The sequence below is a fragment of the Plecotus auritus genome, assembly GCF_963455305.1.
Source record: "Plecotus auritus genome assembly, chromosome: 9".
In the NCBI taxonomy this organism is placed as follows: domain Eukaryota; kingdom Metazoa; phylum Chordata; class Mammalia; order Chiroptera; family Vespertilionidae; genus Plecotus; species Plecotus auritus.
In genome coordinates this window covers 153,708,447-153,772,232 of record NC_137783.1, presented here as the reverse complement: position 1 = coordinate 153,772,232, position 63,786 = coordinate 153,708,447, and the positions used below count along the sequence as shown (strand labels likewise).

Sequence of the window (63,786 nt, the reverse complement as noted above, 5' to 3'; positions counted from 1 at the left end):
ATTATGCTTTTATTATAGGACAAGCAGCTAAGCCGACCTCCCTACCTGAACCGTGTGGTCCAATTTTTGCAGATGCTTACATTTAGGTTGGTTATCTCACCTTGTTAGTCTTGAGGTTGCAAGAATATTCTGCAACCTAAGTTGTGTCGCTTCCATGTTTATGTCCATTCCGAGTCCTAAGGGCCTCAGACCCCTAGGGCAGTGGTCGGCAAACTGTGGCTCGCGAGCCACATGCGGCTCTTTGGCCCCTTGAGTGTGGCTCTTCCACAAAATACCATGGCCTGGGCGAGTCTGTTTTGAAGAAGTGGCGTTAGAAGAAGTTTAAAAAGTTTGGCTCTCAAATTTCAATCGTTGTCCTGTTGATATTTGGCTCTGCTGACTAATGAGTTTGCCGACCACTGGCCTAGGGCATCTTTCACTTGTGCCTCTAACATTGGAAGGTGCACGGTCTCCCTCCACCACTCACTGCGTCCTCCCGGTTTCTTACCAAGTGCTTCAGGGGCCACCTTCCATGACCACGTAGTCAGACCTGGCTCTGGGGTAGACACAGAAAGCTCTTCTCTCACTGGGGCCCACCGAGACCACCATCCATGGCAAGGAAGTGCCCACCCTGGCCCCAGAAGCGACCCACACGTCCTCACATTTACACAGGACACACGTGGCGCCGGCTCCGCCACACTCCAGCACACCTGAGCTGGAGTGCTTGGTGTAGCCCCGCCCTTCACCTGACAGGGTCTGCCCCAGGAGGTCCGAGAACAGCTGCGATGCAACCTTGTGTTAAAGAAAAGCCCCGTCCACCCCAGAAGGAGTCGGGTCCTGGAGGTGCTGCCGATTCTGACGGGCGCGTGCCCAAGGGACACCTTTCTACCCCGGCCTTTCTCACCTTCCTGGCTCCTCGGACCTGTGGCGTCCATCTTGCTCTGCTTATCACGTCTGCTTCTTTCTTTCTTTTTTTTTTTTTTTTAATATATATTTTAATGATTTCTTACAGAGAGGAAGGGAGAGGGATAGAGAGCCAGAAACATCGATGGGAGAGAAACATCCATCAGCTGCCTCCTGCACACCTCCCACTGGGGACGTGCCCGCAACCAAGGTACATGCCCTTGACCGGAATCGAACCCGGGACCCCCCAATCCGCAGGCCGACGCTCTATCCACTGAGCCAAACCAGTCAGGGCTCATCTGCTTCTTTCATTCGCTTTGCTCTCTTTTCCTTTTGTTGTCCTTTGGTTTGTTTGACCCAAGGCTCAAAAGTTAGAACCCTGAGAGTCTAACTTGGTATGGGCCATCTTCAGGGACTAGCTCAGCCGTAGGCAAACTACGGCCCACGGGCTGGATCCGGCTGTTCTATCCGGTTCTCTTGCTCTCCCCTCCGCTCCTTTACTTTGAATTTATATTAGTTCACACAAACACTCCATCCATGCTTTTGTTCCGGCCCTCCGGTCCAGTTTAAGAACCCATGGTGGCCCTCGAGTCAAAAAGTTTGCCCACCCCTGGACTAGCTGGTCACATCCCTGTTACAGTTCAGTGTTTCCGCCCACGTCTGTGGCTTCTGAGTAACGAAGGGGACCTCCACCGAAGGCGGGGGATCCACGGCGTTGGCTGCGGAAAGAAGGCCTCTGGCTTGTGACCCTTCCGAACGGTCACGTGATGAGCCAGTGTCTCTGTCATTCTCCCAAAGGGCCATCGGAGCAGCGCCTACGTGGGGAGGAGCCTCCAGCGGCCGTAGCAGAGCTCCACAGGCAAGCTTCACGCCTGGCGCCGCGATGGTGGTGTGAAGGCCGATGGGAAAGCATGGGAAGTGTGGCAGCGGAGTGTCAGGTTTCCAAAAGGTGGACGGATCCACCCTGAGTAAAGCCAGGACTGTAGGAGACAGACCGAGGACTCCGCAGCTGCCCGCGTCCAGCCGAAGCCCTGGCTAGGGCTCTGCGCGCCGTGCAGGCAGGTCCACCTGCCGGGAAGCACTCGGCATCACAGTGCCTCGTGCCTTCCTGACCGTGCACCTCGGAGTCCAGCGCCCACCTCCGATGGACTGTCCCCACCTGGAGACCGCTGCGTGCCCCTCGCGGAGCTGGTCGCTGGCACAGGGGCAGGCCTTTGCAATTCAATTCAAACCCGGACTTAAAGGATTCAAATCAGTGTTGAGTTTCAAGTTCAAACGGTGGTTTTGAGAGATGCTCATTATTTTTCCCCTTAAGACCTTGTGTGTGTCCCCCCCCCCCCCCCCCCCCCGCCGTCCCCTCGGAGAGCCCAGGAGAGGAGGGGAAGGGCAGTGAAGCAAGGAACGCCTCCGCGGGAGGAACTCGCTCCGAAGACCCCAAAGCAGAGGTGCTTCCTTGCCTTTGCCTTTTCCACCAGAATCTCCCAAAACCACAGTTTGAACTTGAAACCACAACTTTCCTGAAACTGTATCAAAGGCTGGTCTTACAGGAGCCGGCCAATTCGCCTGCGATCAACCCGACTCCACTGTGGGGACAGAGCAGCCTTTATTCCCACTGGGTCGCTGGTGGGAACGTGGGCCCAGACACCGACCCACTGAGCTACGATAGGCTGTCTGCTGGACAGAAAGGTGAACCCCAGATATGCCTACGCTTGTATTTTCAAACCAAAGGCACGAAGGACATAAAGCCAGAACCCAAAGGGTGCGTGCCCACGGCGGGCGGGAGGTGCACGAGGGGCTACTGGCCCGTGGCCTCGGGGTGTGTCGGGGCCGTCGTGGCAGCTGCATCTGCTGCAAAACCACGTCGGGGAAGGCAGCCCAGCACCCTGGCCCAGCAGGTGACTGACAGGCAGCTGGGAAGCAAATGCACAGCGGTCAGGTAGCCACAGACCAGGGAGCCACAGACCAGGGAGCCACAGACCAGGGAGCCACAGACCAGGGAACCACAGACCAGGGAGCCACAGACCAGGGAGCCACAGACCAGGGAACCACAGACCAGGGAACCACAGACCAGGTAGCCACAGACCAGGGAACCACAGACCAGGGAGCCACAGACCAGGGAGCCACAGACCAGGGAGCCACAGACCAGGTAACCACAGACCAGGGAGCCACAGACCAGGGAACCACAGACCAGGGAGCCACAGACCAGGGAACCACAGACCAGGGAGCCACAGACCAGGGAGCCACGGAGCCACAGACCAGGGAGCCACAGACCAGGTAGCCAGACCAGGGAATCAAAAACCTGGCGCCCGGCACCTTGGAGCTCACATGGCACAGGAGGTGAGACGTCACCCTACTACTCGCAAGTGGAAGAGGACCTGTTCCGGCAGCAACGGCAGGTGACCGGCAGCTGCCATCGATGTGGGAAATGAACTTGGGGACACTGGGCAGTGTGCCCGGGATACTGGATTGGCGGGCAGCGGGAAGAAAAGCGAAAACAAACGGAACTTTCTTCTTAGACTCTACTTTATTTGGTAAACTAACCACCAGGCACGCCCACCCACCTCCTCCTCGCTGCAGAAGGCAGGCAGCTCCCCAGACAGAAAGGCTGCGGTTGGGGACCACCCACCACCTCCAGATTCTACGCTCAGGCACCCAGGGCCTGGTGGTCAGGTCTCCAGACCCAAAGCTCTCAGAGGCAACAGAAGGAAAGAAAAGGAAGCCCTCACTTCAAAGACAATGAACCCTTCCCGCCCCTCTTCCCTTGTCCCCAAGGCCCCCCACACCCCAGCCTAAATAGAGATAGCAGAGGACAGCGCACGAGTGGGACACGCACACAGCGTCCCCTCAGCCATGGAGGCACCCCTCCCTGGAAGGGCGGCTGTACCAAGGCCTGGTGTCCCGCGTGGGGGCCGGAGGCAGGTGCGACATTAAAAATCCAGGGAGACAGCCACTCCCAGGGGTCCCGGGAGCGGGTTTAGTTCTAAGAAATCCCCATTTCCACAGGTGCCTGTGGCTTCTGGGACAGCGGCTCAGGGAAAGGCTTCCCGTGGCCGAGAAGACAGCGGCGGGGGAGGGGAGACGGGAGGGCAGAGCCTCCCCAGAGGGTCTGCGAGAGGGAACCCTGCCCCTGGCTAATGGATCCGCGTCAGCTCCTCCACAACCTTGATCAGGTCGTCGGCGGTGGCCTCTCGCTTCATCCCGCTGCCGTCGTCGTACTGCGGAGGGAAGGAGGACGGTGTGCGGGCCGCGCGGGGTTCTCCCCCTGGGGAAGGGGATGCCTGGCAGGGAGCCCTGGGGCCCACACCTCTCCCTTGGGGTATGGCCCAGCAGGTCTACTGCCCGCGAGCCTGGCTCGGAGCTGCCGCCTGGGGAACATTCCACTCTTCCAGGATGGTCCCCAGAGGCACCATCTCCAGGGAGCAACACCCCGAACTGCAGCTCCGGGGGCACTTCTCTTCCTGGTGGGATTCTGGCCCTGCCTCCCTCCTGGGGGCCTGCCGGAACCCCAACATGGCCCGAGGTGCCCTGGTTGCTAAAGCGCAGGGTCCCATGGGTACAGTGCCGGGCGCCTGGTGGGACCCAGGAGGGGAGCTCAGCTACATGTCCTGGTCCTCAGACTCCACTCCCCGGGCAGCAGAAGACAGACAAGGGGCCACTGGTCTCTGGGAGGTGAGGAGGGAGGGAGTGCAGCGGTCCCAGCACGACCGGCCTGCAATGGACCTGGCTGGCGGCCCAGGGCTGGACACAGCCCAGCTCACCTGAAGGTTTGCCACGACCTCCTGCATCTTGGGTCGGCTGATGTCCAGGAAGCTCTCGATCAAGTCCCCGTCGATGAAGCCGGTGGCCGGTTCCGTCTTTCGCTCCGTGTGAAAGGACCTCCAGGTGGAGGGGTTAAGGAGTGTGCCCTCCGTGGAAATGCCCTTCCCCAGCCAACCCTCTGCTCAGCCACAAGCTCACCACCGGGACGGGAAGAGGGAACACGCCCCCCTGGAAGCCTCACTGCTCTCTGGACCATCCTGGAGCCGAGAGACCCGGAGACTCACACCTGCTCCAGCGGCTCTCAGCAGGGCGATCTTCACCACAGGTTTTCCCAAGAGCAGCTCAGGCTCCGGAGCTGGAGGGCGGGGCTCACAATGGGTGCTACAGGGCGGTGGGCGGGGTGTGCACCCCGGAGAACCCCTCCTCCAGGCCCAGCCACATCTGCACAGCTCAACCCACTAGGCTCAGGGAGACCAGGGGCATGCCCCACCTACACCTCAGCCCCTCCCCCCAGCTACAGCTAGGCCACAGCACCTTGTCACAGCATGACCTTGTCACAGCATGACCTTGTCACAGCATGACCTTGTCACGGCATGACCGATGTCACAGACTCGCAGCAGGAGCCCCCAGCTGCACCCACCTCCTGCCGGGGGCGCCCTCTAAATCTCCCACAATAAACAAACTCCCACTTCTTGAATCCTGGGGGTCCCTGGGATTGGGCGGGGGGGCTGATCCTTGGGCTTCTGGAGTTTTCAGCTTCACTTTTCCCAGCTCCTGCCAGCCTCTCTAGCAAGGGCCCTCCGACACTATTGCCCCAACACCATCTCTGAAAGGCGGCTCCTGTGTTGTCATAGAAACTGTTCGACCTGCGCTGCCAGGAGGGCCAGAGGCAGACGGTTTCAGGGACATAAATGGACGCTTCCAAGATGAGCCAGGTGACGCTGGGTGATACGTACGGGTTACTTATACTCTTCTCCCTACGGCTGTGCGCGCGAACTGTCCTCTACGCTAACAGGGGCCTGGTCCCACAGGAGCCGTTAGGGTTCTTGGACGGCAGTGTCCAGAGCAGCTGGGTCGGCCGCTCCCCTGGGAGGCGGCGCCTCGGGAAGGATATAAGGAGTGCTCGATCTTGCCCACGCTCTTGATGACTTTGTTGAGCCGGTTCTGCATGTCCAGCAGGAGGTTGTACCAGCTCTCGGACAGGGAGGTCACCAGCCCTGCAGAGCGGAGGGAGCCCTGAGCTGCAGAGCCTGCGCGGGCAGCCCAGGCGGCAGCAGGAAGTGGGCCCGCTCGCCGCGGCCTCCGCTGCCAAGGCCCGCTCCACGCTCCTCCCTCTGAGCGGCGACCTCCGAGCCGGGTGGGAGCCCCAGCAGGTGGCCCTTACCGATCATGCCGTTGACCGTGCCGAAGAGCACGGAGCCCTGCGTGGGCGTGGACGTCTCGCCCAGGTTCTGCATGACCAGGGAGCCGTGGCAGAAGACGTTGACGAACTCGCCCAGGTGGAAGAGCCCGACCTCCTGGAGGTGCTGCCGCTCCTCGTCGGTGGTGGCCGCGCTGAAAGGCAGCGCGACAAACTCAGCACCCGCAGCCCCTGCCCTTCCCGGGCCCCACAGCGCGCAGCAGGGGGCTGCCCGCAGAGGCTGCTCGTGGCCCTGTTCTCCCAGGAAGAGCCTGGACTCCCGAGGAGCCCGAGCCTGAGAGGGGCCCCGGGTCCTCCCGCCACCCGCCGGGCCCGGCCCCTCCTCCCACGCTGTCACCCACCTGTCCTTCTGACACACAAACAGGTTAAAGGCGTTCTCAGCCCCCAGGAAGTTGTCATCGTCCAAGATCTCCACGGCGCTCATCCAGTTGGGGTTAAAGTCCCGAGCGATCTGAACACGAGCGGGTGCAAACCGGAGAACCGTCAGCAGAGGGCGTGGAGCCAGCGCCGGCCCGCCGCCCTTTAGCCAGAACCCAGAGCCGCCCCGAGGAGGCCCTGCGCGGGCTTGGCAACGGCCTCGCTCGAGGTTCTCCCCACTCGGGCTGACGCAGCCCATTGGCTGCAATTACCCAGAACGGGAGCTGCTCACGGTTCGGGGTGGGGCTGAAGGAAGACCTCCCCGACCCAGGATGGGCCATCCAGAAACGTTTCTGTCCCCGGGGCTGCCTGCCCCTTGCCACAGAGCCCCCGGGCAGGGCCCGGCTGAGCGAGGCCCGCACCCCGTACCTCCTCGAAGTTGCCCTCCATGGGCTTGTAGGCGAGCAGCAGCACGGAGCGCATGAGGTCGCCCACCAGGATGAAGTCGCCCTTGGTCTTCAGGTAGAGCGCCATGATGTTGTTGTAGTGGTTGCACTCGGTGCGCAGCTCCTTCTCCGCGGTCCACTCGTACAGCCGCACCTGGGGGCACCGCGCCCGCTCACAGGCCTGCCCTGCCCTGTCCTGTCCTCCCTCCCAGCCCGTCACCAGGGCGTGTGGGCCGTGAAACGGCCTCACGGGGGCTTGGTGAACATGCCAGCGTTTATGTTTGAGCTGCGAGAGCAGCGAGCACCTCAAACTGGTAACACCGTTTCCCTTTACGTAAAAAAGGAGCGTCAAGACAAATGCTAAGTCAGCAGTAATGTCAGCACCGCCATGAAGATGACAAAAGACGGTTTCCTGTGACTGAGTTTGGTGGCGGACCTGCAGAATATTCTAGAAAGAAGATCCATCTCCAACTTTGCCATCGGAAAGGAACAAGGTGGCCTCCCCAAAATCCGCCTGCTCCAAAGCCCTCTCATACACGCCCGTTCCTGGCACCTGTGACACGAGCCCAACGACAGGGACATGAACGGGAGAGTCAACCGCCTCCCGTAACTAAGGCTCCGGAGCCCCGCGTCGGCTCCTTCTCCTCCGCTCAGTGTCGCTGCGTGACAGCCACGTCGCCAAGAGAATGAAGATGCTTGATCGTCGGCAAACAGACACCTGGCGGGACCCAGGCTGAGACAGACACACTCCCTCCCGGGAGAAGCCGCCCGGGCAGGCGGTTCCAGGCCCCGTGGCCCCACCGGCGGCCTCTGCGCATGAAGCAGCTCCCGGACCGGATGCAGAAGCCATGGTTTCTTGAGATGTCTCCAAAGAACCCTCGCTCCACAAGTGTGGCCTCCAGGAATCACTCATAACTACAGTGGCTACCGCCCTCCGCCAGCGGAGTCAAGGGTGCCCAGAACACCCCACCTTCAGGCAAGGCGGCCTTGCTGGGCCTCCACACCGCCACACACCCCTCCCTCTACCTGCCATGGAGACAGTCAGACACCACCAAAACCCCAAGACCCCCCTCAGCCCAGGTTCTAGACCTCGCTGTTCAATACGGCGGCCTCTAGCCCCACCAGGCTACAGAGCAGCTGGCTTGCGGCCAGCCCCAGATGAGGGGATGCTGTAATCGCAAAACACACCAGTCTGAAGCCTTGGTATGAAAGAAAGGAAAATGTCTCGCTAATAGTTTTTATATCGTCCCATGTTAAGTAACACTTTCAATCTATCGAGTTAAATAAAATGCATTACTAAAATTAACTTCACCTGCTGCTTTTTGCTTTTATTCACGCGGTTAAATTACACGCGTGGCTCCCGTGGCATTTTCTGAGACGGCCACGGACTCCACAACCGCTCCCAGCCCCTCACCCAACCCCTGGGGCCCGCGGAGTCCCGCTCCCTCCGAGCCGCTGCCACCAGGCCGGGCGGCCTGTTCCCTGGCCAGCCCCTTGTTGCTCTAACGGAACCCTGGACCCTTCCCTAGGCCCGGGCCTCAGCTGGCCACTTTTCTCCAAGAACCTCCTCGCCTGCCCTTCCGGACTCCTACCACCTCCCGCTACGGGCGCCACCAGGCACTCCCACTTCCACCCCACCCCTTGCTCTCTCACAATCAACAGTCCTGTCATTCCTGGTCCCTTTAGCATCCACACACAGAATATCTTTCCAATACCCTGACCTCTAACCTTGTCTGACCCCCCCAGAGCCTGTTGTTAAAATAGCTCCAGAGAGCCGTGTGCGCAGGTCGCCTTTCCCCAGCTGCCCAGAGCCGCCGCCACGGCAGAAGCGCGCAGTACGCCCTCGCTGGAGCGCTGCCGTCTGTCCTGCGGCCTGTCCTTCCCTTTGCTCTCCCCCTTTACCACCAGGCGCCCAGGTTTCCAATACTCCGGTCCTCTCCTCCTCGCCTCGGCGGAACCCCCTTCCACCGGGTTCCCCTCCTCCCACCTCCCAACCAGTCGCCCCGACTCCCACACTGCTAAGGCCGACGGCCAGTTCTAAGCCTGAGGTTACCTGACCCGCGGGCGGCACGTGCAGTTTACCATCCCCTCCTGCTTCCCGTGACCTCACCCAGACCTTAGCTTCAATGCCACTAACACGGCCCGCTGCCATCTCCGCCCACCGCTCGCCTGGCTCCACGCCTCCCTCACCCCGCCACCCGACATCCTCACCAAGATGCCTACGGACACCGAACCCCTGGTGTCGCCACCGCGCGAAGCCAGGTTCGGTCTCTGCCCCTACTTCCTAAGCGATATGGTGACAGCAGCACCTTTCCCGGAGCCCCGAGCCCCTCAGAATGTCCTGGGTGAGGGGAGTCTTGTTCTGGTAAGGCCATTCCTGGGGCCTCCTGGGTAGCTTCAGGATGGGGTGGTCGCTTGGAAGACCAAGCCATGGATACAAGCTTGGAACTTGCAGTCCACCCTCCCCTGGGGAGGACGCGGCTGGAGACCGAGTTAACCCCTGTGCCCACAGGATGAAGTCTCCACAAAAACCCCTGACCTGCAGGGTTCAGAGCCCTGGGCCGGTGAGCACCCCCATGACCGGGAGGCCGTGCACCCCACCACCATGAGGACAGCGGCTCCGCACCCAGGCACTGCCCTGGCTCAAACCCACGTGCACTCCGGATCGGATGCTATGGTCCACATAACCAAGCCTGACACCTGCTCTAGCCCAAGCCCCCGGCCCCCAGCTGCACGCCCCCCCAACCCCCGCTTTATTGTTAGCACTGAAAACACGCCCCAGGAAAACGGGGAGACAGCCTGCGGACCAGGCTGGGCCTCACCGTGCTGTTGATGCTGGCCAACAGCTTCCCGTTAAATTCCACCATGGAGTACACGGCCCCTTTCACTTCCTTCTCGGCCACCGTCTGCAGCTTTCCTGGGGGAGAAAGATACTCCTGAGTCTCCTCTTGACGAGCCCACGCTGACTAATCAAAGGAAACTGAGCCCCCCTCTGGTCTAGCTCCTCTGACAGCAGGAAACACAGCCCGTGTAGACTGGGGTCACCACACGGACGTATGAGCCTCAAGGTCATGTCCCCGAGCTCCCCGCCTGAAGTCCCCAGCTCTCTCAAGAGGGAGACCAATGCCATCGCGTCCCCCTGTTCAAGGGTTCCGGGCTGAAAGCTAGTCTGTAGGACCGTATCGGGTCGGGGAGACGCGTGAAGACACAGGAATGAACACGACGCCCTGAAGCGGGACCGAAGTCCTAAATGGCTGAGCAACCAGGCTCGTCTCTTACTCGAGCCCTGGATTCTCCTACCCCTCCCTCGCCTCTCCCCGTTTCTGCCTCCCCAAGAGCAGACAAGGAAGCAGCACGAGCGTACGTGCCGCTGCTCATCTGCTCCAGGACGCGTTCAGGCGACAGCGTGAGGAGGGGAGAGCGGCTCGTGGCCCACCGATTCACACACGTCCTCCCGCTGCCGGCCGAGGCTCTGGAACCTGGAACGGTGTGCCTGCTTTCAGAGTCTCCAAGCTCTCCAAGGCTGGCGCCCGTGCCACTCACCATCTGAATACTGGAACACCACAATCCGCCCCTGCTTGGGCTCCGCCTCTTCCGGGTACACCATGGCGGTGCCCACAATGAAGTACGTGTTGGGGTCTTTGCCCAACTTGCAGGAGACCAGGCTGAGGGCATACTCGTTCTGCAGAAACTGGTGGGCGTGGAGCACTAGGAGGAGAGGGCCGAGGGTCACTGGCCATGACCCCACCGCACGGAGCCCTGCACTTGGGGCTCGCAGCGCGGCTCCGGGCAGAGCCCAGGTGGTGCCAGTGCACGCGCCTCCTGCTGCTCCTGTCCCCAGACTCCCCCCCTGCCCCGAGCCTGCCCTGAGGCGGCCCCGCCCTCCTGCTGCTCCTGTCCCCACAGACTCCCTCCCCAGCCTGCCCTGGCCTAGGAGGCCCCGCCCTCCTGCCTTCCTCGCTGAGGACGGTCTAGCACAGTGGCCATCAAATTCTGAAATACATCGGGACCCGGCGGCCTCATTTAGGGAGAAGCAAGTACAGGGGACCGCGCGCCTGCACCTTCGAAGGTGTGCTGGTCGATGATGAGGAGGCTGTGCACCTCCACCTCTTCTCCGAAGGAGGTCTCGTGAGGGGCGGTGCTGCTGGAGAACAGCTTGCTGGAGCTGACGCTGCTGGACAGGGCCTGGGAACAGAAGGGACACTCAGCACCCCGAGAGCAGGCCACGCTGGCAGCATCAGGCCGGGGGCCGAAGGGACCAGGGCAGAGAGACTGCGTCTGAGCGAGAACGCTGGAGGCTGGCAGCTCGAGTGGAACCTGAGGAGCAGCGGCTTCGGAGGACCTGGGGACGCGGACAAGGATCTAAATTCCCTTTGGGACTGACAGCGGTCCAAACAGCACAGCAATCTAAGGGTCAGTAGAGATCACTGAGACAGCGATGCCACATCCATCAGGCAAAGTGAGGAGGAACCGGGGCATCTAAGAGCGACAGACTCCACCTCTCCCCGTGGGAACAGCAGGGGAGCACTTCCAGCACCAGGAAACGGAGTTGGGGAAGAAGCCCTATCACAGATGTCAGGCAGGACAGGCAGAGCACCTGGAAGGACGCTCAGCCAACCTCCCCGTAAGTGCAGCTCTGGAACGGCCTGTCACTCAGATGAGAAAAAATGAAAGCGACGTTTGCCCGAGGTCAGCAGCTAGCAATGAGCCTCGAGCCTAGCTCTGTCAGACTCTGGACTACCATGCTACGCTGTCCCCCACTACGCACACCCTACAAAGTGCCCAGTGATGAGAGAAGAATTACTCAATCTGCAAAGCTACCAAGCAGCAAAGCCGCGGACAGCCACCCGTACCCCGAATTCTCAACCCTCCAGCGGGGGGGCCAAAGCCAGCTCCTGCCTGTTCTATAGTCAAGTTCAGGGGTGGGCAAACTTTTTGACTCGAGGGCCACAATGGGTTCTTAAACTGGACCGGAGGGCCGGAACAAAAGCATGGATGGAGTGTTTGTGTGAACTAATGTAAATTCAAAGTAAAGGAGCGGAGGGGAGAGCAAGAGAACCCTCTGCTCTTTCGGCTCCGCGGGCCGGATAGAACAGCCGAACGGGCCGGATCCGGCCCGCGGGCCGTAGTTTGCCCACGGCTGGTCAAGTTCTATCGGAGCCAGCTGTGCCCACCGTGGCTCATGGCTGCTCTCCCACAGGCAGAGTCGATTGAGACCAGATGCCCTGCAAAGCTGAAAATAAGAGTCTGTCCCTGCCTCATGCCCATTCTTTGTCCACCGCCCTCACCTGGGTGCTGGCACTCGGCCTCAGAGCAGTTGTGCCTCCACTCGAGTCCTGAACTTCGATGCGGCTGGAGAGGACCCCAAAACACTGGGACACTTCCTGATAGCAGATCTTCCTGCAGAGCAGTGCCTGTCAGAGATCTGGGGCCGCCGCCCACCCCACCCACCCCCCGCCCCCGCCCCCGCCGCGCCTCACCGGGGAGACTCATAGAGCGGAACTGTGCGGATGTGCAGCTTCTGGATCTCGTCGATGGTGCCGATGGTGAGGGTGCTGTTGTTGGCCAGTGCCAGGCTGGAAAGAGGGTCTGCGTTTAGGGAGGAGACTCCGGAAGGACAGGATCCTAGGAGGAACTAACTCCACGGGAGAAAACCAGGCAGGACCGCCCCAGCCCCTCCAGGGCAGCGGCTCTCCACTTGGACGCCGAGGCTAGGAGCGCCTGGGGAGGCTTCGCGATCCGGGCGCCTGGTCCTACCGCGGATTTCACTTAACTGGTCTGGGTGGGCCTACGCTCAGACTGGCGAGCTTTCAATTTAATGCTGACACATCAGCATCTACAACGGAGGTTTCAACAGCCACTCTGCTGGCAGGCTCGCTAAACCAGATTGCTCCCCCAGGAAAGACCCTCACATTTCTCACGCGTCCCCAGGCAGTGCTGGGACGCCGGTGTCCGCTCTAGGGAACTACACAACGATCTCTAAAGCGGCGGGTTAAAAAAAAAAAAAAAAAAAAAAAAAATGAAGCTGTGGGTTAGTCGTCTGAAGCCCGAGCTTTCCTGAGAATGAAGATTCTGGGGTCCAACCTCAGGTCTGCTGAATCAGAACCTGGAGTCTGCCCATTCAGCTTCGTCCTGACTGACGCTGGGGAAGGACGCAGGGGAGGGGTTTGAGGAAAACGTCACGATGCTCGATCCTGGCTCCTGCTGAAGAAACAGGCTCACCTGTCAGGATAGCCATCGGAGTTGAGGGGACACATGTAGTTCACTTCCTTGAGGTTGACATTAGAGAAGACCAACTTGTGGTTGCTGCTGTAGATGACAGTGGGGCGGTCAGAGCAGGCGAAGACGTTGGTGGTAGAAAGCGACCGGAAAGTCCTCAGCACCGTGGGCTGGGTGCCCAAGGTCACCTTCTTGCGGTCACTCAGCAGGCCTACGGAGACGGCATCAGAGAAGGGAGGAAAGGGACAGGGCGACAGCTGGGCTGGGCAGGTCCCTAAGCAGCGCCTTCAGGCGAAGCGGCGGCAAGCCAGCCTCCCTCGGGAAGCGCTGCTCTCACCTGTCTCAATGTTGAGCCCAAAGTAGAACAGCGCCCCGTCTCCCAAGGCACAGAGGAGGTAGTGGCTACTCTCAAAGGTGGTCATCAGGATGGAACGAGGAATGATCTCTGTGGGGGGAGGCACATCCAGTTATTGTTCCACACGCTGACCCATCCCACCCGGGTCCGTAAAAGATCCGTACCTCCACCCAGCATCTCCTTGTGCAGGAGCTCAAAAGAGGGCAGCTTCAAGATCCGGGCCGAGATGTCTGTCCAGAGGCCAATGGCACACAGAGGGGACAGCCCATTGCTGTCCCCTAAGGGGGTGATGTCCAAGCAGGCCACTTCGTGTTCCATCTCTGTGTGGCTGAACAAAGAGGAATGTGGCAGAGGGAAGAAGCCAAGGATGAACGAGGCCCAGAGAACAAGGGAGGAAGTGCAGACGGAGCACGCACCTGATGTGCCGGAGCTCCTGCGGGTGGATCTGCAGGTAGAAGAGCGCCCTGCCCACGGCGACCACCACCTGGCTGCTGTTGCACGAGGCCACGCTGATGTTCTTGCCCTGCGGCTCCTTCCACTCGCTGACCAGAGCTTTGGGGTCTTGAGACACCAGCCTCACGGAGGCAGAAGTGATCTGGAGGAAGAAAAGCGATGTCTCCGAGGACTGGCAGGGACCACAGCGGCCCTAGGAATGAGCCAGGTAAGGCCTCTTGCACCGTGTGCATCTTTTCCCCAAACCCTGCAATGAGGAACTGCCATGGCATTTTTCGTTGGAGCCCCATGAAGACTAGCCTAAGGCAGTTACAGCTCGCACGCTGCCGCCAGAAAGGCCCGCTGCACCCTGAGCGAGGCTCCAAGGAGAGGAACCAGCAGCAGAAGGCCCTGGGACGCCAGCCCAGCAGTTTTATCGACCCAAGAATGGGACGTCTAAAACACCCAGGTTCTTCCTTTTAATGCACATTACAGTATACCAACTCCCATAACATACATGTTAAAGGCAAAAGCGATACACTTGGTAACAGCACGCATTACCATCCAAAAATTCTCAGTCGTAAAGTCAACTTATTAGCTACTCACACTGACCACAGTAACACACGCCACAGCAAATGAGATCACGGACTCATGAGATACTACGGTGTCTACTTCATGGTGACTGCTGGGGCTTTTTAAAAAACATACTATGTAAAGCAGTAAGATGAAGAACTTAGAGCTGGAACGAACAAGCACTCTTAGAAAATCCTTGTTATTTTCATTTCGCAGATACCTGTAGGGTGTAAACCTTACCGAGGTCAGAATGCTGACAGTATCCCGAGATGGTGCGCAACATTCTGACCACCTACGCGCAACCCATCAGCCAAGACCAGCGTCTGAATGACACATCCTGACCCCTCTCCAAACCTGATATTCAGCTTTCACAGGCGTACCAATGAAAGCAGAGACGTTTAAGCCAGTCCGACCTGCAGCTCCCGACACACTAACTTCAGACCCTGGAGTGCGGGAAGGAAACTCTCAAGCCCACAGCCGCCATGTAGAAGGGACGGGAACGCTGAGTGAGAGGCGTATGTTCCTGGCATGCAGGGACCGCACAGCCACTCTCACCTGACTCCCTCCTGGCACAAAGTCCTGTAGAAATGTGTTTGCAGGAGCGAGCAAGAGCGTTCTTTAAAGGGAGCACTAACAAAGGATGTACCATTACTTGGAAAAGGTGTCCACTATGTAATGATGTAAACTTGTGAGGCTTTTTAATATCCAAGTTCTTGACTGCGTGCAAATCACAAAAGTGTACTGACATTTTATAAATTTCTTTCATCACTGAAATGAAACAAGAAGCAGGTTGATGGCATTATGTCTCGATTCACCTTAATTATCAAAATGGAGTTCGTACGTAAGAGGAAAGCCCTTTAGTGATAGATTTGTGAGCTGTGCCAGTCCGCAGGCCACGCGCTAGAAATACGAGCAGAGCAATCGGCACCAGCCCCTCCCACACTCGGTCCAGACAGAAAGAGCCGTCCCACCGCTGACTGGCCAAAAGGCAGGCAGGAGGGTAACGGATGGGAACAGTTCGATAACCCTCAGGCCCTCAAGTGTGACCCCCACTGGCAAACCCGACCCTGCCAGAATGGAGAACAGCACAAACGGTGAGGTGGGGGTGCCAATCAGAGCATCGGGGTCACTCCAAACATAAAAAGATTGCCGGGGCTCAGCAATCAGGCTCTCCCGGATAACAAGTGCCCCACACAGCAGGAACACTTAGAAGAGCTCTGATTCCAACAACTAATACGTGTATACAAAGTGCTGCCAATAATCAGATCCGGTAGCATTATGACCAATTACTTTTCTTCTTTGTGCTTTTCTGTATTTTCCCAATGAGTATGTGTTAATGTTATAAAGAGGAAAATGAGTGTCTCAGCAGACAGGGTCTAAGCACTAAAACAGTGACGCTGAACACATCTATACGGAAGCCCCGGTCCAGAGGTCATGTGAATACATAATCACACACACCTGCGGAGGAAACGGCGTTAAAAGCAACGACTCCCGAGTGAAGAGTTGTTGAACTGTTCTCTCTGAGCACTGGGTTATCAAGTAATTTAATTTTTTCCAGCCCTTTAACATTATTTTTAGAGCCATAAACATGGACTGTTGTAAAATCCGGGGTGCTCTGCACTGCACTCGAGGTCAAATTCAAGGACACGGGGCCCGCCCCTTCTCAGTCGTTACCTGAATAAGCTGCTGATGAGCCACGTTGCCGCAGAAGAAGGTCTGCTGCTCATCCACAAACCCCGTCAGCTCCGTCTCCTCCACCTCCTCCCCGTTCAGCATGAGGACTCTGCAGCGGGAGGGAGCCTCAGTGAGCCGGCCAGCGCCCGCCGCCTTCCCAGGAAGCCCTGGAGCCGGCCCAGCGCCCACCGCCTTCCCAGGAAGCCCTGGAGCCGGCCCAGCACCTCACCGCCTTCCCAGGAACCCCTGGAGCCAGCCCAGCACCCACCGCCTTCCCAGGAGCCCCTGGAGCCAGCCCAGCACCTCACCGCCTTCCCAGGAGCCCCTGGAGCCGGCCCAGCGCCCACCGCCTTCCCAGGAAGCCCTGGAGCCGGCCCAGCACCCCACTGCCTTCCCAGGAAGCCCTGGAGCCGGCCCAGCACCCCACTGCCTTCCCAGGAGCCCCTGGAGCCGGCCCAGCGCCCACCACCTTCCCAGGAGCCCCTGGAGCCGGCCCAGCGCCCACCACCTTCCCAGGAGCCCCTGGAGCCGGCCCAGCGCCCACCGCCTTCCCAGGAGCCCCTGGAGCCGGCCCAGCGCCCACCGCCTTCCCAGGAGCCCCTGGAGCCAGCCCAGCACCTCACCGCCTTCCCAGGAGCCTCAGTGAGCCGGCCAGCGCCCGCCGCCTTCCCAGGAAGCCCTGGAGCCGGCCCAGCACCCCACCGCCTTCCCAGGAGCCCCTGGAGCCCGCCCAGCACCCCGCCGCCTTCCCAGGAGCCCCTGGAGCCGGCCGGGCTCATCTTACCTCGTCTGGCCCACGAAGGAGAGCACCAAAGTGTCATCAGTCTCCCGGGTAGGATCAGACCGCAGTGGCCACAGGCCTGGAACAAAGGTCAAGGGTTAAGACGCACCGCACAGACCAACACATCTGAGGAAGGGCCAGCTGCCCCCATGGGAAGAGGAGACTCTGGAATCAGTCCTCAGCTGAAACACACACTGTGTTCCCACGGGGTAGTGAGACTCGGAGAAGTCAGACATTCCAAAATCAGTTTATTAAAGGTTCTCATTTGATTTCAGATAATACATTTGCATGATTCAAAATCTTATTTTTTAAAAATATAACAGAAGTCTCACTCCTTTACCCCTCCCTCAAACCCATCCTTCAAATAAGTCAAGAATAGCTTCGAGCCCGACCAGTGTGGCTCAGTGGTTGAACGTCAACCTATGAACCAGGTCACGGTTCAATTCCTGGTCAGGGCAAATGCCCGTGTTGCGGGCTCAGTCCGTGTGGGGAGAGCAGGAAGCAGCCGATCAATGATCCTCATCATTGATGTTTCTATCTCTCTCTCTCTCTCCCTATCCCTTCCTCTCTGAAATCAATAAAAATATATATATTTTTAAAAAGATTAGTTTCTAGTTTGTCCTTCCCATTTATTTAATTAAATTTATAGAGGTAACATTGGTTAATAATTCCACTTTATTTTGTAATTTAGGGAAACAGGTAAACACCGTATTAAAGCCAATACAAGTGAAGAGCCCATTACGCGCTGTTGTGCGGCCTGCTTTCTGTTCCAGGCCGAGCCCTTATCAGAACAGAGCAGGCCCGTTTGTGCCCGCGGCTCGGCACTGCGTGATGTGGCTGTGCCAGCTGACTGGCAAGTCCACTGCTGGACACTTTCCCAGTGGGTTTTGCTGCGACACACAGGCCACAAGGAATAACCCGATACTTATGCCATTTGCCACAGGTGAAGGTCTGCGGGCAGACGCCCAGCACCGGGGCTGCAAGGCGAGCAGTGGCTGCGGCTGTAGCTGGGTAGGCATCGCTAGTGAGCGCACACCCCCTCACAGCCTCACCAACGTAAGGTGCAAACTGCCGGGTTCGGTCACCTGGCGAAGAATGCTGTCACTACTGTCTTTTAATACAAAGTGGGGCCTGCTACCTGCCCATTCGTGTCTTTTGCCAAATGGAGGGCAGGAAAGCTGGTGCTCTCTCTAGCCATGTTTTTTATAAATTAGGGAGAACGGGTCTTTGGCTAGAAAGTAACACGGTTTTAACCAGTTTGCCATTTCTTCTAACTTCACAGTGTTTGTCCTTATCACGTAGGAGTGTTTTATTTTTCTTGCTGAATTTATCAGTCTTTCTTTTGGGCTCCTGCACTTTGAGTCACAGTTTAAAAGACCTCCCCACTCCAAAATTAGAAAGGAATTCACCAACGTTTGCTCTTAGCTTTGGTTGGTACGGCTTCATTTTTTCACATGAAGTCTTGGATCCACTTAGATTCCAGCAAGGTGTACACTGCGCAGTACGGGTTCCACCTTATCTTTTCCCAAATGACTGTTACCCCAACGTCATTTACTAAAAGAATCACCTTGGACTCAGTGAATTGAGATGCCGCCACTGTCATACACTAAATTGCCTCACATGTTGTTATTTCTGGACTTCTGAATCTGCCCATGGGACTCTGACTGCTCTGCACCAAACCACTCTTTTAGTTTCTTAGGGTTCACAGTACGTTTTGTTTAGTTTTTACATACATATGTATTTTTTGGTTAATCCTCACCTGAGGATATTTTTCCATTGCTTTTTTAGATGAGGGAGGGAGAGAGAAAGGGGGGAGGAGAGAGAGACAGAAAGAGGGAGAGGAGAGAGGGAAAGAGAAACATTGATGTGAGAGAGATGTATGGATTGGTTGGGCCAGGGATTGAACCTGCAACCAACGTATGTGCACCTGACCCGGAATCGAACCCGAGACCCTTCGGGGGTGCTCCAACCATGGACCACCACCGGCCAGGGCTTAATGATGTGCTCCCATCGGGTAAGGCCTGTCCTGCATCTCTGCTCTTAGGGTTTCCACGCTTTTCTTGTTTCTAGCTCTTTTTATTTGGACTCTGACTTGTCACCGAGGAAAAACCTACTGATACTGATACATCGCGTATAAGAAGTCCGAACCGCTTTCTAACGATCTGTAAGACCGGGCTGTATCTTTTTCATTTGAACAAGATGGACTTTTACTCCTTCAAGAGCACTTTCAAGTTTTACGTACAGATTTTGCACATTTCTTGTTAGACTTATTCCTTGATTATTTTACCTTTTTGCTGCTATTGCAAATTACCTCTTTCCCTCTATTATACCTTCCAATTGTGTTATTTTTTTAAAAAACAGTAACTATCTTTTATTACATATGTGTGTGTATATATACATATATATATATATTGTTGTTGATTACAGAGAGGAAGGGAGAGGGAGAGAAAGAAACATCGATGAGAGAATCACTGATCGGCTGCCTCCTGCATGGCCACTACTGGAGCTCAAGCCCACAACCCGGGCATGTGCCCTTGACTGGAATCGAACCTGGGACCCTGCAGTCTGCAGGCCGATGCTCTATGCACTGAGCCAAATCAGCGAGGGCTGTGTTTCTAAACGAACGTTACTGGCTTCAGTCCATTAATTTTATAACCGGTTTCGGCCCTAATGAATTCTTACTGTCCAGTTTTCCAGTTGATTCTCTTGGTTTTGCAGTTAGTTATATGACCTCTTCCTTTCTAATTCATAAACCTCTGTTTCTTTTCTGTTCCCATCCTGTTTCTTTACTTTCTGAATTACTTCCTTTTAGTTGTAGCTCACATATACAACTTTAAACTGGCTTTGCTTTCTGATTCAATCTCATCACCTTTTTCTTGTATCAGCTGAGTTTAGCCCATGTACATTTACTAACAGGGCGCCGGGTTCCTGATGTTAGATACAGATACTCGTACCTGTGTTTGGTGTCAGTTCCGTCGTATTACTTTAAGTTACGTTTACTGCTTATGTACTGCAAGTCTTTCATCATGTAGCCTTTCTTTGATCTTTCTGATTATAGCAATTCTCCTGGACTTGAAGATTTGCATTTTGTCTAGAAGTTCCTCTCCCTTCCTATGATCTCCTCAGTCCCCACTTCCCTTGGCGGCTGTCAGCTCCCTACACACAACCCTAAATTACCGTGTAATCTTTCCTCCCATTCTCCCACGTCACTACCCAGTGCTGGTCGGCAGCGCTCTTTTTAAGCTTTTAGGCATGTTTCAGCTTCTATCACTACACCGTGACCTTCTTCCTTCTTTCCTCCTTGTTTGATCCGCTTTCCTCTAGCTCTCACCCAAGTGCCTTCCCAACATGTAACAAGGACAAGGCCAAGGTCATTCAAGTCAGAACTGCATCCTACATCCACCGAAAGGCTACCTTTGATGCCGGGCAAGTCAATGCTGGCATGCTCGTGGATTCCAATTCCATTCCGGATGATCCGCAAGGAACCTTCCTTGAAAGCCCCCGAGCAAGTGACCAGCTGCAAAGAGAGACAAGGTTTCTAAACACCCCCCAGCGCCTGAGCCTTCATGCTGAGGCCCAGGAAGTACATTAGCTGCACCTGGACCCAAGGACCCAGCCTGTGGAGCTGGGTTTGAGGATGCAGACTCAGCAGTCTCTCCAACGTCCTGACAGACAGGACAGGAAGCACATCCTACTCCAAAAAGCAGCGGCTCCTGCTACGCACCCCACAAGCTCCCTCCCACTCCACCCCGGGGCCCAGTGTACTGGAAAGATCACAGGACCTGGAATCAGACACACCTGCCATTTACTAGTTGTGGGACCTCGGACGCGTTTCTGAATCTCTCTCAGCCCTTCCGAGATGGCCAAGAACCCCTATCTATCGGGGCGCTCATGCGGTTATGATGTATATCAAGTGTCTGGCAGACCAAGATAGGCGGGCAGTAAATGGTGGTTAGCCTTCCACCACTGGTTTAGTGAGTGAGGCTCTCAGAAGTTATCTGCAGTGCACGCTCCCCACAGGCAAACCCAGGAGCGCAGTCTGAGGGGGCACACCAACCACCCGGCCCAGGAGGGCCCCTTACCTGCCCCTGGCCCTGCCTCTCCAGGTCCACCACGCACATGTCCACGATGGGCCCCAGGTTGGTAAAGGTTTCCATGGCCACCACGTAGGAGCCTTGCTCGTTGCTGTCAACGTTGAGCTACGAAGGAAGCGCAGTCAGTCCCGCAGCACGCGCAGCAGACCCCACCTCGGAGGAAATGGGCTCACCCCACAGACCCTCAGTCCTGCGGGGGGTGCCCTCCCTGTGCGCCCCGGGAGGAGGCTGTGGAGGGGACTGCTGACAAAGGGACATGTCCTACAGGCCACCCCAACCAGGCAGGGGTTTCTGATGAAGCAGTTTGGAAGTCAGGGGAAAACGTTTGCACGTATTTGTCTGCAGAGGTCCCAGACGTTCCCATTCCGAGGGGAGGCAGCGCGTTAGCCCATGGCCTGCAGACGGAGCTGGGTCTTGCTCATCATCCCCCACAGCGCCCAGCACCCTGCCCCGCACATGGGCGGCACGCACCGTGAGGAGAGCTCGTCATCAAGCAGAAAGCAGGACAGCAGGGACAGGGGTGAACGGAGGGGATCCCGAGGGCCCTGAACACGGGAGGGCCCTGACGCAGCAGCAGAGGCCGGGGGAAAGCAGCGGGAAGAAAAGGTCTTCTCACCTTCACGAGCTGGGAGTCACCAAGGCGAGACCCGACAAACACAACACCGTTATCCAGGTACGTCAAGCACTCGGCAATCGAGGTCTAGGGAAGGTCAACAGCACGGGGGGCATCAGGAGGACGCCTGTGGCACCCGGACGCCGTCCTCCCCCTCAGGCTGTGCTGAGAACACACACCTCAGCCGCGGTGCCCACAACTCGCCATTTCAAACCTCAGGCCACACCACACAACGGCCCTCATCTCTGAAGTTTCTGCCTATCCACAGATCACATCCCTAGTCGGAGAAATCTGTCATTTATCTCCAAGGTGCCGGCTCCAGATGATCGCTTTAATCCCAACTTCAATCACCTCAAAACTACTGGAAACCCCTAAAATTCATTGCATAATTCTTAACACGTCCCGGGAACCTCCTCCGAGGTTGAGAATGTAATGTAAGCATTATTAGGTTAATCCTTCCTTCTTTTTGTTTTCTTTCTTTTTATGCTTGAGGCAGAGCCTGGCTGCCTGTGAGTCTCTCCACCATCTAACTCATTCGAACACAAACTTCCACAGCAGGACTGACCACGTGTTTCTGGGTAATGGGACCCCCCGTCACAGTGGGGGCCACACACGTGGGGTCAGTAGGCCCCTAGGAGAATGCAGCAGAGGAGGAGCGAGCCCTACCTCCCCGAGGAGCTCCACCCGGAGATCCTTGAGGGTGACCGTGCCATCCATCTGCTCCTCCTTCTCCAAAAGCAGCATGAAGAGCCGGCCCTCCATGTCCCCCAGCAGGTAACGGGAGCCGTTGGGGTCCACGCGGTTGTGACACACAATCGTGCTTTGCTGCCAAGAGGGAGGGCAGTCGATAGAGATGGAGCGTCTGACACAAGCAGAGCGCACGCCCCCCCCCCCCCCCCCGCCAGCATCGCGTGTGCTAGTGAAACCAGGGGCGTTCCACTTTGAGGACAACTGTCTTAGGAGTTCAAACCGAAAAGGCTCAGTCACCTGTCATTCTACTGGAGACTAGGAACAGGAGACTAGAGAGCAGCTGTAATTACTCACGGGACTGTGAATGCTACCAGAGGTTTTGGTAATGGGCCCCCTAACACCGTTCACCTCCCAGCACTAATGCTACATAGATTGTTGTTTATCTTCGAGGCTTAGTTTTTATGACCTGAAGTTTTAAGATTTGGAATTCTTATGACTAATTTTTAAAAGTCTACGTCATCTGCCCTGGCGGGTGTGACTCAGCGGTGAGCACATTGGCCACACCCTGGAAGGCTGCAGGTTCGAGTCCCGGTCAAGGACATTCACCTGGGCTACAGGTTAGATCCCCGGTCGGGATGTGCGGGAGGCAATCAACTGATGTGTCTCTCTCACATCAATGTTTCTCTCTCTCTCCCTCCCTCCCACTTTCTCTCTAAAAAAAAAAAAAAAGGAAAAAATATCGAGGATTTTTTTAAAAGTGTGTTTTCTTTTATCACAATAGTACTTTACATGACGTGAATGCTGCAAATACTTAAATTTGCAAAACTTTTCCCTTCTCAACGTTACCCCGGCCAGTCAATGGAAAGGGCAAACCTATTCTAGTTTCTCTCTCGTAGTGAGCACCCACGCTCTTCTTAAGCACCAAAGGGCAAACCTCTCTCTGTATTCCCAATGACCAACACTATCTCACACACTCAGTGAACACACAGCAGACAGCGGTGACCCTCCTCTGACACTCGGGGAGAAAGAGAGGAGCAGGGTCAAAGGGGGGGCGGGGGAGGACAGAAGAGGAAAAGGAAAGCCGCTCACCTTGATGATGGGAGGAGCGATCGCCAGGTACTTGTCCCCATTGTGGTAGGTGATGGACTCCTGGCCGATGATGATGGCCCCGCCAAAGGGCTCCGGGACTGAGGAGAGAGGCGCGTTAGAGGGCTCTGCGCTGGGGCTGCCAGACCCGAGACAGCAAGGGCACGCAAGCAGTTACACGAGGCAAACGAAGACCATCGTCATTTTTAAAGACATCCCAACTAAGCTTTTCCTTTCCTCCTGTTCCTTAGCTGAGTTTCCCACCATTTAGGAGCCAGTCTGCACTGAGGAGGCGTTTTAAATTCCTCCACTAGCTGAGACACGGGGCTTAGTGCGAGCAGGAGTCCAGATCAGGTCGTGCAGGTCTGGAATGCAGCCCAGGCTCTGTCAGGAGGCACAGACACGGGCCATCCCCTCGGGCCCCGCTTCCTCCTCTATGAAGTGAAGGAGTCAGATTAGATAAGCTCTACGGGGTCCCTGTCCGTTTTTATATGTTATGCTCAAAATAAAATAACCACCTGCCATCTGCCACTCTACACATCAATTTCAGTGTTTTCCAGTTAGTCCCAAATCAAAGAAAATTCTATCCTGGGGAAGTGAAGACAATCCCAGAGACGGAAATGGAGAAGGCAAAGGACAGCACGTTCAGAGCGGGGGCACGTGGCACATGCTTGCCGGCACGGAGCACTGGAAGGGGGGGCAGAGCAGGTGAGGCAGGATCGATGCGAACGGCCCGGGCGGGGGCAAACTTCCTGAAACCCCCAACCAACCTGCAATCACCATGGAAGCTTCCGCCTCGACATTTTCCTGTTTCCAAGGGCCCTTATTGAACTCCTTCTCTCGCAGAGACACCTCGTAGGTTTTTACGTGCCGCCCCTGAGGGTCCTGGGGGGGAAGGGGGGACCGTTAGCCTGAGGAAAGGAGAGGGGCTCTGAAGCGACAGGTGAGCGCCCCCCAGCATCTGACTTGCTGCCATGTCAGCCTTCCCACCCTGGGACTGGGGAGACTGTCACTGAGGTACTGTTACCAACAGCAACTGCCAATGAACGCTTACAAATTAGAAAACGGGAGCCCTAGCCAGTGTGCTCAGTGGTTAGAGCGTCGCCCTGCACACCAAAGGGTCACAGGGCACTCAGCTCCCGGTCAAGGACACTTACCTGGGTTGCAAGTTCAATCCCTGGAGGCCACCGACCAAGGTGTCTCTCTTACATCAATGTTTCTTAATCTCTCTCCCTCTCCCTCCCTCCCTCCCTCTCTCTCTCTCTCTCTGCCCACCTCCCTTCCACTCTTTCTAAAAATCAATGGGAAAAATATCCTCAAATGAGGATTAACAATAAAAACTTAGAAAAAATAAAATTGTTACACTGTACCAACCACTATAAGATACTAAGTAAATACGTAGGTGTGTGTGTGTGTGTGTGTGTGTGTGTGTGTGTGTGTGTGTTCTACATTCATTCCTTGGCCTCAAGGAAATTACAAAATAGCTAAAGAGAAAAAACAAACCTATTGAGAAGCTAAATACATACAAACTTTAAAAAATTTATCTGCTAAATTCTTAAAAGCATTCTGCTGCGGGGACCGTAGGGAGATGACGCGTTGCTACTCTCCAGTTGGTCACAACCTCCAGGCCGGCCACTGTCAACACCAGCTTCCCTCCTTTTTCTGAACCATGACTCACTTTGTCCTGGAGCTGTCCGTCATCTTTGCGAGATATGAGAGCTGGGTTTGGGGGAAGGATGGCTCAAGCAAGGCCAGCCCAGGGTTTACAAGTTATGAAAGGAATTCAATGATGTTTTTCAGGGCAGGGACCACACCTTAGCCACCGTGACAGTTCCTGAAACACTTTCCTGTAAGTAGATGCTGTCAAATGGAACTTTTGACACAAAAACAGGAGATAAAATAATTTCCAGTTGATGCAAACATTTTCTCGTCAATGATTGAGGTAAGACTCGACTTCGCAAAACGTTAACCTGGGGTTTGGATCTGGGCCTCTTGAGACACACAGAGAAAAGAAGAGACGGTCATACTGGCGGCCCCAAGGCGGGACATGCAGTCAGAATAACCACCATCCAAGTTTTAAGGACCTGACATTTACAAAACTGACGGGAGAGGAATTCCAAGTCTTTATTTCAGCTCTGATAGTTCACGCGCTGTAAAAAAGAGCCAAGTTTCCGAAATGGTTTCACCTTATTAGGATGAACCTTACGCCAACCAGCCTCAGGACCAGACACGTCTAGCGACACCAAGAAATCTACAAACAGTGAAGGTCAGTGTGTTTCCAACAGTTCACACAGCTATCAGCGCTTCCAGGTCCACACACCACACACGGACCCGGACTGCTTCCTTCCGTCACTGATTCAATGACATGCCAGTAGGATGACCGCATGCTGTGTGGCCCTTTGAGAAAGGGCTGAGGTCTTACCGAGACAGGCATGGTAATCCAGTGCTCTGCCACCTGGCCCCGCAACAGATCTGCCCAGAGAACAGCTGCCCACCATCAGCTTTGCTGAAGGTGTAAGCAGACTAAAATAGAAGTCGAGAGCCAGCAAGGCACCAGAAAGTGAGCGCGGAATAAAATGCCAACCTTTTCTTAGAAGACATATATATATATAAGGCATCACCGAGACATCTTCCTCTTTGCTTGCGAAGGCAACTTCCACATCATTTCTCCTAAGTTCTTTCAATTGGTATTTTTAGAGAGGAAGGAAGAGAAGACGCATGGATTTGCTGCTCCACTTACTAACGCAGTCACTGGCTGATCCTGTAAGTGCTCTGACCGGGAACAAACCCGCAACCTTGGCACGTTGGGACGACACTCTGAGGTACCGGCGGGGCCATTTCTGTTTTAATGATCCCCTAGCATGCCAGTAAGAGACCAAGACCAAGTATAAACTGGGTCACCCTACCAAATCTCCAAGGATTAAAACCTGCCGCGAGCCTCAGAGAGCTTGCTTCCTCCACAGGAAGTACCACTGCACTCAAGTCGCAAACCAAACCTGACCCACAGGCGCTACATCGCCCCGAACGTTTCGGAGCAAATACGTTAAGTACTTCTGCCGACCCGCCTACGAAAGCCAGGCAGTTCACGCAGCGAAAATGAACGCCTGCTCTGCCCAACCGCACCGCTCCCCCCCTCCCTCCCCACCCGGTACCTGGTAGACAAAACAGATGGTAGGTGCTTGGCACCCGTATAGGAACTTGACGTCGATGACATGCAGCTCCTCCAGGCGGATGTTAAAGGCCTTGAGCTCTTTGTTGTCCCGGTCCAGGGGAATAACCTTGAAAAGGCCATCGTAGAGCCGCAGGCCAATCATCCGGCACTCGGGGTCAATGATGCCAATGATGCCCGTCTCTGAGGGCCGGCCAATTCGGTCCTGAGAGGTGAAACTGGGGTCAGGGGAGAGCCTCCACCCCCACAGCAGCAGAGGACCCGGCACCCCTTTCCCGGATGGTTTGGGACAGGTGGCAACACTGGTGGCACCCACGTGACATGCAGGAAGCCGGTGTCAGTGCATGTCTTTCTGTAAAACACTGAACGGGATGGACTACTTCATCTACCCTGTGCCTTGGACTCTGAGCAAACTAGAGAAGTCCTTTGTAAAAGCCCAAACCCTTATGTTTCCTCCTTGTTTCTCTGGTCATGGAGAGAGCTGCCCCCAGCACTTCCATTTCCTTCATCAAATCCCGGCAGCCCCACCTGGAAAACTCAGCAGCCAGAGGCAGCCCCTCACCTGGACGTTGCCATGCGCTCGGGTGATGATGTCGATGCTCTCACCACTCTGCTTATACTCCAGGATGCAGGCGTTGTACTTCGCTGTCAGGATGAACAGCAGGTCCTTGCTCTCCCCCTGGAAACCAAAATTATGCTATCAAAAGAAGTTCTTTTTAAAACAGAAATTCCTGGCCAGCCTTTAAGCATCGTTCTTTAAGCATGCTAAATTACTTAAGCACTTTTTTCTCCCTGAAGAGAAAATCTACAGTGCGTATGTAACAAACACGAGTGCACACACTTGAAGGGTGTGTGCGAAAGACCAGAACTGAAGCTGGTTAACATCTAATCCACACGGTCATGATTCCACATCTCTGTTCTACATTCAATTTCTTCACCTATTTCCATATCAAGCTAATCGCAATCATTCCATTCAAATTCTGAAAGATGAATGTAAGGACTTCTCTAATCTTCTCCAAGTATTTGGAGAAAGAGGGAAAACATGTGAATAAATATGAAGCTAAAATGGACCTACAGTCTTACTTATTAACATAGACCCCCAAAATGTATCGTGTTCAAAGGGGCTGTAATTACAATTCTGAACCACTGCTTCTTGTCAGATTCATCACGATATAATGAAGTAATATGGTGGCTAATTAAGTAAAAACATTTAAATTATAATAATAATGGGATAACTATTAGCATAACAATGAATGCTTGCTACGGGCCACCCTGTGTTATTAAATCATGTAATCTCCACACTAACCCAGGGGGCTGGATACTTTTATCCCCATTCTGCAAACAGAAAATAAGGCTCTGGAAGAGTAAGTGACACCTAAAGTTAGAATTCTCAAGGCCAGAAGCCAGGGCTGCCCTACTCCAGAGCCAGTGCTCGGAGTCACCATGACGACCCACAGTATGGTGACCCACATTTCCAACGGCTTCCACTTCCCCTTCTCACAGAAGTCCGCTTGCTGGTTTTTCCCTTGTCAACTTCTCCCACTTCTAGGAAGCTTGTTCGAGAATATAAATTAAAGCCTGCCATTCAAAAGGAGTCGTTTCTCTCCTAAGCCTTACTCCGCCCTTCCCAAGCCACGACATAAAACGTAGAACAACACAGGACCGGCTACCTCTGTGGTGGGGCCCCCCCAGAGCGCTTACCTTGGGCCTGAACAGCTCCATGACCGCGATCTTCCCGTACATGCCCACCTCTTTGACGGGCCGGAGCCCCTCCGCGGTGACCACATAGATCTCCAATCGCGTGTTTTTGGCAATCAGCAGGTTCAAGTCTTCGGCTGATGTGAAGTGTCCTGGGGGGGCAGATAGATCCTCTCAAACGGAGAAAGCCACAGCTTCAGAATTCTCACTTAATTCACAGGTCTCTCCGGCTCCCTCCAGTCGCTGGCTCCCATCTGACCAAACCCCGCACCTCTAAGCGTCTCACTCACGCAGTCATGAGAGCTGCTTCTCTAATCAGACTAAGAAAATCAGACGAGGAAACCTGGACAGGGCGTAAGGGCAGCGTGTCCTTCAACTGACGATGACTGTGAACCCCCTTCCGATGGCTCTGCGCCCTCCCCCTTTCCCTTTCCTTCTGCGAGGGCACACGCATCCTCTAACTGAGGGACGCCGGGCTGGAGGCAGTGTTCATTTCCATTACGTCCTTACCGAAATGTTCACAAGACCTTTACCACACAAGCAGCCCCGGTCGGATGCACATTCTCGGAGCTCTGCACGGAAACACTGCTTTGTCCACACCTCCTGCCCCCCCCAGCCGCCTACCAATAAGCACCCTCATCCACACTTTCACCGCTTCCAACTCTCTGACAGCTGTTTTGTTTTGGAGTCACAATTAGCATTTGCTGCAAGTTTGAGGCCCTCACTTTGCTGAAAACCGGGTTCAAGAGGACTGATTATTCCCGGGGTCGGGACACCTGTGTTCTCAATCTGCGCAGAGTCAACGAGGCAGACCCAGCACTGGGTCGGGCCGTGCTCACCCGCCTTCCCAGCAGCGAGTAAACAACAGCCCCAGGCCAAGAGGACTCCATCCAGTCCAGATCCGGGCGAGCACGAGCGTTCCCCACCCCCCTCCACCGCCCCCCACCCCGCCCCAGGCTCTCCCGAAGGCAAGTTCTGACCCCCAAATGGCCCCCACCACGGCCCCTTCCCCCGACCACACGAGGCCCATATCGGGGCCCAAGCAACACCGCACGACCAACTCACACTTCGCTCTCTGTCCCAGTGGGCCCGTCCCTGTCCTCGAGGTCAGATGACCTCCCAGGAAGAAAGGGGACCCCCGAAAGCAGCCTTTAAACCCCCAAAGGCGCATGTGGACACAGCTTCTTTGGAGTCGCGGGCTAGGAGAGGTTCCTCGGCCGCCGGCGCCCTCCATTCCCCGGGCCGGATCCCGCTCGGCGGCCCCAAGGGTCGCGGGCCTCCCTAGGCCTCGGGGGCCCCCAGATCCCGCCCTCGCCGGGGTCTCCGGCCCGGGCAGCCTCACCGGTCACGCAGCCGTTCACGGCGGTGGGCTTCTGCGCCGTTACCACGTAGTTGTACGACATGTCGAGGACTGCGGGGGCCTGTCGAGACGCGAGCGCGACGATAGAGAGCCGGACACCAGCGGAGACACAGGGGGCCCTACCCGCGCGGCGAACTCCACGGCCGCTGCCTCCGCCCCGCAGACACGTTGCAGCCCAGAGCGGCCGGGGCGCGGGGCATCACGGGACGGCTTCACCTGGCCTCCTGGAGGACTCACGGCGCCCCGGGCGGCCAATCAGAGGAGGCCCCGCCCCGGAGGCCCCGCCCCTCCGCGGACCGCCTGCGCTTCGAGTACCCGGATGAGGGCGCCTGTTGTGGGTCCCCGGGAAGCGGTGGTGGCGGCGGGTTGGTGCCGGGGAGTGAGGGGGGTGGGGGAGCTGCGCCGACGCCCTCAGAGCTGACCCGCCGACCTCCCCGCCCAGTGCGCGCCCTCCCCCTTCCCCAGGCCCCGTCCTACCCGACTCCGTGCCTCCCAGCCCTCGGGCTATCCATTCTTTGGAACCGGAAGAGCTGCAGGGGCCTAGAGAGGGGAGGTGACAGCAGTGTGTGCAGCTCCAAGGTCCGTACCTCCCTCCCCTCAGCCCTCCCAGTTCCCCCAAACCCAGCTGACCCTAGAATGACCCTCTCCTGACCTCAGAATGGCCTCTCACCCCAGCCTCACCTTGGAGGGGGGGATACCAGGAGGCTCACCTCTCCCCTTTGAACTTTTGTTTTATTCTTCAGACTTTGAAGGGCCCACCAGGCCGCTCGCCCAGCATTGTTAGTGCCCCTATTGCTGTGCAAATTCTGACCTCACACAAAACCAGAATTTCCCGGGAGAACCTTAATGACCCAGAAAATCAGTCGTTAGCTCTGCAACTTAATAGGCCAAACCAGATCACGTGGTTGGGGGACCACGTGGTCTGGAGCACCAGCAGAATGCCACAGACCATATGGGGCCCCATTTTACAGATGAGGAAGCTGAGCCCTCCCCCCACCCCCCCGCGATGATTTACCTAAGATCCCCCAATAAGTCAGAGGCAGAACTAGGCGCAGAGCCTGGCAGGTACTCTTCCCGTTGCAGACTCATTCAGTGCGCCCAAGACCCTGAGTGACCCCAAGACACCTCTGAACTGGGCTGAACTGAGGGGAGCTAAAACATGTGAAGGGTTTCCATGGGTGGTTTCCCACACCAGGGACTCTGCATGACTTTGGAGGCATTGAATTACCCGTGGGAAGAACACAGGCTTTGTGGAAAGACTAGATGTGGGTTTAAGTCCTGGCTCTTAGCATGACCTTGAACAAGTCCCTAGAGCAGTGGTCGGCAAACTCATCAGTCAACAGAGCGGCAAACCGCGGCTCGCGAGCCCAGCCGCAGTTTGCCGGTCACTGCCCTGGAGCTTCTGAGTCAGTCGTAGAAGTAAGATGTGCTCACAGCTCAGCTGCCTGCCTCTTGGTTTGATACCAACAGCAACCAGAGCAAGTGGGTGCTCTCTGGGGCATAAAGACCGCGCTGTGCCCAGTGTGGGCAGATCTGCCTTCTGGCAGCCACGTCAGGTGAACCTTGGTCAGCCCCACGCTCTGCTCCATCCCCAGCGCACGTTCTGGAGTTTAGACTTGGATCAAAGTCTGGGGCAGCTCCCTAATTACGAGGGCCTGGATGCGCGATTGTGCCAGTAGGCTGCGGGCACCTCCAGCGACACGTTCTCTGCCCTCCAGGTGCTGCTGCCACCTGCACCGTGCTCAGGCCCAGACAGCACCCACAGGCTCGCCCGTCCTCCAGCAGCTCAGTGCCAAGGCGCGACCTCAGCTTGCTGGCTTCAGTACCTCCCCACCATGGTGAGTCTCAGGAGGGCCAGGACTGGGGAAGGACACTGTGGGCTCGGGGCATGCCAGCCCTGGGCACACTGGAGGTCCTTACACTCTGACCAAGAGATGCTGCTGCCTCCTAAGGCTCAAAGAGGTTAAGACAGAGGGGCCCTCTCGGGGCCTGGTCCCTGCTCCCCTCCGTTTCCTAGCTAGTCCCAGCCAGGCCGGGGGCTGCAGCCTCCGAGTCCCTCCAGGGCCCACCTGCCCCCTGGTCTGGTCGTGTCTTTAGAAGTCACAGTGACCTACACTGGAGTAGACCCTGTCCCAGCTGCAGAGGGACCCTGAGGAAGGACGTGGGCTAGTCCCATGGGGGGGGGGGGGTCTTCACTTCGGGACGCTCAGCACTGCTGAGCATTGCTCCCTCTCCACTCCAGAACGGATGTGCACCAGAGCAGGCCTTGCACAGAACTAGGTCCAAATGCCAGCTGCCCTGACCGGCTGTGTGACTTGATCTCTGAACCTCCCGGCAGTGGCCCTGAGGTGTTTATCAGATGGAGTCCTGGGGCCGGGCACGGTACCCTCAGGCCAGGGAACCAGGATGGCCCTGCTCCCAAGCCCTCCTCTGACTCTGGGGTGGGAATGGTTGCAAATCCCGGCAGCACAGGCTGTCAGCGATGGCGAGGGGTCACCTTCTTGGAGGGTGGTGGCGCTGGAGGCTGGGCTCGGAGTGGAGACCAATCACAGCTTTGTTGCCTAGCCCAGTGGTCGGCAAACTCATCAGTCCACAGAGCCAAATACCAACAGTACAACGATTGACATTTCTTTGGAGAGCCAAGTTTTTTCAACTTAAACTTCTTCTAACGCCACTTCTTCAAAATAGACTCGCCCAGGCCGTGGTATTTTGTGGAAGAGCCACACTCAAGTGGCTCGCGAGCCGCAGTTTGCCGACCACTGGCCTATGCAGTCCCTGGCGGGCGAGCCCTCTGCCCTCTGCCCTTCGCAGCCTCCCTTCAGCCCCGGGGAGAGCAGCATGGAGCAGCAAAATGGAGCCCACGTTGGAGCCAGGCAGGCATTGGCTGACCGTGTGGTCTTGGGCGAAGTCACTTAACTGTGCCTCGGTTTCCTCACCGAGCTAACCCTGCCTCCGCAGCTGGTGGGAACAGGAGCGAGACAGCTCACAGCACCCAGAAGCCGCCTGGCTCTCAGCCACGGCGCGGCGTGGAGCCGATCTCACTGTTCTGCTCTCTCCCTGCCGGCCTGTGTTTGTCCCCTGTCCTGCAGCAGATGGCTTGGCTCTCGCCCCTGCCAGGCCCAGGCAAGGTCAAAGTTTACACAAAGGAGCCTGCTGCTCACAGGCTCGAGGGAGGGGCCTCCGGAAGCGCACCTTGCCAGGGCCTGGCTCAGGGGCCGGCTGCCCCGCCTCCGGCCCTCGGTCCCTTTGGGGCACTCTGGGAAAAGCAGGAGCTGCCTGGGTCACAAGCCCCCCTCGGCCAGTGACAGCTCTTTGAAAGGAGTAGCTCCCTTGTGTCCAGCGTTTCCGGTGTGACAGGCTCACGCCTGGGAAGGCCCCCTTTTGCGGAGGAAGACTTGAAGTGCAGCCCAATGAGGTGCCCTCCCGAGTCCCCCCAGCGAGGCCTGGGGTTGGATCCCAGCTGCCTGTGCCTGCAGAACCCAACCTTCACTGCTGTGCCCTGCCCCCCACGTCGTCCTGCGCCCCTGTCAGCCCCGCGGGAACTCAGGCCGGCCTGCCCTGGCCCTCTAGGACTCCAGCCCGCCCCCCCCCCCCACCCCCCCCCCCGCTTTCTTTGTGTTGAAGCCATTCTTCAGGATAAAGTTAAGCCAGAATCCAAAACATTTCAAAAGGACAAAAGATACAGGTTAACAAGAACTCACAGAAATACCCACCTGATAAAATGCACCCAGGTCTGTGTGCCCCTGGAGTTCCTGCTTCAGGGCTGCGGCCCTGGAGTCCCTGAGTGGGCGCGGGAGAGGGGTCGTGGCCATAGCAACGTGACCGGTGCCTGAAAGCACCTCCTCGCGCCTCCCCGTAGGCCTCCAAGAAGCTGGTGAACTCGGTGGCAGGCTGTGCGGACGACGCCCTGGCTGGCCTGGTGGCCTGCAACCCCAACCTGCAGCTCCTGCAGGGCCACCGCGTGGCCCTCCGCTCCGACTTGGACAGCCTCAAGGGCCGGGTGGCGCTGCTGTCGGGTGGGGGCTCCGGCCATGAGCCTGCCCACGCTGGTGAGTGTCCCGGGCCCGAGGTGGGGGTTGGGGGCTCCGAGGAGATCATTGGTGCCGGTAGGAGGTTCAGAGTGCAGCCTAGAGTCCAGGACTGGGTCCTGCTTCCCACTCTCCCCTCTCAGGCTGTGATTGGGGTCCAGTTATGGGCTGTCTCTGGGCCTCAGGCTCTATAGCTTATAGAAGGTTGGGCCAACTGATCTCTCAGGCCCTTCCAGCTCTGAGAGTCAGTGAGTCTGTGACACCTCCCGGCCTTCCAGCTGACCTGTCACCTCCTCCAGGAAGCCCTCCTGACTCTTCCAGCCTCGAGCAACAGCCCTCTCCTGAATTCCCACCCTGCATTGTCCCAACAACATGAACAGTCCCGGCTTGTTTTTGTCCAGCGCCAGGCGTGTGAGCGCTCCCTGAGAGCTCCTGGGGGCAGGAACCAGGCATCGCAGCCTCTCTGCCTTTGCTGCCTCCCTTCGGCAAGCCCTCCCACCCATTCAGCAGACATTCCCGAGCACCCAGAACAGGGCACTGGGCGCCTGGGCTGTGCTGGGCACTAGGGGTGCGCAGTGAACCGCATAGACCAGGGGCTGCCCTCGTGGAGCTCTGTCCTCCTCTGGGAGACAGACAGGAGCCGGTAAACACATGAGTGAAGGCGATCCTTCCGAGTGTGTACGCGCGGCAGGAAGACGAGAACAGGGGAGGAGCAGCGAGCCATGGGCTGGGGGACACTCAGCTGAGGGTCAGGGAAGGCCGGTCCAGGGAGAGAAGTCCGAGGAAGACCTGCGGGGAGTGGCCCAGGTGCCTGTCTAGCATCAGGCATGCCGGGGGCCACCTGCCCGTCTGCTCAGGAGCAGGGAAGGCCCGGCGACAGCCGCACGGCGACCCAGCACCCTCCCCAGCACCCTCCCCAGCACCCTCCCCCAGATCCTCCCCCAGATCCTCCCCCAGCACCCTCCCCCAGATCTTCCCCCAGCACCCTCCCCCAGCACCCTCCCCAGCACCCTCCCCCAGATCTTCCCCCAGCACCCGCCCCCAGCACCCGCCCCAGCATCCTCCCCCATCACCCTCCCCAGCACCCTCCCCAGCACCCTCCCCAGCACCCTCCCCAGCACCCGCCCCAGCATCCTCCCCCATCACCCTCCCAGCACCCTCCCCAGCACCCTCCCCCAGCACCCGCCCCAGCACCCTCCCCCAGCACCCTCCCCAGCACCCTCCCCCAGCACCCTCCCCAGCACCCTCCCCCAGCACCCTCCCCCAGCACCCGCCCCAGCATCCTCCCCCAGCACCCACCCCAGCACCCTCCCCAGCACCCTCCCCAGCACCCTCCCCCAGCACCCGCCCCAGCATCCTCCCCCATCACCCTCCCCAGCACCCTCCCCAGCACCCGCCCCAGCATCCTCCCCCATCATCCTCCCCAGCACCCTCTCGAGCACCCTCCCCAGCACCCTCCCCCAGATCCTCCCCAGCACCCTCCCCAGGTCGCCGTGCGGCTGTCGCCGGGCCTTCCCAGCACCCTCCCCCAACACCCTCCCCAGCACCCTCCTCAGTACCCTCCCCAGTACCCTCCCAAGCACCCTCCTCACTACCCTCCCCAGCACCCTCCCCAGCACCCTTCCCAGCACCCTCCCCCAGCACCCTCCCCAGCACCCTCCTCAGTACCCTCCCCAGCACCCTCCCCCAGCACCCTCCTCACTACCCTCCCCAGCACCCTTCCCAGCACCCTCCCCAGTACCCTCCCCAGCACCCTCCTCACTACCCTCCCCAGCACCCTTCCCAGCACCCTCCCCAGTACCCTCCCCAGCACCCTCCTCACTACCCTCCCCAGCACCCTCCCCAGCACCCTCCTCACTACCCTCCCCAGCACCTCCCCAGCATCCTCCCCCAGCACCCTCCCCAGCATCCTCCCCCAACACCCTCCCCAGCACCCTCCCCCAGCACCCTCCCCCAGATCCTCCCCCAGCACCCTCCCCAGCACCTTCCCCAGCACCCTCCCCCAGCATCCTCCCCCAGATCCTCCCCCAGCACCCTCCCCAGCACCTTCCCCAGTACCCTCCCTCAGCTTCCTCCCCAGCACCCTCCCTCAGCATCTTCCCCCACCCATCACAGGGTTCATAGGGAAGGGGATGCTGACGGGGGTCATCGCGGGAGCCGTGTTCACCTCGCCGGCAGTGGGCAGCATCCTGGCAGCCATCAGGGCAGTGGCCCAGGTGGGCACAGGTAAGCCTGGGGTGCAGGAAGGGCTGCTGCCAGGAGGGCAAGCTGGGGGGGAGGGGGAGGGCAAGCACCGATGGGCCCTGCTGCTGCTCCGACAGCGGGCACCCTCCTCATCGTGAAGAACTACACTGGGGACCGGCTGAACTTCGGCCTGGCCCGGGAGCAGGCGCGGGCTGAGGGCATCCACGTGGAGATGGTGGTCATTGGGGATGACTGTGCCTTCACGGCGGTGAAGAAGACGGGCAGGCGGGGGCTCTGTGGCGTGGTGCTCATACACAAGGTGAGGTTCCCCGCCCAGGACACAGCTGGCAAGCCCCCCCAGCCTGCTGTCACCCCACCCATAGGAGGCCATTCCTCCCCCAGTGCTCCCCTCCCCCGCCTCAGCCCAGCGTGTTAGCATTGTCCCAGGCCCTTCGCTTCCTGCCCCACACCCAGCCGCCGCCGCCGCCTTCCTGGTGCCTCTGCCATGCACATCCTCCGAGCCTGCCCTTCGCCCCAGCCTTGGTTCAGCGCGCTCTGCGGGGGCTCAGCACGGGGCTCCCCTTCCGGTCTGTTCCCACACTGCCCAGAGGTGCCTTTGGACGATGGGTGTCTGATGAGGCTGCTCGCCTGTGTGACGTTAGACAGGCCTTCCTCCCTGAACTTTCCAAGTTCAGGTCCCATCATCCCCACCATCCTCTGACGCTCCATTAATCCCATTTCCCTGTACCAGCGGCTGCAGCCCCCTCTGGGGCTTTCTTGATGCTGTACCTACGGCCTTAAAAGCCCTTTCTCCGGCTCACCCAGCTGGCCTGGCTAATCCTCTGTTCGGTCGAGGCCCAGCCCTGGTGTCTCCGTCTGGGAGGTTTCCCTCCCCGACACTGAGCTGGTCAGAGCCCTTCCCGGTACTCCATCCTCCCACCACGAGCTGCCCCTGGTTCGCCTGCTCCGCTGAGTGCTCCCTCTGTGTCTGCTTCCCCAGCTCCTCCCCACGTTAGTCCCTTCAAGGAAGGGTTGTGAGCGAGGCGCTTTCTTTCATTTCCGCACATCCAGGGGTGGGCAAACTTTTTGACTCGAGGGCCACCGTGGGTTCTTAAACTGGACCGGAGGGCCGGAACAAAAGCATGGATGGAGTGTTTGTGTGAACTAATATAAATTCAAAGGAAAGGAGCGGAGGGGAGAGCAAGAGAACCGGATAGAACAGCCGGATCCGGCCCGCGGGCCGTAGTTTGCCCACGGCTGTTAGACGCTTGGCAAAAAGTGGGCGGGTGGGGGGGTGGATGGATGCATATGTGGGTGAGTGGCGGGGGAGGGTACAGCGAGCCACAGTGTACATGCCCCGGAGAAAGAACTCTCCGCTGGGAATCAGGAAACGGGCCATCAGCCCGCTGTGTGACATTAGACAAGCCATCTTCCCTCCCCGGGCCCATGTCTCCGTTTGTAAAGTTCTCTCTGGCTCCAACAGACTGATTGCTAAAGATTCCTGGCAGGTCATTGTGAGCGCCAGGATACACGGTTCTGCCCTGCACCCCGGGGGCCTGGTCGGTGTGGCAGTGCCCAGAGAGTCCCTGCCAGCTAGACACAGCCCCCGTCTTCAGCCCCAAGTGCTACAGTGACTCGTGTCCCTCTGGGGCTTCTTTCTGTGTGGGTACAGATGGCGGGCGCCCTGGCTGAGGCCGGCATGGGGCTGAAGGAGATCACAGAGCGGGTGAGCGTGGCTGCCAAGGCCATGGGTGAGTGCCAGCCCAGGGGTCGGGAGGCGGGAGGGAGGAGGGGGCTGCCTGGGGACGGAGCGGCTCCCAGCAGCTGCACGGGGGGGCTTGCCCAGTTGTTCCCCGGGGCTGAGGGGTCTCCCTGGGGGAGCCAGGGGCACTGGTAGCCTTGGGTCCCCGAGCCAGCTTTCTCTTTCATCTGAGGCGAAGAGGCTGCCCCGCCGAAGCCTGCTGCCCCGCCCGATGCCAGTCCAGAGCCGTCGTCCCGTTCACATCTCCTCTCTCGCAGGGACCTTGGGCGTGAGCTTGTCCTCCTGCAGTGTCCCTGGTTCCAAACCCACCTTTGAACTTGCCGCGGATGAGGTAGAGCTGGGCCTGGGTGAGTGTTGGCCACCCCTGTCCTGGCCGTGCCTGCTCTCTGGGTTGTACCCACAATGCCCTGGGAGCCCTCTGCCCGTCCTTCCCGCTGGCCCGCAGCTGTCACAGAGGTGCTTGCTGGTTTTAAATGGGCACGTGAAGCTCTTCGGGCCCCACCGGCCCGGTTCTACCCGCTTTGCCATCCACACCCAGGCTCCCGCCACGTGAGGCTCCGCGCCTGCACTGCCCACCTCCCTGCCTCTGCCCCGTCACGCCAGGGCCTCCCGCACAGGCCGCCTCCTTCCACGGGCCACTCCAGGCAGCGCAGCTGCTTCCAAAGCGATGGGCAGAGGCTCACGTGGCCCCGCTTGACTGCCTCTCGCTCACGCTGCCCCCTGGTTACAAGCCCAGTTCATGGCTCTCTCCGCCACAGCCACAGCTCCCGGAGGGCAGAAGCCGGGTCGTTCTCACTGTCCTGCCCGTTTCCCCCCCCTCCCCACCTCCGCAGCACCGAGCTAGCCCCGAGTAAACCGATAAAAACACGATAGCAGGCCCCCAGGCCTGAGCGCGTCAGCAGTGACTGCTCTATCCGCAGGGATCCACGGGGAAGCCGGCGTGCGCCGGGTGAAGGTAGGTGGACCCCCCCGGCCCAGGCTGGTCTAAGGCCACGGCCTCGGGCACAGCTCACTCCTGGGTCCCTCCGGCAGATGGCAACCGCCGACGAGATTGTGAAGCTCATGCTGGACCACATGACCAACGCCTCCAGCGTGTCGCACGTGTCCGTGCAGGCCGGTGAGGGGCTTACACCTTGTCTCCCCGCCCCCCCGCCCCCGGGTGAGGGGCCCAGAGTCTCACCAGCGTGTCTGCCCACAGGCTCCTCGGTGGTGCTGGTGGTGAACAACCTGGGCGGCCTGTCGGTCCTGGAGCTGGGCATCATGGCCGACGCGGCCGTCCGCGCTCTGGGTGAGCCCCCCGGGAGGGCGCCTGCTCGCACCCAGAGCTCTCCCCTCCAGCCTGTGAAGCTGCACATACAAAAGGCGGCCGAGCCTGGCTGGTGTGGCTCAGTGGGTTGGGCATAACCCCATGCACAGAAAGGTGGTCGGTTCGATTCCCGGTCGGACGCATGCCTGGGTTGCAGGCTTGATCCCCCAGCAGGGGGTGCGTAGGAGGCAGCCGGTCAATGTCTCGCTGTCACATCAATAGTTCTCTCTCTCCCTTTCCCTTCCTCTCTGAAAACCAATAAAAAACCTCTTTTAAAAAAGGAAGGAAAGGAAAGCAGCTGAGGTCGGGTCTGGTGATGGCCCAGAGCTTGGGCTGAGCCTGAGTTCGGTCTTCACCCTCCACCTAATTGCCAGTGTCGGCCTGCCCCTGGCGTAAGGAGGGTAAAGTGATGGTCCTGCCTCCCAGGCGGTTGTGAAGAGTCAATGAGACGGAACATACATAACGCACTTGACACAGTGCCTGGCCGAGCTCAGCAGATGAGACCCGCAGTGACCCACCTGCCCTGTAGAAGGGACACGGCCAGGGGACGTGCGACTCGGCATTGGCGGGATGCCCTGAGCAGACCCGGCCATCGCCCTGCTGGCCTCGGGGCCCCGCGTCCAAAGCCCTTGGTTTTCTCTTATCCTGTTTCTCTCTTTTGGGGGAAGTACCGCCCTCCTCGCCTTTCCTCACGGACGTCCGTGCTTTGCTATTGCAGAGGGCCGTGGGGTGAAGGTGGCCCGTGCCCTGGTCGGCACCTTCATGTCAGCCCTGGAGATGCCCGGCCTCTCTCTCACCCTTCTGCTGGTGGATGAGCCCCTCCTGAAACTGATAGGTGAGACCTACAGCTGGGCCATCCAAGCCGGGGCTCCTTGGAGCTGGAAAAAGCCAGGGCCTTGGGGAGACTCCAACAGAAGTCTCCTGATGAACCATGACCACGAGGCCCCCAGGGAGGGGCCCCTTTGATTTCTCCAGCTCTCACGTGACTGGAGGAGTTGGTATTAAGCTCCTCCCCAGGGACAGCCCCTCTTCCCTTGTATACAGCAGGCACTCAGTACTTGCTTTTTGAGATGGAGGGAACTGGCCGCCGGGGGAATCCAGGTCCCACGTGAGCCCTGGCCAGCCACCCCATGTCTAAGGAAGTCACCCTGCTGACTCTAGATGCCGAGACCACCGCGTCGGCCTGGCCTAACGTGCCCCGGGTCTCCGTGACGGGGCGGAAGCGGACCCGGGCAGCGCCCCCGCAGCCCTCAGAGGTGCCTGATGCCACTGCAGGAGGTACCAAGCCCTGCCTTTGGGGCAGGCGACCCCGGGCACTGGCCTGAGTCCCGAAGGGCGAGGGGTGTGCGGGGGCCCTAACACCCGTATCCCACACCTTCAAGTCTCCCCAAGGCTCCTGGCTTTTAGCTGTGAGACGGGCCAGGTGCTCCTCCCCCCGCTGCCCTCCCCCTGCAGGCTTGACCTCGAAGCGGATGGCGCTCGTGCTGGAGCGGGTGTGCACGACGCTCCTGGACCTGGAGGAGTACCTGAACGCCCTGGACCGCGTGGCTGGCGATGGGGACTGTGGGACCACCCACAGCCGCGCTGCCCGAGGTGGGTGCAGGGCCCCTGCAGAGGGGCCGGTGTCACATTGCTGAGACGTTGGCATTTCCTGAACCAGGACCATCTCAGAAACATTCGGAGTGCTTGCACGGGTTGCCAACTTCCCCTTTGCCAAGCGCAGTCACGCACCAAACCTCGCTCCCCGTCCCCCATCTTCACAGAGAGCAGGCCCTTCACCGCTACAGACTGGGGAGCTGTCATTGTAGAGCGAGACGTCCCTTTCACAGTGAGAGACGAGGTTCCAAGGGCACTCGCTCTGCAGTCCTCGTTTCTCGCGTCCCCGGGCGAGGGCACCCTCTTCCTTGTCCAGTGTCAGGCAGGAACGCCCGTTCGTGCCTTTCGAGGGCCAGGCAGCGGCTGATACCGCAGTGAGCAAAGCGCCGCCCTCAGGGCTTGTACCCAGTACAAGACCCAGGACCACGTGGCGGCTGAGGAGGAGCGGGAAGCGGGAAGCAAGGCCTGGCGCGGGGAGGCGTGCCACCCACCCTTCCTCACCCTGTGCGGCTGCTCACTGGATGGGGACGGGAGCCTGGGTTCCCGCCCTCCCTCTGCCTGCTGCCCCTCTGCCTGCTGCGGGGCCTGCGTGCGTGTCCGTGTCCGGAGGGAGGGCCCTGACCTCCTCCCCCTCTCCGCCTGCAGCGATCCAGGAGTGGCTGAGGGAGGGTCCGCCCCCTGCCAGCCCTGCCAAGCTGCTCTCCCAGTTGTCCCTCCTGCTGCTGGAGAAGATGGGAGGCTCGTCAGGGGCAGTGAGTGCTGCAGTCCCCGGGGCGGAGGGCTGAGCGGGCCCTGGGCTGGCTGCGGCCCAGGCCGGGCCTGAGTGTAAGAACTGTGGTCCTCCCAGCTCTATGGCCTGTTCCTGACCGCAGCGGCCCAGCCCCTCAAGGCCAAGATTGACCTCCCAGCCTGGTCTGCTGCCATGGATGCCGGCCTGGAGGCCATGAAGAAGTGAGTGGAGCCTGGGCCTTAGCCCAGGGTGGCGGGGAAGAGGGGGGGAGATGTCAGCTGCTCCCAGCCAGGCCCCGCCACACCCCCAGCATCCCCTGCAGTGAACCGCTTGTTCTCCCCCCTGCAGGTATGGGAAGGCCGCCCCAGGAGACAGGACTATGGTGTGTATGCTCAGCCCCTCCCCCTTTGGATCGCAGGGCCCTGAAGGCCACCCTCGGTGCCCGGGCCTGTGCTCACCCCCTCCCTCACCTTGTCCAGCTGGATTCCCTCTGGGCAGCAGGACAGGAGCTCCAAGCCTTGAGGAACCCGCAGGCTAATCTGTTCCAAATCCTGACCAAGGCAGTGGAGGTGAGTGGAGGGGCCCCGCCACCCGGGAGACAGGCTGGGAGCCAGTTAACACCCTTCCCGAGAACGGAGGTGAGCGCCTGTCCGGAGGGTGTGCAAGGCTGGAGAGAGAACAGAGCCCGACTTGGCAACTGGACACAGCTGGTCCGCAGTAAAGGGGGCCCCGGGCCTTGCTGCGGACAGGGGGGGTGACCGCTCTGCCCTGGGACGTACAGAGGTGCTGGCAGAGCGGGACAGGAGGGTCCAGGGCCTCCCCCAAGCCCAGGCCTTGCTTCCAGGGCAGGAAGGAGGCTGAAGGCTTGTCCTTCACTCTGCTCCTCTCCGTCCCCCGCAGAGCGCAGAGGCTGCGGCCCAGGCCACCAAGAACATGACGGCTGGGGCTGGGAGAGCCAGTTATATCAGTTCCATGAGGCTTGACCAGCCAGACCCCGGGGCGGTGGCCACCGCAGCCATTCTCCGGGCCATCCTGGAGGTCTTGCAGAACCTGGAGGGTGTGTGAGTGCAGAGGCCGCCTGTCCCTTCCCTCTGCCTTCCACCTGCCACCTCCCTCGCCTCGCACGCCCATCCTCTGAGTTCAGCAGGAACCCCTGCCAGCCTCCAGGGCGACTGCAGTGTAGACTGCAGGCCCGAGGGGTCACTGCCTGCTCAGGGAGGGCGGGGTCCCGGGCTCCCACTCTGCCCCAGCCCCCGCCGCCTGGGCCAAAGCAGCGGGCGGGCGTGTCCCTGGGGGCAGCACAGCCATCACTGGCATTGCTGAGCCTGTGCCCGTGTGAAAAGCAGCTAATAAACCACATCAGAGCCAGAGCTTCGGCCGCCTCTGAGGCCATCTGCAGGCGTGTGAGGAGCGGCCCTCTGCTGCGTTGGGCGGGGTGACCCCTTCTCCCACCCGAGACCCCAGGCCAGGCCTGCGCCACTGGGCTGGCTCCACTGGGCCCTCAGGCCTGCCCTCCCGATACGCACGCCACCCCCGACGCTGTGCTTCTCTCAGCCCTAAACGAGCAGAACCCCCGGTTCTTCAGGCATCAAGTGGGCAGATGGGACGCCAAGAGGGAAAGCAGCCACCATATCGCAAGCTGGGTGGTGGCACAGGAAGCGCGCCCGGCCGGCCCTGCGCTCTGAGCAATCCCGTGGCACGGCCGCGTCCGGTGCGTGGGGGCAGGACAGCACACACCCGACCCGTGCTCCGTGCAGGGGGCGGTCACAGGCCCGGCGCCCTCACACGGACACGGCTGGGTCCTGGTTCTGCTTCAGACCAGCTATAGCAGCTCAAGCCTGGTCTTCAGCCTCCTGGAATCTGGGAAATAGAATGGTGCCCGTCTTGTGGGGACAGGAAAAGGATCCAACGGATCGATGGGAAGCCCCAGCACAGTCCAGGGGCCCCTCCCTGCAGTTACTGCTCCCCCTGGTGTCTGCATCCAACGTCCAGGTCCTGCTCCACCACCTACATCCCCAGCTGGTCACACTGCGGGGGCCCCGTCACTCACGCCCCAACTTGGCTGCAGCCTCACTCAGCGCAGGGTCCCTGTGCACCAGCCACCCACCGGGTCCCCGACCACGAGGCAGTTATCTGTGCGCAGAAGCACACCCAGCAGCTGGGGAGGAGACCGGCATCAGACACCTGCCGGTGGGTCCCGGCGCTGCTACTTCCTGTTGGGTGAGCTCGGGCAAGTGTGTGTGCGTACACACCAGGAAGCACATCCTTCCTTGTCATCCCAGCTCAGGGCCACTCGCCTGAGGGACAGCCACCCAGCAGGAGCAGCGGCTCCCGGGCGACAGTCTGTGGGCCTCTGGTGTCCGCCTTGTCCCTCGCAAGGCCTCAGGGTCAGAACCGTCCTGAGGCTTTTCCACGCTGCCCAGCGCTCACTTAACCAATCTCATTTCCGCAGAAGAGGCTTTGGTTCTTAAACACATGTTTAATGGAAACCAGGCTGTATAAACAGGTGAAACGCCTGCCCATGTAGTAAGGGGGGGGTCATGTGACCAAGCTGCCCGGCAGTCATCGCGGTGGCTTTGGAGCCTTTGGCCACCAGAGGTTCAGGCGGAGTCCTGCCGGCATCTGGCCTGTGGGGTCGGGTGGCCAGTCGGCCTCATCGCCATGGGCCAGAGCGGAAGCACACCCCGGACCCCGGGCGTCATGCTGCTTGTCTTCTGCGCACGGCAGTGTGGCACCGGGGACCCAGCAGGACTCATGTGGAGGAGGCAGGAAAAGCCGAAGCCCCCACTCGTAGGAGAGGAGCCAGGTCCCCCCCCCCCCCCCATTTCTCTGAAGAAGCTCCGCTCACATGAGGCACGAGGCGGGCTGTGGCCTGCGAGCAGCCACTGGGGGGGGCCGGGGCAGGCAGTGAGACGCACGTGCTCAGCAGAAAACACCGGCGGGGGTGGCCATGGTCCTCGCCTCTGCTGGGACAAAGCACCCCAACACCGGTCGTGTCGTGTCGTGGTGGCCCCAACCTGGCGAAGGAGAGTGAGGCACCCCTGCCAGCCCTCCCCGCTGGGACAGCTGGGGGGACAGCAGGTTCCCAGCCTCCTTGGGCTGCCTGGCGGGGGGGGGAACAGGCCGGGATCCAGGTCCCCGCCGCAGCAGCAACGGGAAGTGATGGAGCCACACGGTCACAGTGGACTCAAGACGTGAGCGGAACGGCCAAGAGCAGGCAGCGCCTCTGTTTCCCTGCAGAGCTGCCGGGCCATCCCCCCCCTCCCATCGCCCCGATGCTCCCGCCCAGCCTCAAGTCCAGGGGCCATGGCGGCACCTAAGTGACATGTGCATGTTCCACGGGAGGGCGGACAGGCAGGCCACCCCTCGTTCACGTTAAAGATGCGCTTGAGTCAGGCCACCTGAGCTGCTGGGACTTCCCACCACCGCCCGGGGGGTCGGCAATCAGCTCGGCCTGACTTCAGCTGGGGGGCAGGAGTGTGAGCAGCCAGGCAGGAGGGCCTGGGTGAAGGGAGGGCCTCGGGAGCCGACGCCAGGAAGGAGTGTGGAAGCCAAAGCACCAAGAAACGCAGGCAGCCCGTGGCGGAGAGCAGCCAGGGGCGGCGAGGTGGGGGCTCGGGGCAGACTGCCGGGAGCCCCGGGCAGAGAAGAGGTTCTCAGGGAGTCCAGACGCACCCCGACCGCTCCTGCGTCCCTTCTCGCTTCACTCCCTTTCACGCAGCAGGGGCTGAAAGAGCAGGCGCACAGGGTTAACGGCATGACGTCCACGGCCTGGGCCTGCAGCTGGCACACCAGGTCTGAGCTGTGCACAGACCCCCGCCTTCAGTCCCCAAGTCACCACATCTCTCAGGGAAGCCCTAAGTCCTCAGCTTGACACCCCCTCCCCGCACCCCTCAAAGGCCGAGTGGCCAACAGGCAGAACCTGCTCTCAGTACTCAGCTCGTCACCAAGCCCCTGCCAGACCAGCCTCGAGCTGGGAACGCACACCCCTCTTCATGCCCAAGACTCCCCTGGGGAGGGTAAGGCCACACTTGCCCTCCTGAAGCCACAAGCACCTGGGGAAGGGAGGAACCCCCATCCTCTCCCGGTAGACCGGCCCCCGGGAGCCCCGGAGCCTGCATCTGCCCCGATGGCTGGGATGGGCTGGCTGACCAGTGCCCCCACCTTCCAGCTGCCCGGTTCCCCCCCCCCTCCCCCCCCCGTTCCTGGGTTACTCTTCCTGGTAAGGCCCACGCCTCCCCTGGTGACCCTTCTCTCGACCCAGCCCTCCCCCAGCCTGGCCGGGGAGACCGGGGCCGCACCTGTCCTTCGGTCGTGACCCCCACTTCCGGGCGTTTCCAGGACGAGGCCTGCAGGAGGTAGAGCACCAGCAGCCCGAAGGCCACCACCAGCATCCCGGTGCTGTTGGCAAAGACAGCCTCGCCGGGCAGGCTGGAGTACGGCCTGGTGGCGTTCTTCCTGGAGAGGACAGCGTGTGGGCCTGAGACTCGCCACCTGCTCTCGCCCGGCGCCCGGCGGGAGAGCCAGGCCACACACAGAGGGCGGCGAGCTCCGGGGACGGGACCGCAGTGCTGTCGCCGCTGAGCCACCAATCCCTGCAGAGTGCCCTTCCTGAGCGGGAGCTCTGGGCCTGCACCCTCATGTCTAAGGGGCCCTGACCATAGCGTCGATGCCGTGGGGCGATCCGAGGACCGCATTTAAGGGGCTTAGCAGGGTCTGGCACACAGCAGTGCTGAGTCAGTCTGACGCTGGAGAAATACCTACTGACCTTACCAACTCAGCCTAAAGGAAGGCCGCTGCCTCCAGATCAGGGCGCGCCAGCCCCAGAGGCCCCCTTGGACGGGCCCTGTGACTGCAGAGCCATCTCCTGAACACCCCGTTCTTTCCCCTCCACGCAGAGGGGCCCACCCCACTCACAGGCTGAAGAAGAGCTTCTCATTGATGCCGGAAATGACAGACGCAATGGCCAGAGCGAGGATGGAGGCGCCGAAGAAGACGTGGACGGGCTTGAGGAGGCTGCGCAGCCACGGGGACGCCCAGGGCAGCAGGAAGACGGCAAAGCCCAGGAGCCACTGCGGACGAGGAGAAGCACCTGACCCACCTGCGACCCAAGGCGCCCCGTCACCCCACCCCCAGCGCCTCCGACTGGCCCGGGAGCCTTCTCCCTTCGCTCCCATCTCAAACCTCCCGCCAGGAATTGCCCAGCCCCACCGGGTCCTCACTGTGGTGTGTCTGTTTCTCCTACACAAACAAGAAACCTTCCATGGCTGCGTAGCTACAACCCCCTCTCCTGCAAACGGTCATCCTGGCTGCCCCCCGCTTCCTTCCGTCCTGGCTCACAAACCCCCTGGCTCACACACAGCGCTCTGCAACGGCGGACCAGCAGGGGGATGGGCACAGGGCGAGTGTGGGGCCACCCGTCTCCACGGCCCTTTCCAATGCCCATCGACAGCGGGTGCGTGCAATGGCCACCTCCGGGCCACGAGCAGAGGGGATGTTTGGTGCTGATGCAAGTGCAGCCCCAACCAGAGCCCGTGGCTGCCATCCAGCAGTGGGAGCCCAAGGGGGGCAGGGGGCACCCACCTGGCAGGCGAAGAAGAACACAGTGGTGATGCCCAACCAGCTGTGCAGGGAGTAGAGGTTGGCGATGTGCTGGCGGTTGTGATACCCGAAGACGGCCGCCAGCCCCAGCACCGTCAGGGTGAAGGCCAGCAGGTGCAGGGACGCGTGGGCCACTTTCCAGGGCAGCTTGGGCCCCGCCCAGGACTGGGGCAGGCGGTACACGAGTGACGCTGTGGAGAGACAGTCCAGGCTCGGCCTCCTCCCCTCGTTTCCGCCACACGTTGGGGGGTCACCCTGACATGTCCCCACACAGCCTCGGACGAGGGGAGGAGGAAGTGCCGGGACATGGATCAGGAAATGCTAGGACCTCATCAGCGTCTTCTATGCTCGCCTCATTTCCGGGACACCAGCCGGCCGTGAAGGCAGGAGAGAGGGCAGAGAGGAAAAGGGAGGAAGTTTCCTGGGCCTGCCTTCCGCCCTGGGTGCTCCAGGTGCTCTGTGGGCAGTTTCGCAGGTTAGAAGCACTGTCACTAGTTCCTCATCCGCCTGAACCCGCACAGCGAGTTGTCATCAAGAACGCAGGCCATGCCCTGACCGGTTTGGCTCAGTGGATAGAGCGTCGGCCTGGGGACTCAAGGGTCCCAGGTTCGATTCCGGTCAAGGGCATGTACCTTGGTTGCGGGCACATCCTCAGTGGGAGGTGTGCAGGAGGCAGCTGATCGATGTTTCTCTCTCATCGATGTTTCTAGCTCTCTATCCCTCTCCCTTCCTCTCTGTAAAATATCAATAAAATATATTTAAAAAAATAATAAAAAAATAAAAATATATTTAAAGAACGCAGGCCATGCCCTGACCGGTTTGGCTCAGTGGATAGAGCGTCAGCCTGCGGACTGAAGGGTCCCAGGTTCGATTCCGGTCAAGGGCATGTACCTTGGTTGCGGGTACATCCCCAGTAGGGGGTGTGCAGGAGGCAGCTGATTGATGTTTCTCTCTCATCGATGTTTCTAACTCTCTATCCCTCTCCCTTCCTCTCTGTAAAAAATCAATAAAATCTTTAAAAAAACAAACAAACACGCAGGCCGGTTAGATGACCTATGTCCAAATCCCGGCTCTGCCTCCTAGCTACTCGGCATCTTCTTTCTAAATCTGTTTCCTCACCTGTGGGATGGGGATAACAATAGAGCCCACCTCACAAGCTTCTTACAAAAACAAAACGGGATGATGTACCTGAAGCTCGCGGGGTAAGCTGCTTGCACCAGTGTCACCGTCATCCCCATTTTACAAGTGGGGGAAGGAGGCCCTCCGGGGCCCCAAGCCCAGCTCTGGACGCCTGGGGCCAGGATGGGTCTGGCAGGAGTAAGCAGACCCCTTATGCAAGGGCCCACTAGGCCGACAGTGCCCACCTCCGCTCCCTGGAGCCGCGACGGCAAACCGCGGCTCCCCGGCCAAGCCCAGCCCACCCATCGCTGAGAGTGAAGTGTCACGGGAACAGCCGTGCACAGGTTTCCGTCCTGCCTGCCGCGGCTTCTCCCAGGACAGCCCTTCCAAATGCAGAGCTGAGTTGCTGCCACGCAGATCACAGGGCCTGAAAGCCTGGCACCTACTCCCTGGCCCTTCCTAGAGAAAGAACCCGGGAAGCTGCCCTTTCCAAAGCCCCCCCACCCCCCTTCACTGCTGCTTCCTCCAAATGACCCCTGCGCCCAAAGGCAGGCCAACCCGCCCGACATCCACGGCCCTGAGCCCAACGGGGACCGAGGCCAGTCCCAGGGAGGGGCTGCTCTGCTCCGTCCAGGCCTGGGCCCCGCACGCCTCGCACGCTGACCTCCCACTCACCAGCGCTGTAGACCGCCACCATGCCAGCCACCATGAGCACCGGGTGGCAGTTGAACATGAGGATGCTGCCATCCCAGGCAAAGCCCCCGTGCCAGCTCCACATCCAGTAGATGGTGAAGAGGACGCACACCGAGCCCAGCGATGACAGCGCCAGGACCGACAGGTAAAACCGCCCCTCAGCCATTCCCACCGGGCTCCTGGAAGCAGCAGCACACGTGTCCCCGCCGCTCAGCGCACCCGCTAAGACCGCACACTCGGTCTCAAGGGTGGACACTTCCGCTTCATTCCCCCGGGCACCGCCCCGCGAGGCCTGACCCCTGGTTAGGGACCGTGACTGAGGCCCCAACCCGTACCTGGCAGCGCACAGGGCACCCAGCAGGCCTGGGGCTGGCCGAGCGGCGTCTCCTCCGCTGTGGCCGGGGCCGGGGCTCTGGGCCCACAGGGTCCGAGACAAAGAATGACCTCCTCACAGAAAGAAGGGGCAGGAATCAAACTCCAGGCTGGATCACCCCGAGGCCCAGGCCCTCACTGCTAACGAGGAGCCGACACACTGCCTTGGGCCGCCGGGAGGAAGGCCCCCGGGCTCCCCCTCCTACAGAGCAGCTCTGCCCCAGATGGTGAGGTCTGCGGGCCGGGCCTTCCGGTCCCTCCTGATCCCCACACTCTACACCTTGAATTGGGCGGTGGCCTCAGCCAATCCCCAGGCCTGAGACTTCCGCTTTCCCTTCCTCTGGGGAAAGTCCAGAGGAGAAAAGAGGAAGCAAGAACTCATGGTCTAGAAAGCAAGAGTTTACAGCACGCCCGCACTTGACGTGGTCGGTGGGTTCTGGGAACTGTGGTGAAATGGCAGACGATGAAGCCTGTTTTACCCCAGCCTCCTTGTTCTCAACAAGAGCGAAGTCCCCACCCTCTCATCGGGGTTAAATGAGACGACGCTGTTCGAGGACCCGCTGTTTCCACCCGCACCTGACAGCTCAGAAAGCAACTCTGCTGCCAGGCCTGGGGGGCGCGAGGCCACGCAGTGCCCTCAAGTCAGGCAGGTGGGCGTGAGGCTCGGCGGGGAGCAGGCCCAGTTCTCCAGGCCGTCACCATCCTACGGGCTCACCAAAAGGCGACACGGTGGCGGCTTCCTGCGGGTGAGGGCCCTCGGTCTGAACCAGCTCACAGAAGGAGCCAAGCACTCCCCAGGAGAGAACGCCCTTCTTCCTCACCTTAGCCCGGGGCCGGCTGCGGAGCGGTGGCCTGTGCGGGGTCGGGGGGGGGGGGTACCCCAGCAGAGCTCGCCCCACTTGCAGGGCCCGGTCTTTGCAGCTGGAAGAAAGGCACAGCCGTGAGGACAGAGCTCCACGAGGCAGCTGCGAGCAGACCGCACGGGAGCCTCACGCCCATGATGCCGGACTCCTAACAGCCCTGTGAGGGGGGCCTCCCCGTTTTACAGACGAGGACGCGGCGGCCCAGAAGGATTAAGAGGCTGGCACTCAGACCCAGCCACTGAGCAGGGAGTTCCAAACCCTTACCGGTTTGGCTTCGGGGCCCCTGTGTTCTCCTTGACCACAGGTTGTCAGAGGGCGTGAGAAAATGTGTGTAAGGACACGGTGACAGTGAATATTCCACTTTCTCAGTGTTGTCGCTAAGAAAAAACCTACCAGCAAAAACCTGAAGTTCAACCCTAGCTGGTTTGGCTCAGTGGATAGAGCATCGGCCTGTGGACTGGAGGGTCCCGGGTTCGATTCCGGTCAAGGGCATATGGCCAGGTTGTGGGCTCGATCCCCAGTAGGAGGTGTGCAGGAAGCAGACGATCAATGATTCTCTCTCATCATCGATGTTCCTCTCCCTCTCCCTCTCTCTCTGAAATCAATAAAAATATTTAAACAACAAAAACCTTAAGCTCACGGCCTCATGCCTGCCCAGCCCTCTCAGTGGCCCTGACTCTGTGCCAGGCCAGCTCTCTCCAGCCAGGTGTCCACCTAACCAGAACAGACACAGCGCTCTCGCGCGTGATCCAAGCTGGCGATCATCTCTGACCAAGGGTCACCTGAGGTCTGGGGGTAAGAAACAAGCTTCCATGAGGCCGGAAGGAGACAATCATGCCATCGGCCTCCTCCTCAACCTGGAGCCCAGAGCGGTCCCTCGGCTCCTGAGAGAGCAGAGGGAGCCTCAGGTCCCAGACGCTCCGTCACCCCCCCCCCCGCCCCCCGGGGAAGGGTTAAGTCAGCAAGAAGGACCTCTTGGCCGGTCAGTGGGCTCCATCCATCAAACAACATCTACGTTCGGCTTTTTCCTTTGTTAAAGGAAAAAAGAACATAATCCAAAAGGGACTGGACCCACGCCCCTGGCAGGGGTCCTGTTACTGCGCTGGGCAGACTTGGACCAGGCGGCAGGGACTTCCCGACGGGCACAGGACACATACACAGTACACAGACCAGCCCTCCCTCTGCCCGAAAGACAGCAAAGCAGAGAAAAGGGAAGAACGCGGGGACAGCGGCAATCAGACGCTGAGAGCACCCTCGTTTACTGAGAGCAGGTGTGCTGGTCCAGGATGGGCTCACGGCCGCGGGGTCTCCTGTTCCGCCCTCGCTTCGCAGGGACCCATTCTCAGACAGACGTCCACAAGCTCTTCTGTGAAGGACAGGATGGTAAATGTCTCAGGCGTGGCAGGCCATCCCGTCTGTCACAACCATCCGCCACCTCTGCTGATGCAGTCAGCTGATGCAGTCGCAGGCGATGCCTTCACAGAGCCACGTGGCTGTGTTCCAAAGAAACGTGACTGCCGGACACGGAGCCTTTAGTGTATCATCATGTGCACGTCCCCAAATAGCACCCTTTTCACTTCTCTCCAACCGTTTAAGAAGGCGCAAACCCCTCAGGAGAGCCCGATTTGGCCTGTGGCGAGGTCTGTCCACCCCGACGTAAGGCGGCTACTGGCCAACCTAAACCTCTCCTGTCACCTGGGCAGGATGCGCAAACACAGCTCGGCCGGGGGCAGGATCGGGTAGGGCATAGCTGGGGGACACCGTGGGTTTGGCTCCAGGCCATCAGCAAGGCGAGTGTCGCAATAAAGCCAGCCGTAACCTTTTTGCTGATAGAAGGCCTCGCCTTTGCAAGAAATGCAACAGCCGTGAAGCGCAACAAAGCGAGTGCACCTGTGCAACCGAGGGAGCCAGGCCTGCACTTCCCGGTGAGCTTAGCCAGGCGAAGGCTCCGTGTCAAACTCGTAAACGTTACTTCTACAACTTAGAACTGCAGCGGATGAAAGGTCAGTCACGTTGTTGCTCCCCCTTCCCAGGGGGAGTGGGGGCTTGAGGAGTCCAGGATCTCAAGTCCTGAATGCTCAACTATCGCCCCACGGCTCCCCTCGGAGCATGCGCACCCCAGCCTTTCCTCCACGTGTACTTTTGCTCTCTACACCGTAAGGTTCCCCACAGGACTTGCAACCGGGAGAGCAGTGGGCAGCGGCAGCTTGCCCTGGGCTCACCCCGATCCTGTCGCCAAGGCTGCCTTTTCTCCGCTGTTCCTGAGCCAAAGCAGCCCCGCCTCAGCTCTTCTGCTGCTGCGTCTACCCTCAGCCCGTCCCGTTCCCCGGACCCCAGCTTTCATAAACGTCCTCTCAAAAAAACATAACATAAAATACTGGCTCCAAAGAGGAAACGGGACTTGGCCCAGGTGCGGAGCTGAGCTGGTGCAGGAATCCCTGTTCACGCCCCTCAGTTGCAAGGTCTCCCCACCTCCGAGGGCAGCTCCTGTGAAGTCAGGGCTCAGGAGTGAGGGACCCTAAGTTCCAGCCCCGAGGTGGACAAGCAAAGCCCTCCTTCGCACCAGTGACTGCAGACCTGCCCTTCGGACTGTGCCCCGGCCTGGCTGAGGGGTCCCGAGGACCATCCCTGGGCCGCGGGGACCAACCCCGACTCCCCTGCCGGGACGGAGGAAGCCCCAGCACACCGCGGGTGAAAATAAAGGCGCCCGGCTCCACCTGCTGACGGCGCCTTCGGAAGAGATCCCGTGCCTTCACCACCACCACCGGTGGGAGGAAGGGCCCGGACAACGGTGTCCACTTCCTAAAAGAGGAAACTGAGGCCGAGCGAGGGCCAGCGACAGTGCGAAGCTGGGTAGCAGCAAAGGCAGCACTCGAACCCAGGTCCCAGAACTCCCAGCCCGGGCTCTCACCCCCGAACCACAGTGGGATGCAGCCGAGTTTGGGGCCTCCGAGCCCCGCGTCTGCCACCCGGCGGCCGTTCTCGAGGGTCCTAGGTGAATTGAGACAGACGAGTAGCGAGACCCGCACGCACCGGGCACCACGGCCCTGGAACAGACTGGCAAGGCCACTTCGACCGTTTATAGGGTCATGGCACTTCCGGTCGCGCGCGTGGCCGCCTGGGAAATGAAGTCCGGAGTCGCCCTCTCCTCGCGCGCCAAGCTGCTGACTGCCACTCCACTTCCGCCGTGGGCGTTTCCCCCCCCCCCCGCCCAAGCCCGGGGACCCAGGGGCCGGCAACGCCGTCGCGGTCCGCCCTGTCCCTCACTCCCCGAAATGTTCGGGCCCAGCGAAACCTCCCGCCAGGAGCTGGCGCTCAGCAAGGCCACACGGAGGGGGCTGGCCTAGGAACGCGGGGAGCCCCCATCATGGCCAACCGGCCGTCCACAGAGCAGGTCACAAAGCCTCCTCCTCCACCTACTTCCGGAATTTGAAACCGGTTTCCGGAAGCCAGGACGGTGTCCCCATGACAACCGACGTTGGGGCTTGGAGGTGAGCGTGCTGGAGGATTCGTAGAGAAAGTGGCCAGAAGTCGGCGCTTGTTATTGTTTTGGTTTTGGCTCCTTGCCAGGGCAGCCCCGTTTTTAAAGCGGATTCGGGAAGGTGCGGGGACGTGCCCCGGGACAAAGGCCACGCGGCAGGTGGCGGCGGACGGCCAGTGAAGGCCGCTTCATGACCCGCGAATCGCGCCGCCCTGAGCCGAGCGCTGCTCCTCGCCGCGGGGGTGGCGGCGGGCGGGACGGACGGCGGAGCCGCCGCACACAGCCCTCTGCGGGGTGTGAAGTGGGGCTGTGAGCAGGGGCGGGGGTGTCACACTAGGTGTGCATCCCGGCTCCACGCCCCCGCCACCTGCCGAGGACCTGAACGCTGACCCTGTGCCCCGGGCTGCAGGGCGGGGTCACTCTTTCCCATCTCGCAGAGGAGCTGCGGGTTCGAGGACGTTGCCTCGGCTGGTAAGTACGCGGTAACTGTCAGTATTTGATGAAGGAGGAAACTTGGTTCAGAGAAACCACGTTCATACACCCACCAGGTGGGCCTTCACCAGGTGAGGTGGGCGAGGGTCCCCCCTCAGAGCCTCTGTGAGATGGGGAGTGTGTGCACGCCAACAGCTGATGCGCGGGCGGGTGTGGGACGAATAAAGTAATAAATCTGAAAAGAGTTGTAAATTGTAAAGCACTTTACAGATGTTAATTCAATCTCAATCTCTAACACCTCAAAGCATTTTTAAAAATATTTTTATTCATTTCAGAGAGGGAGAGAGAGAAACATCAGTGATGACAGAATAATTGATCGGCTGCCTCCTGCTCGCCCCACGTGGAGATCGAGCCCGCAGCCCGGGCATGTGCCCTTGAGCAGGAACCAAGCAGTGACCTCCCGGTTCATAGGACGAAGCTCAGCCACTGAGCCCCTGCGGCCAGGCCCCCTCAAAGCATTTTGAAATTTGTTTATAAATTTAATCCAGATGAAGTGCTCACAGGACACCCCCAGAGCAACTTCTGGGTCTTGTCATGTCCTCCTATACAATGAAAGGCTATTATGCCAATCAACCAAACGGCAGAACGACCGGCTGTTATGACATGCACTGACCACCAGGGGGCAGATGCTCAATGCAGGAGCTGCCCCCTGGTGGTCCGTGCGCTCTCATGGGGAGCACTGCTCAGCCAGAAGCCCTGAGCCGGGCTCATGGCTGCTGAGCACAGCGGTGGTGGTGGGAGAGGCTCTGTGGCAGTTGGACATCCCCCGAGGGCTCTGGGACGGTGAGAGGGCACAGGCTGGGCTGAGGGACCCCCACCCCCGAGTGCATGAACTTGTGCACCGGGCCTCTAGTATGGACATAAAGGCCCAGCTTCCCTCCCCCGGTGCCCACTGTGTCGCTCCCAGAACCTTACACGCAGTTTTGCGGGAGAGCACGGTTTCCTCTCGGCTTTTTCTGCCTGCACCACTCCCCACTTCTCCCGTGCCAGCATGTTCCTGCCTGGCTCCGTGTCGGCCTGTCAGTAAGAGACCAGACCGCTTTGTGTGGTAGGTGAGAGCACCCAGGCTGCCTGGATCGAATCCCAGCAAGAGCTCTGCCGCTTCCTGGCAGTGTGACCTTGGACGAGTTACTTCATCTCTGCACCTCAGTAGTCCCATCTGTAAGATGGGGAGTATCTTCTACCTTGGGAGATTTAAACACCGGGAATGCTTAGACTGGTCCCGGTGTGTATAAAGGATTCCCGCTGCAGTAAGTATTAGTATCAGAGTCGGTGTTGTTACGCGACCAGACACTCTTGTGCTCCTGGAGTACTTTGGCCTCAGAGTGGTTAGAAAGAACTCTGAGCCCTAACTGGTTTGGCTCAGTGGATAGAGCGTCGGCCTGCAGACTCAAGGGTCCCAGGTTCGATTCCGGTCAAGGGCATGTACCTTGGTTGCGGGCACATCCCCACTGGGGGGGTGTGCAGGAAGCAGCTGATTGATGTTTCTCTCTCATCGATGTTTCTAACTCTCTCTCCCTCTCCCTTCCTCTCTGTAAAAATCAATAAAATATATATTTAAAAAAAAAAGAAAAAAGAGCTCTGAGTGTCGTGCTCCCCGCATGGAGCACGGGGAGAGGGGGAGGGGGAGGGTGCCGGTGCCCAGACCGCAGGCCTCGTTGGGGTCTTGTTGGTTTTGCTCACGGCTGTATCCAGGCACCGAGAATGGCGCCTGGCCCATGACAGGGCCTCGGGGAAATCCTCGTTGTATTAATGAACTTTTAACCACTTCTTGTTTTTTTTGCCCCAACAGGCTCTTGTCTTGAGTAAAAGGAACAGCTCTGATCTTCTCCGGCAGCGTCAGCACAGGGGCAGCGCCGGGCGAGGCAGGGCTGCTTTGTGGGGAACTGCGGAATGTGCCCTCGGGGCGGGACAGCAGAGGAAGATGCTGCAGGCCAGTGGCTACAGCCTCGTGCTCTCCCTGCAGCTCCTGCTGCTGACCTATGACCTCTTTGTCAATTCCTTCTCGGAGCTGCTCCGCGCGGCGCCTGTCATCCAGCTGGTGCTGTTCATGTGAGTCCAGTGGGTGGGACCGGACAGCGAACCCCAGCAGCGTGGGCCTGGACAGGCATGACTTCCAGGTTATTCATAGGAAAACATGAGGAAGAAAGCATGAGGGCCGTAGAGATGACTCAGGTCCTGCTTTTCTATCCTTCTGACGAGGGTCCGTTCACAGAAATGAGGGTCCGGCTGCTAACCCTGTCACTTCCTGCATCTGTGAGCAGAAATATTATCTTTTTTTTTCTCTTTTTTTTTATTGATTTTTTACAGAGAGGAAGGGAGAGGGATAGAGAGCTAGAAACATCGATGAGAGAGAAACATCCATCAGCTGCCTCCTGCACACCTCCCACTGGGGATGTGCCCGCAACCAAGGTACGTGCCCTTGACCGGAATCGAACCTGGGACCCTTCAGTCCGCAGGCCGACGCTCTATCCACTGAGCCACACCGGTTTCGGCAGAAATATTATCTTATGTTGCCATGAAGAGGATTGCAAAATGGCAAGTTAAAGGGCAGTTGTCTCAATAAAATACATGAACCTCATAGGATGGAAGCTGTTGGCATGTCCCTTCACAGTAACATTTAGACGCCCCGAGGCAGTTCCAGGAGAAAAGTGCAGTCTTAGACGCGACCCCCTCCATTCCGCAGTGCCCTGGCCTGCCGTCGGCGCTCTCGTCACAGGGGCGACTCCGGCACGCCTGCTCCCGTGGCGTTCATTCCAGTGGAGAGTGAATATATGCACATACTGTAGAAGGGCCATTTCAAATAGTAATAAGTGTCGTGCAATGGACATGCGGTAGCTGGGGTGCGGAGGGAAGGGCCCCTTTAGATAATGGCGCTAAAGAAAGTCTGAAGGGCGACACCTGAACTGAGACTTGATGGCCCTGAGGCAGCAGCCGCGCAAAGATCAGGAGTGGCTTTGCTGTCTGCTGGACGGGAACGTCCGCGGGACAGGCTGTGCGCCGCACGGCGTGCTCTGGACGGGGAGGACCTGGCTCCCCCAGCGCCCGGAGGCTCCTGGGGGGAGTGTCAGAGCTGGACGCCTGGGCTGTGGCTGCAGCAGCTGCTGGGGCCGGTGGGAGTCTTAGCTTCATCTCATTGGGGCCCAAAGCGCATGCTCCCTCCGGGGGCTTCGGGGGACTGGGTCACAGAGGGAGAGGGACAGCGTCCTGTGCCCCTGGGGACCTCGCGCCCCCTCGCGGTCCTCACAGCCGCCCTGTGGCTGAGCTTCGTTGCGTTTGCCTGCAGCATCCAGGACATCGCGATCCTCTTCAACATCATCGTCATCTTCCTCATGTTCTTCAACACGTTCGTCTTCCAGGCCGGCCTGGTCAGCCTCCTGTTCCACAAGTTCAAAGGGACCGCCGTGCTGACCGCGGTGTACTTGGCCCTCAGCATCGCCCTGCACGTCTGGGTCATGGTAAGCGGGAGCTGTGGGCCCCGGCGCCTTCACAGGGGCCAGGAATAGCTGTCCTGGGGCCCGCGTCGTTCTCACACGTCACCCAGAACCCTGGGGCAGGAAGGGGAGTGAGTGTGGCCGGGCAAAGTATGTGGGTCTCCTAAGGCGCTTTTGCCCGACCTTCCGTGTTGAAGACCAGCTTCTGGAACATTCAGTTCACCTTCGCCCCAAACAGGTCTCCTGGGGCCAAAACGGGAAGTTGAATCCCATCCGTTTGGGTGGGTGCTGGTCCGGGCATCTAGGCCCCCGTGTCCCACGGGAAAGAGCCAAGCAGGAGCGCCGCTTCTCTCTGCGCCTCGTGCCCCTGCTGCCACCGTCACCCCCGAGAGCCACCCCAGGGGCCCCCGCGGTGCCGAGGTGGGCACAGAGCAGGCCCAGTGTTCAGGGCTTCAGGTTTCTTCTTCCTGGGTGTCCCTAGCGTTTCTCAATGCGCGTCCTGAGGGAACGCGTTACCACTCGGGGCGTCTGGTCACCTCTGAACTAAGGCCACCTTCTCGGAGGGAAGGAGCCGGCTGTGCCCAGGGCGCAGGTGCTTCCTGAGGAAGATGGCCCCTTCTCTGGTCCTGGAGCCAAAACAGGCGCTGGCCGCCCCCTGGGAAGCCCGCGCTGCCCGAGCCCTCAGCTGACAGGGCTGAGCCCGAGCTTTTCAAGGAAGACGGGGACCCCGAGGCTCTGAGCTAGTCCCTTCTCCTTGGCCAGGGCTACGGAGGGAAGGTAATGACCAGCTGAGGTCACCCGTCCTCCCTCCGCGTTAAGGAGATTGGCTTTTCAGCAAAAAAGGGCGCTGGAGGCACCTGTGAGCAGCAGCCGGGGCTGTGGGAAGAGGGAGGGTGAGACTGACCTGCTTTGCTTTTTTTAAAAAAATATATTTTATTGATTTTTTACAGAGAAGAAGGGAGAGGGACAGAGAGTTAGAAACATTGATGAGGGAGAAACATCGATCAGCTGCCTCTTGCACACCTCCCACTGGGGATGTGCCCACAACCAAGGTACATGCCCTTGACCGGAATCGAACCCGGGACCCTTCAGTCCGCAGGCCGACACTCTATCCACTGAGCCAAACCGGTCAGGGCTGACCTGCTTTTAAACCAGGGCACTGCAGCTCACCCAGTTGGGCGTCAGGGCCTCACCTGTCATTAACCTTTCCCGTCTCCCTGTCTCCCGTCAGAACTTACGCTGGAAAGACTCTAACCGCTTTGTCTGGACAGATGGACTGCAAACGCTGTTTGTGTTCCAGAGGCTAGGTAAGGGCGGAGCATCCTCAGGCTCCCCGTGGAGGGCCTGGACCCTGGCTGGTCAGCCCCACAGCCGGCGTGGGACGGGAACAGCCACACCAAGAACGGGGCTGCCGCCCGCCGCAGCTGGGAGTCCCGGGGCGGTCAGGAGGCAGGCCGCGGCCTCCTGGGGTTCCGTGCTCACTGGAGCCAGTCCTCAGGAGCACCTGCCCCTTCTGCTCACCCACAGCGGCGGTGTTCTACTGTTACTTCTACAAACGCACGGCCGTGAGACTGGGCGACCCTCGCTTCTACCAGGACTCCGTGTGGCTGCGCAAGGAGTTCACGCAGGTCCGAAGGTGACCTGTCACTCTGATGGGCCTCTCCTGCCGGGCAGGGGCCACGTGGGCTCTGCGAGAAGGACGTCGGCCCCGGGCCCCGCGCCCCAGGATGCAGCCTACAGGCTCGGGCCAGTTGCGTCCAGCAGCCGGGAAGCAAGATCCTCCCTCTTGCTAATTCAGTTCCCGGTACAGACTCCAGGACACGCTTAGTCCCCTGGCCCCTCGGCTCTGCCCCGCTGCTCACGGGGCTCTCGCTTTATCCGTGGGGAATTCCCAGCATCTGCGCTCTCTGCTCCACATACTAAGGACCAAGCGATACCAAGAGGGATGTTTCTGTGCTGCTGACTGGTCACGCCTTGGACATGAGATTTTGTGCCCAAGGCCCTTTCTGTTCCTTTCTATAAATAGGAAATAAATTGAAGTCTTTCCAGAAGTGGCGGCGTCCGTCGGCTAGCTCGCTTCCCTGCCTGGTAGGAGGCATGCCAAGTCCCAGCCTCGCCCCGTGGGCAGATGGGGCCACAGAGCGCACACAGATAATACAAGTTATCGAGTCCCATTACGCATACAAGATATTTTTACAGAAATTGAAAATGTGACCTGATGCCCGATCCAGCCCCACCCCTGGAGTTCCAGACTTCTGTGCTTTATTCAGACTCTGCCCCCTTCCAGATCCCTAAACTGCCCTCAGCAGAGTAGAAATGTTCCTCAGCCTGTGTTGGCAAAAGACATTTTTAAAATTCGTGTGCCCGGAGTCTCGGTTGTCTGCTGCCAGAACAATGAGCGAGGAGCCGCCACCAGATGCAGCGGCATATGACCATGAACGGTCACGCGGCTCTAGAGTCGGGTTCAGGCGATCTGGCTGAGTCTGGGTGATTTCTGCAGGGCTTGTCATGGGTCTGGTCAGCTGTGGGTCAGCCAGGCAGCCGTGATGGTCCTGGGACCCGTGGCTCTTGGCTAACCCAGGCCGACCTCAGCTGGAATGACTGGGCTGTTCAGCTCAGGTTCACATGACCCATCCATGACTAGCCGAGGTCTGTTCACGTGACAGTGGCCGGGGAACAGGAGAACAAGCCCCAGTGAGCAATTCCATATCAAGCCTCCGCTTGTATGCTGTCTCTCGGACTCCCTTTGGTCAAAGCCGGTCACGTGACTGTGCCCAGAGTCGGTGGGAAAGCAAGCACAAGTTTCCTGGCACAAGGGCATGGCATTCGCTCAGTCCACCTCGCCGGGAGGTTGCTCTGGGAACTTAGTCACAGCTCGTGGCACAAGGGCTGGCAGATGCTCCTTGTGAAGGACCAGGCTGTGGACAGTTAGATTTTGAGGGCCCCCTGGTCTGGTGCAGCTACTCGACATTCTGGCAGGAAAGCAGCCGTCGCTGATCCGTGAAGGAGTGAGCTCGGCTCTGCTCCAGTAACGCCGCTTTAGGACGCTCAGGTTTGAAGTTCATGTTTGCATGTGGCATAACATTTTTTTTCAACAATGTAAGAAGGTCATTCTATTCTTAGCTTGAGGATGCAAAGCAAGCTAACCCCAGCTCAGGAACTAGGCTAGATTTGCCCTGGCCATAGTAAGCTGACCCTGGTGTGGAAGCCTGGAGTGAAGTGAGGGAGACCATCGGTAATAATCTGCTGTGCTGTCAAGATGTTAACATTCAAAAAGAAAGGCACGCCCGGCCGTGTGGCTCAGTGGTTGATGCTGTCCCGGGCACCCAGAGGTCACCAGCTCCATTCCTGGTCAGGGCACTCGTCCAAATCGAGGCTCATCCCAGTAGGGGGCGTGCAGGAGGCAGCCGACCCGTATTTCTCTCCCTCCTTTCCTCTCTAAAATCAAAACATTTTTTCAAAAAGGTACAATGCCCAAATACATCATCTAAGATCCATATCCTATAATCAGAAAAGGTGATCTAAAAAGCCCTAACAAAGCCGCCATCTAACCTACTATCCCTTCGTCGGTTCAAAAAATAACAGCCTGATCTCTTCATAAAGGACCTTGCAGAAGTGTAAACCCTTTGCTCACTGATATCCCCAAAGGCAGTTTTCTGTGCCTGCAAGTCAGGGCTGGCTTGTTCTCTTCTGTCTTGAAGCCAGCGAGTGCGACCAAATGCCTGTTTCCTCACCACACTGGCGGCCCTTCCTGGCCCAGGAGTCTGAGCTGTGCATTGCCCTTCATCGCCCAGGCAGCGGGCGGCAGCCAGGACCCAGGCCGGCGGAGCCCACGGCCTCACTCCGAGGGACGGGACCGGCGGAGCCTCCAGCCACTGCACCCCCCCAGTCACTGTACCCGCAGCGCACAGTTCGCGTGAAGAGTCTGCAGCTCAGCCGGGTTTCTGCCCGCCCCCCCGCCCCTCCGCCTTGACAAGCTACGCTTATTTATGTCCTTCTCATAGGCTATGGAATATCTTAGAAACTTCTTTTACAAAATAGGCTGCCATATCCTACCCCACTCATTTATTTCAAATCCTCAGATACAGTCGGTCCTCCATATCCATGGTTCCGCACCCATAGTTTCAACCCACTGCAGGGGAGAAATATTCAGGGGGCGGGGACATGATACATTGTTGCTGACGGGTATTACGTCATTAGGCCTCTCGTGATCATCTGCATTGAACAGGTACAGACTCTTTCTTGTTATTATTCCCTAACCAACACAGGGTAACAACTATTCACATAGCATTTGCATACATTAGGTATTATAAGTAATCTAGAAATGATATAAAGTACACAGGTGTATGTAGGTACGTGCAAATACTATGCCATTTTATTTTTTAAAATATATTAATTTCAGAGAGGAAGGGAGAAGGAGATAGAAACATCAATGATGAGAGTCATTGATTGGCTGCCTCCTGCACGCCCCCTACTGGGGATCAAGCCCGCAACCCAGGCACGTGCCCTTAGCCGGAATCGAACCCAGGACTCTTCAGTCCACAGGCTAAAGCTCTATCCACTGAGCCAAGCTGGCTAGGGCTACTATGCCATTTTATAGAAGGGACTTGAGCATCCTTGGAATTGGTATTTGCCGGGGGGAGGGGTCCTGGAACCAATCCTCAGCAGATCCCGAGGGACAGCTGTGTGTGTGTATTTTATTTTACACACACTGTGATTATGGGGAACACGGCATAACATAGTTTGGGTGTTTTTTTCACTTAGCAGTAGGAATAGGTTTTTAAGACAGGATATAAACTGATTCCTTAGGAAGAGTCAGCTTTCAAAGTTCAGAGAAAGGAAGTAAACACTTTAAAAGTGCTTAGAGACTTGTAGTAGGATGGAGTTGCTTCCGGCCGATCGTATGGTAATCGGGAAGTAGAAAAAGCAGATAAACTATAAATACCGTCTTTTTAAAAGGCCTCAGAGAACGCTGGCGGGAAGCAGACTGAAGGGTCTAAAATTCTGAAGTCGGGAGAAGCCCGCCCGGTGCGCTGACCTCAGCAGCAGACTTCACCGGGGCCTGAGCTGACTCCGCCTGAGCCAGGGGCAAGCTTGGCCGCGGGGAGGGCTGCGGGGAGGGCTGCCCCAGGGAACAGGGAAGTCAGCGAGCTTGCTGGTCGCACCCTGCTGGAGGGACAGGGTGGGATGGGGACACGGAGGAGCCTGAAGCACGGAACACCACTTCCCAAGAAGTTTACCAAATCGAGCTGTGTAGGGACAGAGGCTATAAAAAGCTCAGCCTCAAACCTCTGAAAAGCAGGACAGACTTGCAGGCCGGCTTACCGCGCTGGTGATTAGCACCCAGGCGTGGAGGGGCGGGGACCGGGAGCACGGGGTTCAGGTGGAAGCTCTGGAGGGTTCCTCACCAGGAGCTGGAGCGCGGCCTCAACCCTCGGGCCCGAGTGGACTCAGGGGAACAGCCCCATCCTGCCCACATAGCAGGGGAAGAATGGAAGAAAACAGCTAGAGGCACTCTACTTTTTCATACACAAAGTCTGGATATAAGGAAAACCACCAGCAAGTCCAGAGATAGGACTAAATTATTATTCTTTTAATTGATTTCCGAGAGAGGAAGGGTTAGGGAGGGAGAGAAACATCAATGATGGGAATCACTGACTGGCTGCCATCTGCACACCTTCTACTGGGCATTGAGCCCAAAACCCAGGCATGTGCCCTGACCAGAAATCAAACCGTGACTTCCTGGTTCATAGGTCCAAGCTCAATCACTGAGCCACACTGGCCGGGCAGAGAAAGATTTTTTAAAGATGCTCCACAAACCGACCCTGCTTAGAAACAAAAAGGAAGAAGGCAGCCTGGCCAGCAAGGTCAGTTGGTCAGAGCTTTGTTCCAACATGACAAGGTTATGGGTCTGATCCTGGGCAGGACACATAGAGAAATGCATAAATACATGGAACAACAAATTGATGTTTCTCCTCTCTCAAATCTATATATATATATATATAGATAGATAGATACAGTTTTGTGTTTTTTTTTTAAAAATGTGCCACACTGCTCTAGCTGGTTTGGCTCAGTGGATAGAGCCTCAGCCTGTGGAATGAAGGGTCCAAGGTTCGATTCCGGTCAAGGGCACATGCAGGGTTGCTGGCTCGATCCCCAGTAGGGGGCGTGCAGGAGGCAACTGATCAGTGATTCTCATCATTGATGTTTCTATCTCTCCCTCTCCCTTCCTCTCTGAAATCAATAAAATATACATAAAAAATAAAAAAAACCAGGAACCAGGGCCACACCTACACACATCACAGTCAAATTATTGGAAGCTAAAGATGAAGAGCAATCTTGAAAGTGGCAAGAGAAAAACCACACACCACAAACAGGTGATAAAATTAACAACAAATGAACCTCAAACAGAGGCCTGCAAACAACCCTCCTGGCACAGGTGAGCCAAGGCCGGGGGTCAGGTGCGCAAGAGCTGGAGCTCCGTGTGCAGGAGGACTGGAGGGTGTGATGCCCACAC

General features: G+C 58.8%; 4 protein-coding genes across 18 annotated transcripts; 2 read left to right on the top strand and 2 right to left on the bottom strand.

The window, feature by feature from the left end:
• Nucleotides 1-3,390: 3,390 nt before the first annotated feature.
• On the bottom strand, nt 3,391-29,790 carry DDB1 (damage specific DNA binding protein 1). The gene is made up of 27 exons (XM_080642605.1): nt 29,591-29,790; nt 28,252-28,400; nt 27,113-27,229; nt 26,534-26,755; nt 24,152-24,266; nt 23,385-23,482; nt 22,272-22,430; nt 21,609-21,692; nt 20,981-21,097; nt 20,313-20,415; nt 16,902-16,977; nt 16,118-16,226; nt 13,855-14,033; nt 13,603-13,766; nt 13,421-13,528; nt 13,087-13,294; nt 12,345-12,440; nt 12,153-12,264; nt 10,926-11,049; nt 10,408-10,572; nt 9,687-9,781; nt 6,848-7,018; nt 6,403-6,512; nt 6,026-6,195; nt 5,756-5,858; nt 4,641-4,764; nt 3,391-4,097 (listed from the first exon to the last, which is right to left on the bottom strand). The coding sequence occupies exons 1-27, from the start codon at nt 29,649-29,651 to the stop codon at nt 4,014-4,016; spliced, it is 3,423 nt and encodes a 1,140-aa protein (XP_080498731.1). The 5' UTR covers nt 29,652-29,790; the 3' UTR covers nt 3,391-4,013.
• A 111-nt stretch (nt 29,791-29,901) lies between these two features.
• Nucleotides 29,902-42,614, top strand: TKFC (triokinase and FMN cyclase). 2 transcript variants are annotated; one of them, XM_080642606.1, is made up of 18 exons: nt 29,902-29,973; nt 31,327-31,446; nt 33,468-33,657; nt 35,752-35,862; nt 35,958-36,139; nt 37,493-37,571; nt 37,840-37,929; nt 38,503-38,537; nt 38,615-38,699; nt 38,781-38,870; nt 39,607-39,723; nt 40,050-40,166; nt 40,344-40,481; nt 41,130-41,236; nt 41,332-41,435; nt 41,563-41,596; nt 41,694-41,783; nt 42,115-42,614. In XM_080642606.1, exons 2-18 carry the CDS (start codon nt 31,444-31,446, stop codon nt 42,277-42,279), a joined length of 1,737 nt encoding a protein of 578 aa, XP_080498732.1. In that variant the 5' UTR covers nt 29,902-29,973; nt 31,327-31,443; the 3' UTR covers nt 42,280-42,614. The 2 variants fall into 2 exon arrangements, with proteins under 2 accessions (XP_080498732.1, XP_080498733.1); XM_080642607.1 differs by lacking the exon at nt 29,902-29,973 and adding an exon at nt 29,986-30,187.
• A 1,062-nt stretch (nt 42,615-43,676) lies between these two features.
• Nucleotides 43,677-52,916, bottom strand: CYB561A3 (cytochrome b561 family member A3). Of its 7 annotated transcripts, XM_080642617.1 has the most exons (10): nt 52,774-52,916; nt 51,125-51,228; nt 50,256-50,457; nt 49,821-49,920; nt 48,963-49,071; nt 48,610-48,806; nt 46,798-47,006; nt 46,132-46,286; nt 45,516-45,672; nt 43,677-44,941 (listed from the first exon to the last, which is right to left on the bottom strand). In XM_080642617.1, exons 6-10 carry the CDS (start codon nt 48,791-48,793, stop codon nt 44,918-44,920), a joined length of 729 nt encoding a protein of 242 aa, XP_080498743.1. In that variant the 5' UTR covers nt 48,794-48,806; nt 48,963-49,071; nt 49,821-49,920; nt 50,256-50,457; nt 51,125-51,228; nt 52,774-52,916; the 3' UTR covers nt 43,677-44,917. The 7 variants fall into 7 exon arrangements, with proteins under 7 accessions (XP_080498743.1, XP_080498746.1, XP_080498744.1 ...); XM_080642620.1 differs by lacking the exon at nt 50,256-50,457 and having other exon boundaries at nt 48,963-49,074; XM_080642618.1 differs by lacking the exon at nt 50,256-50,457.
• A 124-nt stretch (nt 52,917-53,040) lies between these two features.
• TMEM138 (transmembrane protein 138) lies at nt 53,041-59,632 on the top strand. 8 transcript variants are annotated; one of them, XM_080642613.1, is made up of 6 exons: nt 53,328-53,814; nt 55,628-55,887; nt 57,122-57,293; nt 58,220-58,321; nt 58,501-58,576; nt 58,797-59,318. In XM_080642613.1, the coding sequence occupies exons 2-6, from the start codon at nt 55,760-55,762 to the stop codon at nt 58,907-58,909; spliced, it is 591 nt and encodes a 196-aa protein (XP_080498739.1). In that variant the 5' UTR covers nt 53,328-53,814; nt 55,628-55,759; the 3' UTR covers nt 58,910-59,318. The 8 variants fall into 8 exon arrangements, with proteins under 8 accessions (XP_080498741.1, XP_080498735.1, XP_080498737.1 ...); XM_080642615.1 differs by lacking the exon at nt 58,220-58,321 and having other exon boundaries at nt 53,041-53,353; nt 58,797-59,632; XM_080642609.1 differs by having other exon boundaries at nt 53,041-53,353; nt 58,501-59,312.
• Nucleotides 59,633-63,786: the final 4,154 nt, after the last annotated feature.

Coding starts and splice junctions, on each gene's coding strand:
- DDB1 (XM_080642605.1), bottom strand. CDS start 29,651: ATGTCGTACAACTACGTGGTAACGGCGCAGAAGCCCACCGCCGTGAAC. Junction 26,756..27,112: donor GAGCGCATGGCAACGTCCAG/GTGAGGGGCTGC, acceptor TTCACCTCTCAG/GACCGAATTGGCCGGCCCTC. Junction 22,431..23,384: donor TCGCTCCTCCCATCATCAAG/GTGAGCGGCTTT, acceptor CCCTCTTGGCAG/CAAAGCACGATTGTGTGTCA.
- TKFC (XM_080642606.1), top strand. Junction 36,140..37,492: donor GCGTGGTGCTCATACACAAG/GTGAGGTTCCCC, acceptor GTGTGGGTACAG/ATGGCGGGCGCCCTGGCTGA. Junction 38,700..38,780: donor GCACGTGTCCGTGCAGGCCG/GTGAGGGGCTTA, acceptor GTCTGCCCACAG/GCTCCTCGGTGGTGCTGGTG.
- CYB561A3 (XM_080642616.1), bottom strand. CDS start 48,793: ATGGCTGAGGGGCGGTTTTACCTGTCGGTCCTGGCGCTGTCATCGCTG. Junction 47,007..48,609: donor GGTGGCGGTCTACAGCGCTG/GTGAGTGGGAGG, acceptor GTCTCTCCACAG/CGTCACTCGTGTACCGCCTG. Junction 44,942..46,131: donor GAGAAGCTCTTCTTCAGCCT/GTGAGTGGGGTG, acceptor CTGCTCTTTCAG/CCCCTGCTGCGTGAAAGGGA.
- TMEM138 (XM_080642609.1), top strand. CDS start 55,760: ATGCTGCAGGCCAGTGGCTACAGCCTCGTGCTCTCCCTGCAGCTCCTG. Junction 55,888..57,121: donor ATCCAGCTGGTGCTGTTCAT/GTGAGTCCAGTG, acceptor GTTTGCCTGCAG/CATCCAGGACATCGCGATCC. Junction 57,294..58,219: donor CCCTGCACGTCTGGGTCATG/GTAAGCGGGAGC, acceptor GATTTTTTACAG/AGAAGAAGGGAGAGGGACAG.